Raw genomic sequence first — 72089 nt, 5'->3', positions numbered from 1 at the left:
TAGATTCCGATGCCTCACTTCAGGTTTACTTTATCCCTTGGACCTTCTTATTGACGATGAAACACAGTAATTGCATCCGAATTTAAAACAAAAGGCACACTCCGACTTAAGTACAAGAGGACTGACACTCTAACCTTCTATGATTTGAACCTCTCCTGTGAGTCCAGCTTTAGATTCCGATGCTTCTCGTCAGGTTTACTGTATCCCTTGAACCTTTTTATTGTCGATGAAACACAGAAATTGCATCCGAATTTAATACAAAAGGCACAATGCCGAATTAAGTACAAGAGGACTGACACTCTAACTCTCAATGGTTTGAACCTCTCCTGTGAGTTCAGTTTCAGATTCCGATGCTTCACTTCAGGTTTACTGTATCCTATGGACCTTCTTATTGACGATGAAACACAGAAATTGCATCCGAATTTATCACAAAAGGCTCATTGCCGACTTAAGTACAAGGGGACTGACACTCTAACTTTCTATGATTTGAACCTCTCCTGTGAGTACAGTTTTAGATTCCGACTCTTCACTTCAGGTTTACTGTATACCTTGGACGTTCTTATTGACGATGAAACACAGAAACTGCATCGGAATTAAATTCAAAAGGCACAATGCCGACATAAGTACAAGAGGACTGACACTCTGACTTTCTATGATTTGAACCTCTCCTGTGAGTCCAGTTTTAGATTCCAATGCTTCACATCAGGTTTAGTGTAACCCTTGGACCTTCTTATTGACGATGAAAGACAGAAATTGCATCCGAAATTAATACAAAGTTCACAATGCCGACTTAAGTACAAGAGGACTGACACTGTAAGTTTCTACGATCTGAACCACTCCTGTGAGTCCAGTTTTAGATTCCGATGCTTCACTTCAGGTTTACTGTATCCCTTCCACCCTCTTATTGACGATGAAACACAGAAATTGCATCCGAATTTAATACAAAAATCACAATGCCGACTTAAGTACAAGAGGACTGACACTCTAATTTTGTATGAATTGAATCTCTCCTGTGAGTCCAGTTTTAGATTCCGATGGTTCACTTCAGGTTTACTGTATCCCTTGGACCTTATTATTGACGATGAAAGACAGACATTCATCGAATTAACCTCAAAAGGCACAATGCCGACTTAAGTACATGAGGACTGACACTCTAACTTCCTATGATTTGAACCTCTCCTGTGAGTCCAGTTTTAGATTCCGATGCTTTACTTCAGGTTAACTGTATCCCTTGGACCTTCTTATTGACGATGAAACACAGTAATTGCATGCGAATTTAATACAAAAGGCACAATGCCGACTTAAGTACAAGAGGACTGACACTTCAACTTTCAATGATTTGAACCTCTCCTGTGAGTCCAGTTTTAGATTCCGATGCTTCACTTCAGGTTTACTGTATCCCTTGCACCTTGTTATTGACGATGAAACACAGAAATTGCATCCGAATTTAATACAAAAGGCACAATGCCGAATTAAGTACAAGAGGACTGACACCCTAACTTTCAATGATTTGAACCTCTCCTGTGAGTCCAGTTTTAGATTCCGATCCTTCACTTCAGGTTTACTTTATCCCTTGGACCCTCTTATGGACGATGAAACACAGAAATTGCATCCGAATTTAATACAAAAGGCACAATGCCGAATTAAGTACAAGAGGACTGACACTCTAACTTTCAATGATTTGAACCTCTCCTGTGAGTCCAGTTTTAGATTCCGATGCTTCACTTCAGGTTTACTGTATCCCTTGCACCTTGTTATTGACGATGAAACACAGAAATTGCATCCGAATTCAATATAAAAGTCACAATGCCGACTTTAGTACAAGAGGACTGACACTCTAACTTTCTATGAATTGATCCTCTCCTGTGAGTCCAGTTTTAGATTCCGATGCTTCACTTCAGGTATACTGAATCCCTTGGACCTTCTTATTGACCATGAAACACAGAAATTGCATCGAATTAAATTCAAAAGGCACAATGCCGACTTAAGTACTAGAGGACTGACACTATAACTTTCAATGATTTGAACCTCTCCTGTGGGTCCAGTTTCAGATTCCGATGCTTCACTTCAGGTTTACTTTATCCCTTGGACCTTCTTATTGACGATGAAACACAGAAAATGCATCCGAATTTAATACAAAAATTACAATGCCGACTTAAGTACAAGAGGACTTACACTCTAATTTTCTATGAATTGAACCTCTCCTGTGAGTCCAGTTTTAGATTCCGATGGTTCACTTCAGGTTTACTGTATCCCTTGGACCTTATTATTGACGATGAAACACAGAAATTGCATCGAATTAAATTCAAAAGGCACAATGCCGACTTAAGTACATGAGGACTGACACTCTAACTTTCAATGACTTGAACCTCTCCTGTCAGTCCAGTTTTAGATTCCGATGCTTCACTTCAGGTTTACTTTTTCCCTTGGACCTTCTTATTGACGATGAAACACAGAAATTGCATCCGAAATTAATACAAAAGGCACAATGCCGACTTAAGTACAAGAGGACTGACACTCTAACCTTCTATGATTTAAACCTCTCCTGTGGGTCCAGTTTGAGATTCCGATGCTTCACTTCAACATTACTGTGTCTCCTGGACCTCCTTATTGACGATGAAACACAGAAATTGCATCCGAATTGAACACAAAAGCACAATGCCGACATAAGTGCAAGAGGACTGACACTCTAACTTTCTATGATTTGAACCTCTCCTGTGAGTCCAGTTTTAGAATCCGATGCTTCACTTCAGGTTTACTGTATACCTTGGACGTTCTTAATGACGATGAAACACAGAAATTGCATCGGAATTAAATTCAAAAGGCACAATGCCGACATAAGTACAAGAGGACTGACACTCTAACTTTCTATGATTTGAACCTCTCCTGTGAGTCCAGTTTTAGATTCCGATGCTACACTTTAGGTTTCCTGTATCCCTTGGACCTTCTTAATGACGATGAAACACAGAAATTGCATCCGAATTTATCACAAAAGGCACAATATGGACTTAAGTACATGAGGACTGACACTCTACCTTTCATTGATTTGAGCCTCTCCTGTCAGTCCAGTTTTAGATTCCGATGCTTCACTTCAGGTTTACGTTTTCCCTTGGACCTTCTTATTGACGATCAAACACAGAAATTGCATCCGAAATTAATACAAAAGGCACAATGCCGACTTAAGTACAAGAGGACTGACACTCTAACTTTCTATAATTTGAACCTCTCCTGTGAGTCCAGTTTGAGATTCCGATGCTTCACTTCAGGATTACTGTATCTCCTGGACCTCCTTATTGACGATGAAACACAGAAATTGCATCCGAATTTAATACAAAAGGCACAATGCCGAATTAAGTACAAGAGGACTGACACTCTAACTTTCAATGATTTGAATGTCTCCTGTGAGTCCAGTTTTAGATTCCGATGCTTCACATCAGGATTTTTGTATCCCTTGGACCTTCTTATTGACGATGAAACACAGAAATTGCATGCGAATTTAATACAAAAGGCACAATGAAGACTTAAGTACAAGAGGACTGACACTCTAACTTTCTATGATTTGAACCTCTCCTGTGAGTCCGGATTTAGATTCCGATGCTTCACTTCAGGTTTACTGTATACCTTGGACCTTCTTATTGACGATGAAACACAGAAATTGCATCCGAATTTATCACAAAAGGCTCATTGCCGGCTGAAGTACAAGGGGACTGAAACTCCAACTTTCTATGATTTGAACCTCTCCTGTGAGTACAGTTATAGATTCAGACTCTTCACTTCAGGTTTACTGTATACCTTGGACGTTCTTATTGACGATGAAACACAGAAATTGCATCGGTATTAAATTCAAAAGGCACAATGCCGGCATAAGTACAAGAGGACTGACACTCTAACTTTCTATGATTTGAACCTCTCCTGTGAGTCCAGTTTTAGATTCCGATGCTTCACATCAGGTTTAGTGTAACCCTTGGACCTTCTTATTGACGATGAAAGACAGAAATTGCATCCGAAATTAATACAAAGGGCACAATGCCGACTTAAGTACAAGAGGACTGACACTCTAAGTTTCTATGACCTGAACCTCTCCTGTGAGTCCAGTTTTAGATTCCGATGCTTCACTTCAGGTTTACTGTATCCCTTGCACCCTCTTATTGACGATGAAACACAGAAATTGCATCCGAATTTGATACGAAAGGCACAATGCCGACTTAAGCACAAGAGGACTGACACTCTAACTTTCTATGATTTGAACCTCTCCTGTGAGTCCAGTTATAGATTCCGATGCTTCACTTCAGGTTTACTGTATCCCTTGGACCTTCTTATTGATGATGAAATACAGAAATTGCATCCGAATTTAATACAAAATGCACAATGCCGACTTAAGTACAAGAGGACTGACAAACTAACTTTCAATGATTTGAACCTCTCCTGTGAGTCCAGTTTTAGATTCCGATGCTTCACTTCAGGTTTACTGTATCCCTTGGACCTTCTTATTGACGATGAAACACAGAAATTGCATCCGAATTAAACACAAAAGGCACAATGCCGACATAAGTACAAGAAGACTGACACTCTAACATTCTATGATTTGAACCTCTCCTGTGAGTCCAGTTTTAGATTCCGATGCTTCACTTCAGGTTTACTGTATACCTTGGACGTTCTTAATGACGATGAAACACAGAAATTGCATCGGAATTAAATTCAAAAGGCACAATGCCGACATAAGTACAAGAGGACTGACACTCTAACATTCTATGATTTGAACCTCTCCTGTGAGTCCAGTTTTAGATTGCGATGCTACACTTTAGGTTTACTGTATCCCTTGGACCTTCTTATTGGCGATGAAACACAGAAATTGCATCCGAAATTAATACAAATGCACAATGCCGACTTAAGTACAATAGGACTGACGCTCTAACTATCTATGATTGGAACCTCTCCTGTGAGTCCAGTTTTAGATTCCGATGCTTCACTTCAGGTTTAATGTATCCCTTGCACCTTGTTATTGACGATGAAACACAGAAATTGCATCCGAATTCAATACAAGAGTCACAATGCCGACTTAAGTACAAGAGGACTGACACTCTAACTTTCTATGAATTGATCCTCTCCTGTGAGTCCAGTGTTAGATTCCTCATGCTTCACTTCGGGTTTACTGTATCCCTTGGACCTTCTTATTGACCATGAAACACAGAAATTGCATCGAACTAAATTCAAAAGGCACAATGCCGGCTTAAGTACAAGAGGACTGACACTATAACTTTCAATGATTTGAACCTCTCCTGTGAGTCCAGTTTTAGATTCCGATGCTTCACTTCAGGTTTACTTTATCCCTTGGACCTTCTTATTGACGATGAAACACAGTAATAGCATCCGAATTTAATACAAAAGGCACAATGCCGACTTAAGTACAAGAGGACTGACACTGTAACTTTCTATGATTTGAACCTCTCCTGTGAGTCCACTTTTAGATTCCGATGCTTCTCGTCAGGTTTACTGTATCCCTTGGACCTTTTTATTGACGATGAAACACAGAAATTGCATCCGAATTTAATACAAATGTCACAATGCCGAATTAAGTACAAGAGGACTGACACTCTAACTTTCAATGATTTGAACCTCTCCTCTGAGTTCAGTTTCAGATTCCGATGCTTCACTTCAGGTTTACTGTATCCCTTGGACCTTCTTATTGACGATTAAACACAGATATTCCATCCGAATTTATCACAAAAGGCACATTGCCGACTTAAGTACAAGAGGACCGACACTCTAACTTTCTATGATTTGAACCTCTCCTGTGAGTCCAGTTTTAGATTCCGATGGTTCACTTCAGGTTTACTGTATCCCTAGGACCTTATTATTGACGATGAAACACAGAAATTGCATCGAATTAAATTCAAAAGGCACAATGGCGACTTAAGTACATAAGGACTGACACTCTAACTTTCAATGATTTGGACCTCTCCTGTCAGTCCAGATTTAGATTCCGATGCTTCACTTCAGGTTTACGTTTTCCCTTGGACCTTCTTATTGACGATGAAACACAGAAATTGCATCCAAAATTAATACAAAAGGCACAATGCCGACTTAAGTAAAAGAGGACTGACACTCTAACTTTCTATAATTTGAACCTCTCCTGTGGGTCCAGTTTGAGATTCCGATGCATCACTTCAGGATTACTGTATCTCCTGGACCTCCTTATTGACGAAGAAACACAGAAATTGCATCCGAAATTAATACAAAAGGCACAATGCCGACTTAAGTACAAGAGGACTGACACTCTAACTTTCAATGATTTGAACGTCTCCTGTGAGTCCAGTATTAGATTCCGATGCTTCACATCAGGTTTTTTGTATCCGTTGGACCTTCTTATTGACGATGAAACACAGAAATTGCATGCGAATTTAATACAAAAGGCACAATGAAGACTTAATTACAAGAGGACTGACACTCTAACTGACTATGATTTGAACCTCTACTGTGAGTTCGGTTTTAGATTCCGATGCTTCACTTCAGGTTTACTGTATACCTCGGACCTTCTTGTTGACGGCGAAACACAGAAATTGCATCGGAATTAAATTCAATAGGCACAATGCAGGCTTAAGTACAAGAGGACTGATACTCTAACTTTCTATAATCTGAACCCCTCCTGTGAGTCCAGTTTTAGATTCCGATGCTTCACTTCAGGTTTACGTCTTCCCTTGGACCTTCTTATTGACGATGAAACACAGAAATTGCATGTGAATTTAATACAAAAGGCACAATGAAGACTTAAGTACAAGAGGACTGACACTCTAACTTTCTATGATTTGAACCTCTCCTGTGAGTCCGGTTTTAGATTCCGATGCTTCACTTCGGGTTTACTGTATACCTTGGACCTTCTTATTGACGATGAAACACAGAAATTGCATCCGAATTTATCACAAAAGGCTCATTGCCGGCTGAAGTACAAGGGGACTGAAACTCCAACTTTCTATGATTTGAACCTCTCCTGTGAGTACAGTTTTAGATTCAGACTCTTCACTTCAGGTTTACTGTATACCTTGGACGTTCTTATTGACGATGAAACACAGAAATTGCATCGGAATTAAATTCAAAAGGCACATTGCCGGCATAAGTACAAGAGGACTGACACTAACTTTCTATGATTTGAACCTCTCCTGTGAGTCCAGTTTTAGATTCCAATGCTTCACATCAGGTTTAGTGTATACCTTGGACCTTCTTATTGTCGATGAAGCGCAGAAATTGATTCGGAATTAAACTCAAAAGGCACAATGCCGACTTAAGTACAAGAGGACTGACATTCTAAGATTCTATGATCTGAACCTCTCCTGTGAGTCCAGTTTTAGATTCCGATGCTTCACATCAGGTTTACTGTATCCCTTGCACCCTCTTATTGACGATGAAACACAGAAATTGCATCCGAATTTAGTACAAAAATCACAATGCCGACTTAAGTACAAGAGGACTGACACTCTAATTTTCTATGAATTGAACCTCTCCTGTAAGTCCAGTTTTAGATTCCGATGGTTCACTTCAGGTTTACTGTATCCCTTGGACCTTAGTATTGACGATGAAACACAGAAATTGCATCGAATTAAATTCAAAAGGCACAATGCCCACTTAAGTACATGAGGACTGACACCCTAACTTTCAATGACTTGAACCTCTCCTGTCAGTCCAGTTTTAGATTCCGATGCTTCACTTCAGGTTTACGTTTTCCCTTGGACCTTCTTATTGACGATGAAACACAGAAATGCATCAGAAATTAATACAAAAGGCACAATGCCGACTTAAGTACAAGAGTACTGACACTCTAATTTTTCATTGATTTGAACCTCTCTTGTGGGTCCAGTTTGAGATTCCGATGCTTCACTTCAGGTTTACTGTATCTCCTGGACCTCCTTATTGACGATGAAACACAGAAATTGCATCCGAATTTAATACAAAAGGCACAATGCCGAATTAAGTAGAAGAGGACTGACACCCTAACTTTCAATGATTTGAACCTCTCCTGTGAGTCCAGTTTTAGATTCCAATGCTTCACTTCAGGTTTACTGTATACCTTGGACGTTCCTATTGACGATGAAACACAGAAGTTGCAACGAATTAAATTCAAAAGGCACAATGCAGACTTAAGTACAAGAGGACTGACACTCTAACTTCCTATGATTTGAACCTCTCCTGTGAGTCCAGTTTTAGATTCCGATGCTTCACTTCAGGTTTACTGTATCCCTTGGACCTTCTTATTGACGATGAAACACAGAAATTGCACCGAATTAAATTCAAAAGGCGCAATGCCGACTTAAGTACAAGAGGACTGACACTATAACTTTCAATGCTTTGAACCTCTCCTGTGAGCCCAGTTTTAGATTCCGATGCTTCACTTCAGGTTTACTTTATCCCTTGGACCTTCTTATTGACGATGAAACACAGTAATTGCATCCGAATTTGATACAAAAGGCACAATGCCGACTTAAGCACAAGAGGACTGACACTCTAACTTTCTATGATTTGAACCTCTCCTGTGAGTCCAGTTATAGATTCCGATGCTTCACTTCAGGTTTACTGTATCCCTTGGACCTACTTATTGACGATGAAACACAGAAATTGCATCCGAATTTAATACAAAAGGCACAATGCCGACTTAAGTACAAGAGGACTGACACTCTAACTTTCAATGATTTGAACCTCTCCTGTGAGTCCAGTATTAGATTCCGATGCTTCACTTCAGGTTTACTGTATCCCTTGGACCTTCTTATTGACGATGAAACACAGAAATTGCATCCGAATTAAACACAAAAGGCACAATGCCGACATAAGTACAAGAAGACTGACACACTAACATTCTATGATTTGAACCTCTCCTGTGAGTCAAGTTTTAGATTCCGATGCTTCACTTCAGGTTTACTGTATACCTTGGACGTTCTTAATGACGATGAAACACAGAAATTGCATCGGAATTTAATTCAAAAGGCACAATGCCGACATAAGTACAAGAGGACTGACACTCTAACATTCTATGATTTGAACCTCTTCTGTGAGTCCAGTTTTAGATTGCGATGCTACACTTTAGGTTTACTGTATCCCTTGGACCTTCTTATTGACGATGAAACACAGAAATTGCATCCAAAATTAATACAAATGCACAATGCTGACTTAAGTACAAGAGGACTGACGCTCTAACTATCTATGATTGGAACCTCTCCTGTGAGTCCAGTTTTAGATTCCGATGCTTCACTTCAGGTTTACTGTATCCCTTGGACCTTCTTATTGACGATGAAACACAGAAATTGCAACCGAATTTAATACAAAAGGCACAATGCCGACTTATGTACAAGAGGACTGACACTCTAACTTTCTATGATTTGTACCTCTCCTGTGAGTCCAGTTTTAGATTCCGATGCTTCACTTCAGGTTTACTGTATCCCTTGCACCTTGTTATTGACGATGAAACACAGTAATTGCATCCGAATTTTATACAAAAGGCACAATGCCGACTTATGTACAAGAGGACTGACACTCTAACATTCTATGATTTGAACCTCTCCTGTGAGTCCAGTTTTAGATTCCGATGCTTCACTTCAGGTTTACTGTATACCGTGGACCTTCTTATTGACGGCGAAACACAGAAATTGCATCGGAATTAAATTCCAAAGGCACAATGCCGACTTAAGTACAAGAGGACTGACTCTCTAAATTTCTATGATTTGAACCTCTCCTGTGAGTCCGGTTATGGATTCCGATGCTTCACTTCAGGTTTACTGTATCCCTTGCACCTTGTTATTGACGATGAAACACAGAAATTGCATCCGAATTTAATACAAGAGTCACAATGCCGACTTAAGTACAAGAGGACTGACACTCTAACTTTCTATGAATTGATCCTCTCCTGTGAGTCCAGTTTTAGATTCCTCATGCTTCACTTCGGGTTTATTGTATCAATTGGACCTTCTTATTGACCATGAAACACAGAAATTGCATCGAACTAAATTCAAAAGGCACAATGCCGGCTTAAGTACAAGAGGACTGACACTATAACTTTCAATGATTTGAACCTGTCCTGTGAGGCCAGTTTTAGATTCCGATGCTTCACTTCAGGTTTACTTTATCCCTAGGACCTTCTTATTGACGATGAAACACAGTAATTGCATCCGAATTTAATACAAAAGTCACAATGACGAATTAAGTACAAGAGGACTGACACTCTAACTTTCAATGATTTGAACCTCTCCTCTGAGTTCAGTTTCAGATTCCGATGCTTCACTTCAGGTTTACTGTATCCCTTGGAACTTATTATTGACGATGAAACACAGAAATTGCATCCGAATTTATCACAAAAAAATGGCTCTGAGCACTATGGGACTCAACTGCTGTGGTCATAAGTCCCCTAGAACTTAGAACTACTTAAACCTAACTAACCTAAGGACAGCACACAACACCCAGCCATCACGAGGCAGAGAAAATCCCTGACCCCGCCGGGAATCGAACCCGGGAACCCGGGCGTGGGAAGCGAGAACGCTACCGCACGACCACGAGATGCGGGCGAATTTATCACAAAAGGCACATTGCCGACTTAAGTACAAGAGGACCGACACTCTAACTTTCTATGATTTGAACCTCTCCTGTGAGTCCAGTTTTAGATTCCGATGGTTCACTTCAGGTTTACTGTATCCCTAGGACCTTATTGTTGACGATGAAACACAGAAATTGCATCGAATTAAATTCAAAAGGCACAATGGCGACTTAAGTACATGAGGACTGACACTCTAACTTTCAATGATTTGGACCTCTCCTGTCAGTCCAGATTTAGATTCCGATGCTTCACTTCAGGTTTACTGTATACCTCGGACCTTCTTATTGACGGCGAAACACAGAAATTGCATCGGAATTAAATTCAATAGGCACAATGCCGGCTTAAGTACAAGAGGACTGATACTCTAACTTTCTATGATCTGAACCCCTCCTGTGAGTCCAGTTTTAGATTCCGATGCTTCACTTCAGGTTTACGTCTTCCCTTGGACCTTCTTATTGACGATGAAACACAGAAATTGCATGTGAATTTAATACAAAAGGCACAATGAAGACTTAAGTACAAGAGGACTGACACTCTAACTTTCTATGATTTGAACCTCTCCTGTGAGTCCGGTTTTAGATTCCGATGCTTCACTTCGGGTTTACTGTATACCTTGGACCTTCTTATTGACGATGAAACACAGAAATTGCATCCGAATTTATCACAAAAGGCTCATTGCCGGCTGAAGTACAAGGGGACTGAAACTCCAACTTTCTATGATTTGAACCTCTCCTGTGAGTACAGTTTTAGATTCAGACTCTTCACTTCAGGTTTACTGTATACCTTGGACGTTCTTATTGACGATGAAACACAGAAATTGCATCGGAATTAAATTCAAAAGGCACATTGCCGGCATAAGTACAAGAGGACTGACACTCTAACTTTCTATGATTTGAACCTCTCCTGTGAGTCCAGTTTTAGATTCCGATGCTTCACATCAGGTTTAGTGTAACCGTTGGACCTTCTTATTGACGATGAAAGACAGAAACTGCATCCGAAATTAATACAAAGGGCACAATGCCGACTTAAGTACAAGAGGACTGACATTCTAAGATTCTATGATCTGAACCTCTCCTGTGAGTCCAGTTTTAGATTCCGATGCCTCACTTCAGGTTCACTGTATCCCTTGCACCCTCTTATTGACGATGAAACACAGAAATTGCATCCGAATTTAGTACAAAAATCACAATGCCGACTTAAGTACAAGAGGACTGACACTCTAATTTTCTATGAATTGAACCTCTCCTGTGAGTCCAGTTTTAGATTCCGATGGTTCACTTCAGGTTTACTGTATCCCTTGGACCTTATTATTGACGATGAAACACAGAAATTGCATCGAATTAAATTCAAAAGGCACAATGCCCACTTAAGTACATGAGGACTGACACCCTAACTTTCAATGACTTGAACCTCTCCTGTCAGTCCAGTTTTAAATTCCGATGCTTCACTTCAGGTTTACGTTTTCCCTTGGACCTTCTTATTGACGATGAAACACAGAAATGCATCAGAAATTAATACAAAAGGCACAATGCCGACTTAAGTACAAGAGTACTGACACTCTAATTTTTCATTGATTTGAACCTCTCTTGTGGGTCCAGTTTGAGATTCCGATGCTTCACTTCAGGTTTACTGTGTCTCCTGGACCTCCTTATTGACAATGAAACACAGAAATTGCATCCGAATTTAATACAAAAGGCACAATGCCGAATTTAGTAGAAGAGGACTGACACCCTAACTTTCAATGATTTGAACCTCTCCTGTGAGTCCAGTTTTAGATTCCAATGCTTCACTTCAGGTTTACTGTATACCTTGGACGTTCCTATTGACGATGAAACACAGAAGTTGCAACGAATTAAATTCAAAAGGCACAATGCAGACTTAAGTACAAGAGGACTGACACTCTAACTTCCTATGATTTGAACCTCTCCTGTGAGTCCAGTTTTAGATTCCGATGCTTCACTTCAGGTTTACTGTATCCCTTGGACCTTCTTATTGACGATGAAACACAGAAATTGCACCGAATTAAATTCAAAAGGCGCAATGCCGACTTAAGTACAAGAGGACTGACACTATAACTTTCAATGCTTTGAACCTCTCCTGTGAGCCCAGTTTTGGATTCCGATGCTTCACTTCAGGTTCACTTTATCCCTTGGACCTTCTCATTGACGATGAAACACAGTAATTGCATCCGAATTTGATACGAAAGGCACAATGCCGACTTAAGCACAAGAGGACTGACACTCTAACTTTCAATGATTTGAACCTCTCCTGTGAGTCCAGTTTTAGATTCCGATGCTTCACTTCAGGTTTACTGTATCCCTTGGACCTTCTTATTGACGATGAAACACAGAAATTGCATCCGAATTAAACACAAAAGGCACAATGCCGACATAAGTACAAGAAGACTGACACACTAACATTCTATGATTTGAACCTCTCCTGTGAGTCCAGTTTTAGATTCCGATGCTTCACTTCAGGTTTACTGTATACCTTGGACGTTCTTAATGACGATGAAACACAGAAATTGCATCGGAATTAAATTCAAAAGGCACAATGCCGACATAAGTACAAGAGGACTGACACTCTAACATTCTATGATTTGAACCTCTTCTGTGAGTCCAGTTTTAGATTGCGATGCTACACTTTAGGTTTACTGTATCCCTTGGACCTTCTTATTGACGATGAAACACAGAAATTGCATCCAAAATTAATACAAATGCACAATGCTGACTTAAGTACAAGAGGACTGACGCTCTAACTATCTATGATTGGAACCTCTCCTGTGAGTCCAGTTTTAGATTCCGATGCTTCACTTCAGGTTTACTGTATCCCTTGGACCTTCTTATTGACGATGAAACACAGAAATTGCATCCGAATTTAATACCAAAGGCACAATGCCGACTTATGTACAAGAGGACTGACACTCTAACTTTCTATGATTTGTACCTCTCCTGTGAGTCCAGTTTTAGATTCCGATGCTTCACTTCAGGTTTACTGTATCCCTTGCACCTTGTTATTGACGATGAAACACAGAAATTGCATCCGAATTTAATACAAAAGGCACAATGCCGACTTATGTACAAGAGGACTGACACTCTAACATTCTATGATTTCAACCTCTCCTGTGAGTCCAGTTTTAGATTCCGATGCTTCACTTCAGGTTTACTGTATACCGTGGACCTTCTTATTGACGGCGAAACACAGAAATTGCATCGGAATTAAATTCAAAAGGCACAATGCCGACTTAAGTACAAGAGGACTGACTCTCTAAATTTCTATGATTTGAACCTCTCCTGTGAGTCCGGTTATGGATTCCGATGCTTCACTTCAGGTTTACTGTATCCCTTGCACCATGTTATTGACGATGAAACACAGAAATTGCATCCGAATTTAATACAAGAGTCACAATGCCAACTTAAGTACAAGAGGACTGACACTCTAACTTTCTATGAATTGATCCTCTCCTGTGAGTCCAGTTTTAGATTCCTCATGCTTCACTTCGGGTTTACTGTATCAATTGGACCTTCTTATTGACCATGAAACACAGAAATTGCATCGAACTAAATTCAAAACGCACAATGCCGGCTTAAGTACAAGAGGACTGACACTATAACTTTCAATGATTTGAACCTCTCCTGTGAGTCCAGTTTTAGATTCCGATGCTTCACTTCAGGTTTACTTTATCCCTAGGACCTTCTTATTGACGATGAAACACAGTAATTGCATCCGAATTTAATACAAAAGTCACAATGCCGAATTACGTACAAGAGGACTGACACTCTAACTTTCAATGATTTGAACCTCTCCTCTGAGTTCAGTTTCAGATTCCGATGCTTCACTTCAGGTTTACTGTATCCCTTGGAACTTCTTATTGACGATGAAACACAGAAATTGCATCCGAATTTATCACAAAAGGCACATTGCCGACTTAAGTACAAGAGGACCGACACTCTAACTTTCTATGATTTGAACCTCTCCTGTGAGTCCAGTTTTAGTTTCCGATGGCTCACTTCAGGTTTACTGTATCCCTAGGACCTTATTGTTGACGATGAAACACAGAAATTGCATCGAATTAAATTCAAAAGGCACAATGGCGACTTAAGTACATGAGGACTGACACTCTAACTTTCAATGATTTGGACCTCTCCTGTCAGTCCAGATTTAGATTCCGATGCTTCACTTCAGGTTTACGTTTTCCCTTGGACCTTCTTATTGACGATGAAACACAGAAATTGCATCCGAAATTAATACAAAAGGCACAATGCCGACTTAAGTAAAAGAGGACTGACACTCTAACTTTCTATAATTTGAACCTCTCCTGTGGGTCCAGTTTGAGATTCCGATGCATCACTTCAGGATTACTGTATCTCCTGGACCTCCTTATTGACGAAGAAACACAGAAATTGCATCCGAAATTAATACAAAAGGCACAATGCCGTCTTAAGTACAAGAGGACTGACACTCTAACTTTCAATGATTTGAACGTCTCCTGTGAGTCCAGTATTAGATTCCGATGCTTCACATCAGGTTTTTTGTATCCGTTGGACCTTCTTATTGACGATGAAACACAGAAATTGCATGCGAATTTAATACAAAAGGCACAATGAAGACTTAATTACAAGAGGACTGACACTCTAACTGACTATGATTTGAACCTCTACTGTGAGTTCGGTTTTAGATTCCGATGCTTCACTTCAGGTTTACTGTATACCTCGGACCTTCTTATTGACGGCGAAACACAGAAATTGCATCGGAATTAAATTCAATAGGCACAATGCCGGCTTAAGTACAAGAGGACTGATACTCTAACTTTCTATGATCTGAACCCCTCCTGTGAGTCCAGTTTTAGATTCCGATGCTTCACTTCAGGTTTACGTCTTCCCTTGGACCTTCTTATTGACGATGAAACAGAGAAATTGCATGTGAATTTAATACAAAAGGCACAATGAAGACTTAAGTACAAGAGGACTGACACTCTAACTTTCTATGATTTGAACCTCTCCTGTGAGTCCGGTTTTAGATTCCGATGCTTCACTTCGGGTTTACTGTATACCTTGGACCTTCTTATTGACGATGAAACACAGAAATTGCATCCGAATTTATCACAAAAGGCTCATTGCCGGCTGAAGTACAAGGGGACTGAAACTCCAACTTTCTATGATTTGAACCTCTCCTGTGAGTACAGTTTTAGATTCAGACTCTTCACTTCAGGTTTACTGTATACCTTGGACGTTCTTATTGACGATGAAACACAGAAATTGCATCGGAATTAAATTCAAAAGGCACATTGCCGGCATAAGTACAAGAGGACTGACACTCTAACTTTCTATGATTTGAACATCTCCTGTGAGTCCAGTTTTAGATTCCGATGCTTCACTTCAGGTTCACTGTATCCCTTGCACCCTCTTATTGACGATGAAACACAGAAATTGCATCCGAATTTAGTACAAAAATCACAACGCCGACTTAAGTACAAGAGGACTGACACTCTAATTTTCTATGAATTGAACCTCTCCTGTGAGTCCAGTTTTAGATTCCGATGCTTCACTTCAGGTTTACTGTATCCCTTGGACCTTATTATTGACGATGAAACACAGAAATTGCATCGAATTAAATTCAAAAGGCACAATGCCCACTTAAGTACATGAGGACTGACAACGTAACTTTCAATGACTTGAAACTCTCCTGTCAGTCCAGTTTTAGATTCCGATGCTTCACTTCAGGTTTACGTTTTCCCTTGGACCTTCTTACTGACGATGAAACACAGAAATGCATCAGAAATTAATACAAAAGGCACAATGCCGACTTAAGTACAAGGGTACTGACACTCTAATTTTTCATTGATTTGAACCTCTCTTGTGGGTCCAGTTTGAGATTCCGATGCTTCACTTCAGGTTTACTGTATCTCCTGGACCTCCTTATTGACAATGAAACACAGAAATTGCATCCGAATTTAATACAAAAGGCACAATGCCGAATTTAGTAGAAGAGGACTGACACCCTAACTTTCAATGATTTGAACCTCTCCTGTGAGTCCAATTTTAGATTCTAATGCTTCACTTCAGGTTTACTGTATACCTTGGACGTTCCTATTGACGATGAATCACAGAAGTTGCAACGAATTAAATTCAAAAGGCACAATGCAGACTTAAGTACAAGAGGACTGACACTCTAACTTCCTATGATTTGAACCTCTCCTGTGAGTCCAGTTTTAGATTCCGATGCTTCACTTCAGGTTTACTGTATCCCTTGGACCTTCTTATTGACGATGAAACACAGAAATTGCACCGAATTAAATTCAAAAGGCGCAATGCCGACTTAAGTACAAGAGGACTGACACTATAACTTTCAATGCTTTGAACCTCTCCTGTGAGCCCAGTTTTAGATTCCGATGCTTCACTTCAGGTTTACTTTATCCCTTGGACCTTCTTATTGACGATGAAACACAGTAATTGCATCCGAATTTGATACGAAAGGCACAATGCCGACTTAAGCACAAGAGGACTGACACTCTAACTTTCTATGATTTGAACCTCTCCTGTGAGTCCAGTTATAGATTCCGATGCTTCACTTCAGGTTTACTGTATCCCTTGGACCTTCTTATTGACGATGAAACACAGAAATTGCATCCGAATTTAATACAAGAGGCACAATGCCGACTTAAGGACAAGAGGACTGACACTCTAACTTTCAATGATTTGAACCTCTCCTGTGAGTCCAGTTTTAGATTCCGATGCTTCACTTCAGGTTTACTGTATCCCTTGGACCTTCTTATTGACGATGAAACACAGAAATTGCATCCGAATTAAACACAAAAGGCACAATGCCGATATAAGTACAAGAAGACTGACACACTAACATTCTATGATTTGAACCTCTCCTGTGAGTCCAGTTTTAGATTACGATGCTTCACTTCAGGTTTACTGTATACCTTGGACGTTCTTAATGACGATGAAACACAGAAATTGCATCGGAATTAACTTCAAAAGGCACAATGCCGACATAAGTACAAGAGGACTGACACTCTAACATTCTATGATTTGAACCTCTTCTGTGAGTCCAGTTTTAGATTGCGATGCTACACTTTAGGTTTACTGTATCCCTTGGACCTTCTTATTGACGATGAAACACAGAAATTGCATCCGAAATTAATACAAATGCACAATGATGACTTAAGTACAAGAGGACTGACGCTCTAACTATCTATGATTGGAACCTCTCCTGTGAGTCCAGTTTTAGATTCCGATGCTTCACTTCAGGTTTACTATATCCCTTGGACCTTCTTATTGACGATGAAACACAGAAATTGCATCCGAATTTAATACAAAAGGCACAATGTCGACTTAAGTACAAGTGGACTGACTCTCTAAATTTCTATGATTTGAACCTCTCCTGTGAGTCCGGTTATGGATTCCGATGCTTCACTTCAGGTTTACTGTATCCCTTGCACCTTGTTATTGACGATGAAACACAGAAATTGCATCCGAATTTAATACAAGAGTCACAATGCCGACTTAAGTACAAGAGGACTGACACTCTAACTTTCTATGAATTGATCCTCTCCTGTGAGTCCAGTTTTAGATTCCTCATGCTTCACTTCGGGTTTACTGTATCCCTTGGACCTTCTTATTGACCATGAAACACAGAAATTGCATCGAACTAAATTCAAAACGCACAATGCCGGCTTAAGTACAAGAGGACTGACACTATAACTTTCAATGATTTGAACCTCTCCTGTGAGTCCAGTTTTAGATTCCGATGCTTCACTTCAGGTTTACTTTATCCCTAGGACCTTCTTATTGGCGATGAAACACAGTAATTGCATCCGAATTTAATACAAAAGGCACAATGCCGACTTAAGTACAAGAGGACTGACACTGTAACTTTCTATGATTTGAACCTCTCCTGTGAGTCCACTTTTAGATTCCGATGCTTCTCGTCAGGTTTACTGTATCCCTTGGACCTTTTTATTGACGATGAAACACAGAAATTGCATCCGAATTTAATACAAAAGTCACAATGCCGAATTGAGTACAAGAGGACTGACACTCTAACTTTCAATGATTTGAACCTCTCCTCTGAGTTCAGTTTCAGATTCCGATGCTTCACTTCAGGTTTACTGTATCCCTTGGAACTTCTTATTGACGATGAAACACAGAAATTGCATCCGAATTTATCACAAAAGGCACATTGCCGACTTAAGTACAAGAGGACCGACACTCTAACTTTCTATGACTTGAACCTCTCCTGTGAGTCCAGTTTTAGATTCCGATGGTTCACTTCAGGTTTACTGTATCCCTAGGACCTTATTGTTGACGATGAAACACAGAAATTGCATGGAATTAAATTCAAAAGGCACAATGGCGACTTAAGTACATGAGGACTGACACTCTAACTTTCAATGATTTGGACCTCTCCTGTCAGTCCAGATTTAGATTCCGATGCTTCACTTCAGGTTTACGTTTTCCCTTGGACCTTCTTATTGACGATGAAACACAGAAATTGCATCCGAAATTAATACAAAAGGCACAATGCCGACTTAAGTAAAAGAGGACTGACACTCTAACTTTCTATAATTTGAACCTCTCCTGTGGGTCCAGTTTGAGATTCCGATGCATCACTTCAGGATTACTGTATCTCCTGGACCTCCTTATTGACGAAGAAACACAGAAATTGCATCCGAAATTAATACAAAAGGCACAATGCCGACTTAAGTACAAGAGGACTGACACTCTAACTTTCAATGATTTGAACGTCTCCTGTGAGCCCAGTATTAGATTCCGATGCTTCACATCAGGTTTTTTGTATCCGTTGGACCTTCTTATTCACGATGAAACACAGAAATTGCATGCGAATTTAATACAAAGGCACAATTAAGACTTAATTACAAGAGGACTGACACTCTAACTGACTATGATTTGAACCTCTACTGTGAGTTCGGTTTTAGATTCCGATGCTTCACTTCAGGTTTACTGTATACCTCGGACCTTCTTATTGACGGCGAAACACAGAAATTGCATCGGAATTAAATTCAATAGGCACAATGCCGGCTTAAGTACAAGAGGACTGATACTCTAACTTTCTATGATCTGAACCCCTCCTGTGAGTCCAGTTTTAGATTCCGATGCTTCACTTCAGGTTTACGTCTTCCCTTGGACCTTCTTATTGACGATGAAACACAGAAATTGCATCCGAATTTAATACAAAAGGCACAATGCCGAATTAAGTACAAGAGGACTGACACTCTAACTTTCAATGATTTGAAGGTCTCCTGTGAGTCCAGTTTTAGATTCCGATGCTTCACATCAGGTTTTTTGTATCCCTTGGACCTTCTTATTGACGATGAAACACAGAAATTGCATGTGAATTTAATACAAAAGATACAATGAAGACTTAAGTACAAGAGGACTGACACTCTAACTTTCTATGATTTGAACCTCTCCTGTGAGTCCGGTTTTAGATTCCGATGCTTCACTTCAGGTTTACTGTATCCCTTGGACCTTATTATTGACGATGAAACACAGAAATTGCATCGAATTAAATTCAAAAGGCACAATGCCGACTTAAGTACATGAGGACTGACACTCTAACTTTCAATGATTTCGACCTCTCCAGTCAGTCCAGATTTAGATTCCGATGCTTCTTTTCAGGTTTACGTTTTCCCTAGGACCTTCTTAATGACGATGAAACACAGAAATTGCATCCGAAATTAATACAAAAGGCACAATGCCGACTTAAGTACAGGAGGACTGACACTCTAACTTTCTATAATTTAAACCACTCCTGTGGGTCCAGTTTGAGATTCCGATGCTTCACTTCAGGATTACTGTATCTCCTGGACCTCCTTATTGACGATGAAACACAGAAATTGCATCCGAATATACTACCTAAGGCACAATGCCGAATTAAGTACAAGAGGACTGACACTCTAACTTTCTATGATCTGAACCCCTCCTGTGCGTCCAGTTTTAGATTCCGATGCTTCACTTCAGGTTTACTGTATCCCTTGCACCCTCTTATTGACGATGAAACACAGAAATTGCATCCGAATTTAATACAAAAATCACAATGCCGACTTAAGTACAAGAGGACTGACACTCTAATTTTCTATGAATTGAACCTCTCCTGTGAGTCCAGTTTTAGATTCCGATGGTTCACTTCAGGTTTACTGTATCCCTTGGACCTTATTATTGACGATGAAACACAGAAATTGCATCGAATTAAATTCAAAAGGCACAATGCCGACTTGAGTACATGAGGACTGACCCTCTAACTTTCAATGATTTGAACCTCTCCTGTCAGTCCAGTTTTAGATTCCGATGCTTCACTTCAGGTTTACGTTTTCCATTGGACCTTCTTATTGACGATGAAACACAGAAATTGCATCCGAAATTAATACAAAAGGCACAATGCCGACTTAAGTACAAGAGGACTGACACTAACTTTCTATAATTTGAACCTGTCCTGTGAGTCCAGTTTGAGACTCCGATGCTTCACTTCAGGATTACTGTATCTCCTGGACCTCCTTATTGACGATGAAAAACAGAAATTGCATCCGAATTTAATACAAAAGGCACAATGCCGAATTAAGTACAAGAGGACTGACACTCTAACTTTCTATGATTTAAACGTCTCCTGTGAGTCCAGTATTAGATTCCGATGCTTCACATCAGGTTTTTTGTATCCCTTGGACCTTCTTATTGACGATGAAACACAGAAATTGCATGCAAATTTTATACAAAAGGCACAATGAAGACTTAAGTACAAGAGGACTGACACTCTAACTTTCTATGATTTGAACCTCTCCTGTGAGTCCAGTTTTAGATTCCGATGCTTCACTTCAGGTTTACTGTATACCTTGGACCTTCTTATTGATGGCGAAACAGAGAAATTGCATCGGAATTAAATTCAATAGGCACAATGCCGGCTTATGGACAAGAGGACTGACACTCTAACTTTCTATGATCTGAACCTCTCCTGTGAGTCCAGTTTTAGATTCCGATGCTTCACTTCAGGTTTACTGTATCCCTTGCACCCTCTTATTGACGATGAAACACAGAAATTGCATCCGAATTTAATACAAGAATCACAATGCTGACTTAAATACAAGAGGACTGACACTCTACTTTTCTATGAATTGAACCTCTCCTGTGAGTCCAGTTTTAGATTCCGATGGTTCACTTCAGGTTTACTGTATCCCCTGGACCACATTATTGACGATGAAACACAGAAATTGCATCGAATTAAATTCAAAAGGCACAATGCCGACTTAAGTACATGAGGACTGACATTCTAACTTTCAATGATTTGAACCTCTCCTGTCAGTCCAGTTTTAGATTCCGATGCTTCACTTCAGGTTTACGTCTTCCCTTGGACCTTCTTATTGACGATGAAACACAGAAATTGCATCCGAAATTAATACAAAAGGCACAATGCCGACTTAAGTACAAGAGGACTGACACTCTAACTTTCTATAATATGAACCTCTCCTGTGAGTCCAGTTTCAGATTCCGATGCTTCACTTCAGGATTACTGTATCTCCTGGACTTCCTTATTGACAATGAAACACAGAAATTGCATCCGAATTTAATACAAAAGGCACAATGCCGAATTAAGTACAAGAGGACTGACACTCTAACTTTCAATGATTTGAAGGTCTCCTGTGAGTCCAGTTTTAGATTCCGATGGTTCACATCAGGTTTTTTGTATCCCCTGGACCTTCTTATTGACGATGAAACACAGAAATTGCATGCGAATTTAATACAAAAGGCACAATGAAGACTTAAGTACAAGAGGACTGACACTCTAACTTTCTATGATTTGAACCTCTCCTGTGAGTCCGGTTTTAGATTCCGATGCTTCACTTCAGGTTTACTGTATCCCTTGGACCTTCTTATTGACGATAAAACACAGAAATTGCATGCGAATTTAATACAAAAGGCACAATGAAGACTTAAGTACAAGAGGACTGACACTCTAACTTTCTATGATTTGAACCTCGCCTGTGAGTCCAGTTTTAGATTCCGATGCTTCACTTCAGGTTTACTGTATCCCTTGCACCTTCTTATTGACGATGAAACACAGAAACTGCATCCGAATTTAAATCAAAAATCACAATGCCGACTTAAGTACAAGAGGACTGACACTCTAATTTTCTATGAATTGAACCTCTCCTGTGAGTCCAGTTTTAGATTCCGATGCTTCACTTCAGGTTTTAGTTTTCCCTTGGACCTTCTTATTGACGATGAAACACAGAAATTGCATCCGAAATTAATACAAAAGGCACAATGCCGACTTAAGTACAAGAGGATTGACACTCTAACTTTCTATAATTTAAACCTCTCCTGTGGGTCCAGTTTGAGATTCCGATGCTTCACTTCAGGATTACTGTATCTCCTGGACCTCCTTATTGACGATGAAACACAGAAATTGCATCCGAATTTACTACCAAAGGCACAATGCCGAATTAAGTACAAGAGGACTGACACTCTAACTTTCAATGATTTGAACGTCTCCTGTGAGTCCAGATTTAGATTCCGATGCTTCACATCAGGTTTTTTGTATGCCTTGGACCTTCTTATTGACGATGAAACACAGAAATTGCATGCGAATTTAATACAAAAGGCACAATGAAGACTTAAGTACAAGAGGACTGACACTCTAACTTTCTATGATTTCAGCCTCTCCTGTGAGTCCGGTTTTAGATTCCGCTGCTTCACTTCAGGTTTACTGTATACCTTGGACCTTCTTATTGACGGCGAAACACAGAAATTGCATCGGAATTAAATTCAATAGGCACAATGCCGGCTTAAGTACAAGAGGACTGACACTCTAAATTTCTATGATCTGAACCTCTCCTGTGAGTCCAGTTTTAGATTCCGATGCTTCACTTCAGGTTTACTGTATCCCTTGCACCCTCTTATTGACGATGAAACACAGAAATTGCATTCGAATTTAATACAAAAATCACAATGCCGACTTAAGTACAAAAGGACTGACACTCTAATTTTCTAGAATTGAACCTCTCCTGTGAGTCCAGTTTTAGATTCCGATGGTTCACTTCAGGTTTACTCTATCCCTTGGACCTTATTATTGACGATGAAACACAGAAATTGCATCGAATTAAATTCAAAAGGCACAATGCCGACTTAAGTACATGAGGACTGACACTCTAACTTTCAATGATTTGAACCTCTCCTGTCAGTCCAGTTTTAGATTCCGATGCTTCACTTCAGGTTTACGTTTTCCCTTGGACCTTCTTATTGACGATGAAACACAAATATTGCATCCGAAATTAATACAAAAGGCACAATGCCGACTTAAGTACAAGAGGACTGACACACTAATTTTCTATAATTTGAACCTCTCCTGTGAGTCCAGTTTGAGATTCCGATGCTTCACTTCAGGATTACTGTATCTCCTGGACCTCCTTATTGACGATGAAACACAGAAATTGCATCCGAATTTAATACAAAAGGCACAATGCCGAATTAAGTACAAGAGGACTGACACTCTAACTTTCAATGATTTGAACGTCTCCTGTGAGTCCAGTATTAGATTCCGATGCTTCACATCAGGTTTTTTGTATCCCTTGGACCTTCTTATTGACGGCGAAACACAGAAATTGCATCGGAATTAAATTCAATAGGCACAATGCCGGCTTATGTACAAGAGGACTGACACTCTAACTTTCTATGATCTGAACCTCTCCTGTGAGTCCAGTTTTAAATTCCGATGCTTCACTTCAGGTTTACTGTATCCCTTGCACCCTCTTATTGACGATGAAACACAGAAATTGCATCCGAATTTAATACAAAAATCACAATGCCGACTTAAATACAAGAGGACTGAGACTCTAATTTTCTATGAATTGAACCTCTCCTGTGAGTCCAGTTTTAGATTCCGATGGTTCACTTCAGGTTTACTGTATCCCTTGGTCCTTATTATTGACGATGAAACACAGAAATTGCATCTAATTAAATTCAAAAGGCACAATTCCGACTTAAGTACATGAGGACTGACACTCTAACTTTCAATGATTTCGACCTCTCCTGTCAGTCCAGATTTAGATTCCGATGCTTCAATTCAGGTTTTAGTTTTCCCTTGGACCTTCTTATTGACGATGAAACACAGAAATTGCATCCGAAATTAATACAAAAGGCACAATGCCGACTTAAGACATGAGGACTGACACTCTAACTTTCTATAATTTAAACCTCTCCTGTAGGTCCAGTTTGAGATTCCGATGCTTCACTTCAGGATTACTGTATCTCCTGGACCTCCTTATTGACGATGAAACACAGAAATTGCATCCGAATTTACTACAAAACGCACAATGCCGAATTAAGTACAAGAGGACTGACACTCTAACTTTCAATGATTTGAACGTCTCCTGTGAGTACAGATTTAGATTCCGATGCTTCACATCAAGTTTTTTGTATGCCTTGGACCTTCTTATTGACGATGAAACACAGAAATTGCATGCGAATTTAATACAAAATTCACAATGAAGACTTAAGTACAAGAGGACTGACACTCTAACTTTCTATGATTTCAACCTCTCCTGTGAGTCCGGTTTTAGATTCCGATGCTTCACTTCAGGTTTACTGTATACCTTCGACCTTCTTATTGACGGCGAAACACAGAAATTGCATCGGAATTTAATTCAATAGGCACAATGCCGGCATAAGTACAAGAGGACTGACACTCTAACTTTCTATGATCTGAACCTCTCCTGTGCGTCCAGTTTTAGATTCCGATGCTTCACTTCAGGATTACTGTATCCCTTGCACCCTCTTATTGACGATGAAACACAGAAATTGCATCCGAATTTAATACAAAAATCACAATGCCGACTAAAGTACAAGAGGACTGACACTCTAATTTTCTATGAATTGAACCTCTCCTGTGAGTCCAGTTTTAGATTCCGATGGATCACTTCAGGTTTACTCTATCCCTTGGACCTTATTATTGACGATGAAACACAGAAATTGCATCGAATTAAATTCAAAAGGCACAATGCCGACTTAAGTACATGAGGACTGACACTCTAACTTTCAATGATTTGAACCTCTCCTGTCAGTCCAGTTTTAGATTCCGATGCTTCACTTCAGGTTTACGCTTTCCCTTGGACCTTCTTATTGACAATGAAACACAAATATTGCATCCGACATTAATACAAAAGGCACAATGCCGACTTAAGTACAAGAGGACTGACACTCTAATTTTCTATAATTTGAACCTCTCCTGTGAGTCCAGTTTGAGATTCCGATGCTTCACTTCAGGATTACTGTATCTCCTGGACCTCCTTATTGACGATGAAACACAGAAATTGCATCCGAATTTAATACAAAAGGCACAATGCCGAATAAGGTACAAGAGAACTGACACTCTAACTTTCAATGATTTGAACGTCTCCTGTGAGTCCAGTATTAGATTCCGATGCTTCACGTCAGGTTTTTTGTATCCCTTGGACCTTCTTATTGACGATAAAACACAGAAATTGCATGCGAATTTAATACAAAAGGCACAATGAAGACTTAAGTACAAGAGGACTGACACTCTAACTTTCTATGATTTGAACCTCTCCTGTGAGTCCAGTTTTAGATTCCGATGCTTCACTTCAGGTTTACTGTATACCTTGGACCTTCTTATTGACGGCGAAACACAGAAATTGCATCGGAATTAAATTCAATAGGCACAATGCCGGCTTATGTACAAGAGGACTGACACTCTAACTTTCTATGATCTGAACCTCTCCTGTGAGTCCAGTTTTAGATTCCGATGCTTCACTTCAAGTTTACTGTATCCCTTGCACCCACTTATTGACGATGAAACACAGAATTTGCATCCGAATTTAATACAAAAATGACAATGCCGACTTAAATACAAGAGGACTGACACTCTAATTTTCTATGAATTGAACCTCTCCTGTGAGTCCAGTTTTAGATTCCGATGGTTCACTTCACGTTTACTGTAATCCTTGGACCTCATTATTGACGATGAAACACAGAAATTGCATCGAATTAAATTCAAAAGGCACATTGCCGACTTAAGTACATGAGGACTGATACTCTAACTTTCAATGATTTGGACCTCTCCTGTCAGTCCAGTTTTAGATTCCGATGCTTCACTTCAGGTGTACGTCTTCCCTTGGGCCTTCTTATTGACGATGAAACACAGAAATTGCATCCGAAATTAATACAAAAGGCACAATGCCGACTTAAATACAAGAGGACTGACACTCTAACTTTCTATAATTTGAACCTCTCCTGTGAGTCCAGTTTGACATTCCGATGCTTCTCTTCAGGATTACTGTATCTCCTGGACTTCCTTATTGACGATGAAACACAGAAATTGCATCCGAATTTAATACAAAAGGCACAGTGCCGAATTAAGTACAAAAGGACTGACACTCTAACTTTCAATGATTTGAAGGTCTCCTGTGAGTCCAGTTTTAGATTCCGATGCTTCACATCAGGTTTTTTGTATCCCTTGGACCTTCTCATTGACGATGAAACACAGAAATTGCATGTGAATTTAATACAAATGGCACAATGAATACTTATGTACAAGAGGACTGACGCTCTAACTTTCTATGATTTGAACCTCTCCTGTGAGTCCGGTTTTAGATTCCGATGCTTCACTTCAGGTTTACTGTATCCCTTGGACCTTCTTATTGACGATGAAACACAGAAATTCCACCGAATTAAATTCAAAAGGCGCAATGCCGACTTAAGTACAAGAGGACTGACACTATAACTTTCAATGCTTTGAACCTCTCCTGTGAGTCCAGTTTTAGATTCCGATGCTTCACTTCAGGTTTACTATATCCCTTGCACCCACTTATTGACGATGAAACACAGAAACTGCATCCGAATTTAATACAAAAATCACAATGACGACTTAAGTACAAGAGGGCTGACACTCTAATTTTCTATGAATAGAAAAATCTCCTGTGAGTCCAGTTTTAGATTCCGATGGTTCACTTCAGGTTTACTGTATCCCTTGGTCCTTATTATTGACGATGAAACACAGAAATTGCATCGAATTAAATTCAAAAGGCACAATGCCGACTTAAGTACATGAGGACTGACACTCTAACTTTCAATGATTTCGACCTCTCCTGTCAGTCCAGATTTAGATTCCGATGCTTCACTTCAGGTTTTAGTTTTCCCTTGGACCTTCTTATTGACGATGAAACACAGAAATTGCATCCGAAATTAATACAAAAAGCACAATGCCGACTTAAGTACAAGAGGACTGACACTCTAACTTTCTATAATTTAAACCTCTCCTGTGGGTCCAGTTTGAGATTCCGATGCTTCACTTCAGGATTACTGTATCTCCTGGACCTCCTTATTGACGATGAAACACAGAAATTGCATCCGAATTTACTACCAGAGGCACAATGCCGAATTAAGTACAAGAGGACTGACACTCTAACTTTCAATGATTTGAACGTCTCCTGTGAGTCCAGATTTAGATTCCGATGCTTCACATCAGGTTTTTTGTATGCCTTGGACCTTCTTTTTGACGATGAAACACAGAGATTGCATGCGAATTTAATACAAAAGGCACAATGAAGACTTAAGTACAAGAGGACTTACACTCTAACTTTCTATGATTTGAACCTCTCCTGTGAGTCCAGTTTTAGATTCCGATGCTTCACTTCAGGTTTACTGTATACCTTTGACCTTCTTATTGACGGCGAAACACAGAAATTGCATCGGAATTAAATTCAATAGGCACAATGCCGGCTTATGTACAAAAGGACTGACACTCTAACTTTCTATGATCTGAACCTCTCTTGTGAGTCCAGTTTTAGATTCCGATGGTTCACTTCAGGTTTACTGTATCCCTTGGACCTCATTATTGACGATGAAACACAGAAATTGCATCGAATTAAATTCAAAAGGCACAATGCCGTCTTAAGTACATGAGGACTGACACTCTAACTTTCAATGATTTGGACCTCTCCTGTCAGTCCAGTTTTAGATTCCGATGCTTCACTTCAGGTTTACGTCTTCCCTTGGACCTTCTTATTGACGATGAAACACAGAAATTGCATCCGAAATTAATACAAAAGGCACAATGCCGACTTAAGTACAAGAGGACTGACACTCTTACTTTCTATCATTTGAACCTCTCCTGTGAGTCCAGTGTGACATTCCGATGCTTCACTTCAGGATTACTGTATCTCCTGGACTTCCTTATTGACGATGAAACACAGAAATTGCATCCGAATTTAATACCAAAGGCACAGTGCCGAATTAAGTACAAGAGGACTGACACTCTAACTTTCAATGATTTGAAGGTCTCCTGTGAGTCCAGTTTTAGATTCCGATGCTTCACATCAGGTTTTTTGTATCCCTTGGACCTTCTTATTGACGATGAAACACAGAAATTGCATGCGAATTTAATACAAAAGGCACAATGAATACTTATGTACAAGAGGACTGACGCTCTAACTTTCTATGATTTCAACCTCTCCTGTGAGTCCGGTTTAAGATCCCGATGCTTCACTTCAGGTTTACTGTATCCCTTGGACCTTCTTATTGACGATGAAACACAGAAATTCCACCGAATTAAATTCAAAAGGCGCAATGCCGACTTAAGTTCAAGAGGACTGACACTATAACTTTCAATGTTTTGAACCTCTCCTGTGAGTCCAGTTTTAGATTCCGATGCTTCACTTCAGGTTTACTATATCCCTTGCACCCACTTATTGACGATGAAACACAGAAATTGCATCCGAATTTAATACAAAAATCACAATGACGACTTAAGTACAAGAGGGCTGACACTCTAATTTTCTATGAATAGAAAAATCTCCTGTGAGTCCAGTTTTAGATTCCGATGGTTCACTTCAGGTTTACTGTATCCCTTGGACCTCATTATCGACGATGAAACACAGAAATTGCATCGAATTAACTTCAATAGGCACAATGCCGACTTAAGTACATGAGGACTGACACTCTAACTTTCAATGATTTGAACCTCTCCTGTCAGTCCAGTTTTAAATTCCGATGCTTCACTTCAGGTTTACGTCTTCCCTTGGTCCCTCCTATTGACGATGAAGCACAGAAATTGCATCCGAAATTAATACAAAAGGCACAATGCCGACTTAAGTACAAGAGGACTGACACTCTAACTTTCTATAATTTGAACCTCTCCTGTGAGTCCAGTTTGAGATTCCGATGCTTCACTTCAGGATTACTGTATCTCCTGGACTTCCTTATTGACGATGAAACACAGAAATTGCATCCGAATTTAATACAAAAGGCACAATGCCCAATTAAGTACAAGAGGACTGACACTCTAACTTTCAATGATTTGAACCTCTCCTGTGAGTCCAGTTTTAGATTCCGATGCTTCACATGAGGCTTTTTGTATCCCTTGGACCTTCTTATTGACGAAGAAACAGACAAATTGCATGCGAATTTAATACAAAAGGCACAATGAAGACTTAAGTACAAGAGGACTGACACTCTAACTTTCAATGATTTGAACCTCACCTGTGAGTCCGGTTTTAGATTCCGATGCTTCAGTTCAGGTTGACTGTATACCTTGGACCTTCTTAATGACGGCGAAACACAGAAATTGCATCGGAATTAAATTCAATAGGCACAATGCCGACTTAAGTACAAGAGGACTGACACTCTAAATTTCTATGATTTGAACCTCTCCTGTGAGTCCGGTTTTGGATTCCGATGCTTCACTTCAGGTTTACTGTATCCCTTCCACCTTGTTATTGACGATGAAACACAGAAATTGCATCCGAATTTAATACAGAAGTCACAATGCCGACTTAAGTACAAGAGGACTGACACTCTAACTTTCTATGAATTGATCCTCTCCTGTGAGTCCAGTTTTAGATTCCGATGCTTCACTTCAGGTCTACTGTATCCCTTGGACCTTCTTATTGACGATGAAACACAGAAATTGCATCCGAAATTAATACAAAAGGCACAATGCCGATTTAAGTACAAGAGGACTGACACTCTAACTTTCTATGATTTGAACCTCTCCTGTGAGTCCAGTTTTAGATTCCGATGCTTCTCGTCAGGTTTACTGTATCCCTTGGCCATTTTATTGACGATGAAACACAGAAATTGCATCCGAATTTAATACAAAAGGGACAATGCCGAATTAAGTACAAGAGGACTGACACTCTAACTTTCAATGATTTGAACCTCTCCTGTGAGTTCAGTTTCAGATTCCGATGCTTCACTTCAGGTTCACTGTATCCCTTGGACCTTCTGATTGACGATGAAACACAGAAATTGAATCCAAATTTATCACAAAAGGCACATTGCCGACTTAAGTACGAGAGGACTGACACTCTAACTTTCTATGATTTGAACCTCTCCTGTGCGTCCAGTTTTAGATTCCGATGCTTCACTTCAGGTTTACTGTATACCTTGGAACTTCTTATTGACGGCGAAACACAGAAATTGCATCGGAATTAAATTCAATAGGCACAATGCCGACTTACGTACAGGAGGACTGACACTCTAAATTTCTATGATCTGAACCTCTCCTGTGAGTCCAGTTTTGGATTCCGATGCTTCACTTCAGTTTTAATGTATCCCTTGCTCCCTCTCATTGACGATGAAACACAGAAATTGGATCCGAATTTAATACAAAAGGCGCAATGCCGACTTAAGTACAAGAGGACTGACACTATAACTTTCAATGATTTGAACCTCTCCTGTAAGTCCAGTGTTAGATTCCGATGCTTCACTTCAGGTTTACTTTATCCCTTGGACCTTCTTATTGACGATGAAACACAGTAATTGCATCCGAATGTAATACGAATGGCACAATGCCGACTTAAGTACAAGAGGACTGACACTCTAACTTTCTATGATTTGAACCTCTCCTGTGAGTCCAGTTTTAGATTCCGATGCTTCACTTCAGGTTTACTGTATCCCTTGGACCTTCTTATTGACGATGAAACACAGAAATTGCATCCGAATTTAATACAAAAGGCACAATGCCGACTTAAGTACAAGAGGACTGACACTCTAACTTTCAATGATTTGAACCTGTCCTGTGAGTCCAGTTTTAGATTCCGATGCTTCTCGTCAGGTTTACTGTATCCCTTGGCCATTTTATTGACGAAGAAACACAGAAATTGCATCCGAATTTAATACAAAAGGCACAATGCCGAATTAAGTACAAGAGTACTGACACTCTAACTTTCAATGATTTGAACCTCTCCTGTGCGTTCAGTTTCAGATTCCGATGCTTCACTTCAGGTTCACTGTATCCCTTGGACCTTCTTATTGACGATGAAACACAGAAATTGAATCCGAATTCATCACAAAAGACACATTGCCGACTTAAGTACAAGAGGACTGACACTCTAACTTTCTATGATTTGAACCTCTCCTGTGAGTCCAGTTTTAGATTCCGACTCTTCACTTCAGGTTGACTGTACACCTTGGACGTTCTTATTAACGATGAAACACAGAAATTGCATCGGAATTAAATTCAAAAGGCACAATGCCGACATAAGTACAAGAGGACTGACACTCTAACTTTCTATGACTTGAACCTCTCCTATGAGTCCAGTTTTAGATTCCGATGCTTCACATCAGGTTTAGTGTAACCCTTCGACCTTCTTATTGACGATGAAAGACAGAAATTGCATCCGAAATTAATGCAAAGGGCACAATGCCGACTTAAGTACAAGACGACTGACATTCTAAATTTCTATGATTTGAACCTCTCCTGTGAGTCCAGTTTGAGATTCCGTAGCTTCACTTCAGGATTACTGTATCTCCTGGACCTCCTTATTGACGATGAAACACAGAAATTGCATCCGAATTTAATACAAAAGGCACAATGCCGAATTAAGTACAAGAGGACTGACACTCTAACTTTCTATGACTTGAACCTCTCCTATGAGTCCAGTTTTAGATACCGATGCTTCACATCAGGTTTTTTGTATCCCTTGGACCTTCTTATTGACGATGAAACACAGAAATTGCACCGAATTAAATTCAAAAGGCGCAATGCCGACTTAAGTACAAGAGAACTGACACTATAACTTTCAATGATTAACACCTCTCCTGTGAGTCCAGTTTTAGATTCCGATGCTTCACTTCAGGTTTACTTTATCCCTTGGACCTTCTTATTGACGATGAAACACAGTAATTGCATCCGAATGTAATACGAAAGGCACAATGCCGACTTAAGTACAAGAGGACTGACACTCTAACTTTCTATGGATTGAACCTCTCCTGTGAGTCCAGTTTTAGATTCCGATGGATCACTTCAGGTTTACTCTATCCCTTGGACCTTATTATTGACGATGAAACACAGAAATTGCATCGAATTAAATTCAAAAGGCACAATGCCGACTTAAGTACATGAGGACTGACACTCTAACTTTCAATGATTTGAACCTCTCCTGTCAGTCCAGTTTTAGATTCCGATGCTTCACTTCAGGTTTACGTTTTCCCTTGGACCTTCTTATTGACAATGAAACACAAATATTGCATCCGACATTAATACAAAAGGCACAATGCCGACTTAAGTACAAGAGGACTGACACTCTAATTTTCTATAATTTGAACCTCTCCTGTGAGTCCAGTTTGAGATTCCGATGCTTCACTTCAGGATTACTGTATCTCCTGGACCTCCTTATTGACGATGAAACACAGAAATTGCATCCGAATTTAATACAAAAGGCACAATGCCGAATAAGGTACAAGAGAACTGACACTCTAACTTTCAATGATTTGAACGTCTCCTGTGAGTCCAGTATTAGATTCCGATGCTTCACGTCAGGTTTTTTGTATCCCTTGGACCTTCTTATTGACGATAAAACACAGAAATTGCATGCGAATTTAATACAAAAGGCACAATGAAGACTTAAGTACAAGAGGACTGACACTCTAACTTTCTATGATTTGAACCTCTCCTGTGAGTCCAGTTTTAGATTCCGATGCTTCACTTCAGGTTTACTGTATACCTTGGACCTTCTTATTGACGGCGAAACACAGAAATTGCATCGGAATTAAATTCAATAGGCACAATGCCGGTTTATGTACAAGAGGACTGACACTCTAACTTTCTATGATCTGAACCTCTCCTGTGAGTCCAGTTTTAGATTCCGATGCTTCACTTCAGGATTACTGTATCTCCTGGACTTCCTTATTGACGATGAAACACAGAATTTGCATCCGAATTTAATACAAAAATCACAATGCCGACTTAAATACAAGAGGACTGACACTCTAATTTTCTATGAATTGAACCTCTCCTGTGAGTCCAGTTTTAGATTCCGATGGTTCACTTCACGTTTACTGTAATCCTTGGACCTCATTATTGACGATGAAACACAGAAATTGCATCGAATTAAATTCAAAAGGCACATTGCCGACTTAAGTACATGAGGACTGACACTCTAACTTTCAATGATTTGGACCTCTCCTGTCAGTCCAGTTTTAGATTCCGATGCTTCACTTCAGGTTTACGTCTTCCCTTGGGCCTACTTATTGACGATGAAACACAGAAATTGCATCCGAAATTAATACAAAAGGCACAATGCCGACTTAAGTACAAGAGGACTGACACTCTAACTTTCTATAATTTGAACCTCTCCTGTGAGTCCAGTTTGACATTCCGATGCTTCTCTTCAGGATTACTGTATCTCCTGGACTTCCTTATTGACGATGAAACACAGAAATTGCATCCGAATTTAATACAAAAGGCACAGTGCCGAATTAAGTACAAAAGGACTGACACTCTAACTTTCAATGATTTGAAGGTCTCCTGTGAGTCCAGTTTTAGATTCCGATGCTTCACATCAGGTTTTTTGTATCCCTTGGACCTTCTCATTGACGATGAAACACAGAAATTGCATGTGAATTTAATACAAATGGCACAATGAATACTTATGTACAAGAGGACTGACGCTCTAACTTTCTATGATTTGAACCTCTCCTGTGAGTCCGGTTTTAGATTCCGATGCTTCACTTCAGGTTTACTGTATCCCTTGGACCTTCTTATTGACGATGAAACACAGAAATTCCACCGAATTAAATTCAAAAGGCGCAATGCCGACTTAAGTACAAGAGGACTGACACTATAACTTTCAATGCTTTGAACCTCTCCTGTGAGTCCAGTTTTAGATTCCGATGCTTCACTTCAGGTTTACTATATCCCTTGCACCCACTTATTGACGATGAAACACAGAAACTGCATCCGAATTTAATACAAAAATCACAATGACGACTTAAGTACAAGAGGGCTGACACTCTAATTTTCTATGAATAGAAAAATCTCCTGTGAGTCCAGTTTTAGATTCCGATGGTTCACTTCAGGTTTACTGTATCCCTTGGTCCTTATTATTGACGATGAAACACAGAAATTGCATCGAATTAAATTCAAAAGGCACAATGCCGACTTAAGTACATGAGGACTGACACTCTAACTTTCAATGATTTCGACCTCTCCTGTCAGTCCAGATTTAGATTCCGATGCTTCACTTCAGGTTTTAGTTTTCCCTTGGACCTTCTTATTGACGATGAAACACAGAAATTGCATCCGAAATTAATACAAAAAGCACAATGCCGACTTAAGTACAAGAGGACTGACACTCTAACTTTCTATAATTTAAACCTCTCCTGTGGGTCCAGTTTGAGATTCCGATGCTTCACTTCAGGATTACTGTATCTCCTGGACCTCCTTATTGACGATGAAACACAGAAATTGCATCCGAATTTACTACCAGAGGCACAATGCCGAATTAAGTACAAGAGGACTGACACTCTAACTTTCAATGATTTGAACGTCTCCTGTGAGTCCAGATTTAGATTCCGATGCTTCACATCAGGTTTTTTGTATGCCTTGGACCTTCTTATTGACGATGAAACACAGAGATTGCATGCGAATTTAATACAAAAGGCACAATGAAGACTTAAGTACAAGAGGACTGACACTCTAACTTTCTATGATTTGAACCTCTCCTGTGAGTCCAGTTTTAGATTCCGATGCTTCACTTCAGGTTTACTGTATACCTTTGACCTTCTTATTGACGGCGAAACACAGAAATTGCATCGGAATTAAATTCAATAGGCACAATGCCGGCTTATGTACAAAAGGACTGACACTCTAACTTTCTATGATCTGAACCTCTCTTGTGAGTCCAGTTTTAGATTCCGATGGTTCACTTCAGGTTTACTGTATCCCTTGGACCTCATTATTGACGATGAAACACAGAAATTGCATCGAATTAAATTCAAAAGGCACAATGCCGACTTAAGTACATGAGGACTGACACTCTAACTTTCAATGATTTGGACCTCTCCTGTCAGTCCAGTTTTAGATTCCGATGCTTCACTTCAGGTTTACGTCTTCCCTTGGACCTTCTTATTGACGATGAAACACAGAAATTGCATCCGAAATTAATACAAAAGGCACAATGCCGACTTAAGTACAAGAGGACTGACACTCTAACTTTCTATAATTTGAACCTCTCCTGTGAGTCCAGTGTGACATTCCGATGCTTCACTTCAGGATTACTGTATCTCCTGGACTTCCTTATTGACGATGAATCACAGAAATTGCATCCGAATTTAATACCAAAGGCACAGTGCCGAATTAAGTACAAGAGGACTGACACTCTAACTTTCAATGATTTGAAGGTCTCCTGTGAGTCCAGTTTTAGATTCCGATGCTTCACATCAGGTTTTTTGTATCCCTTGGACCTTCTTATTGACGATGAAACACAGAAATTGCATGCGAATTTAATACAAAAGGCACAATGAATACTTATGTACAAGAGGACTGACGCTCTAACTTTCTATGATTTCAACCTCTCCTGTGAGTCCGGTTTAAGATTCCGATGCTTCACTTCAGGTTTACTGTATCCCTTGGACCTTCTTATTGACGATGAAACACAGAAATTCCACCGAATTAAATTCAAAAGGCGCAATGCCGACTTAAGTACAAGAGGACTGACACTATAACTTTCAATGCTTTGAACCTCTCCTGTGAGTCCAGTTTTAGATTCCGATGCTTCACTTCAGGTTTACTATATCCCTTGCACCCACTTATTGACGATGAAACACAGAAATTGCATCCGAATTTAATACAAAAATCACAATGACGACTTAAGTACAAGAGGGCTGACACTCTAATTTTCTATGAATAGAAAAATCTCCTGTGAGTCCAGTTTTAGATTCCGATGGTTCACTTCAGGTTTACTGTATCCCTTGGACCTCATTATCGACGATGAAACACAGAAATTGCATCGAATTAACTTCAATAGGCACAATGCCGACTTAAGTACATGAGGACTGACACTCTAACTTTCAATGATTTGAACCTCTCCTGTCAGTCCAGTTTTAAATTCCGATGCTTCACTTCAGGTTTACGTCTTCCCTTGGTCCCTCCTATTGACGATGAAGCACAGAAATTGCATCCGAAATTAATACAAAAGGCACAATGCCGACTTAAGTACAAGAGGACTGACACTCTAACTTTCTATAATTTGAACCTCTCCTGTGAGTCCAGTTTGAGATTCCGATGCTTCACTTCAGGATTACTGTATCTCCTGGACTTCCTTATTGACGATGAAACACAGAAATTGCATCCGAATTTAATACAAAAGGCACAATGCCCAATTAAGTACAAGAGGACTGACACTCTAACTTTCAATGATTTGAACCTCTCCTGTGAGTCCAGTTTTAGATTCCGATGCCTCACATGAGGCTTTTTGTATCCCTTGGACCTTCTTATTGACGAAGAAACAGACAAATTGCATGCGAATTTAATACAAAAGGCACAATGAAGACTTAAGTACAAGAGGACTGACACTCTAACTTTCAATGATTTGAACCTCACCTGTGAGTCCGGTTTTAGATTCCGATGCTTCAGTTCAGGTTGACTGTATACCTTGGACCTTCTTAATGACGGCGAAACACAGAAATTGCATCGGAATTAAATTCAATAGGCACAATGCCGACTTAAGTACAAGAGGACTGACACTCTAAATTTCTATGATTTGAACCTCTCCTGTGAGTCCGGTTTTGGATTCCGATGCTTCACTTCAGGTTTACTGTATCCCTTCCACCTTGTTATTGACGATGAAACACAGAAATTGCATCCGAATTTAATACAGAAGTCACAATGCCGACTTAAGTACAAGAGGACTGACACTCTAACTTTCTATGAATTGATCCTCTCCTGTGAGTCCAGTTTTAGATTCCGATGCTTCACTTCAGGTCTACTGTATCCCTTGGACCTTCTTATTGACGATGAAACACAGAAATTGCATCCGAAATTAATACAAAAGGCACAATGCCGACTTAAGTACAAGAGGACTGACACTCTAACTTTCTATGATTTGAACCTCTCCTGTGAGTCCAGTTTTAGATTCCGATGCTTCTCGTCAGGTTTACTGTATCCCTTGGCCATTTTATTGACGATGAAACACAGAAATTGCATCCGAATTTAATACAAAAGGGACAATGCCGAATTAAGTACAACAGGACTGACACTCAAACTTTCAATGATTTGAACCTCTCCTGTGAGTTCAGTTTCAGATTCCGATGCTTCACTTCAGGTTCACTGTATCCCTTGGACCTTCTGATTGACGATGAAACACAGAAATTGAATCCGAATTTATCACAAAAGGCACATTGCCGACTTAAGTACGAGAGGACTGACACTCTAACTTTCTATGATTTGAACCTCTCCTGTGCGTCCAGTTTTAGATTCCGATGCTTCACTTCAGGTTTACTGTATACCTTGGAACTTCTTATTGACGGCGAAACACAGAAATTGCATCGGAATTAAATTCAATAGGCACAATGCCGACTTACGTACAGGAGGACTGACACTCTAAATTTCTATGATCTGAACCTCTCCTGTGAGTCCAGTTTTGGATTCCGATGCTTCACTTCAGTTTTAATGTATCCCTTGCTCCCTCTCATTGACGATGAAACACAGAAATTGGATCCGAATTTAATACAAAAGGCGCAATGCCGACTTAAGTACAAGAGGACTGACACTATAACTTTCAATGATTTGAACCTCTCCTGTAAGTCCAGTTTTAGATTCCGATGCTTCACTTCAGGTTTACTTTATCCCTTGGACCTTCTTATTGACGATGAAACACAGTAATTGCATCCGAATGTAATACGAATGGCACAATGCCGACTTAAGTACAAGAGGACTGACACTCTAACTTTCTATGATTTGAACCTCTCCTGTGAGTCCAGTTTTAGATTCCGATGCTTCACTTCAGGTTTACTGTATCCCTTGGTCCTTCTTATTGACGATGAAACACAGAAATTGCATCCGAATTTAATACAAAAGGCACAATGCCGACTTAAGTACAAGAGGACTGACACTCTAACTTTCAATGATTTGAACCTGTCCTGTGAGTCCAGTTTTAGATTCCGATGCTTCTCGTCAGGTTTACTGTATCCCTTGGCCATTTTATTGACGAAGAAACACAGAAATTGCATCCGAATTTAATACAAAAGGCACAATGCCGAATTAAGTACAAGAGTACTGACACTCTAACTTTCAATGATTTGAACCTCTCCTGTGCGTTCAGTTTCAGATTCCGATGCTTCACTTCAGGTTCACTGTATCCCTTGGACCTTCTTATTGACGATGAAACACAGAAATTGAATCCGAATTCATCACAAAAGACACATTGCCGACTTAAGTACAAGAGGACTGACACTCTAACTTTCTATGATTTGAACCTCTCCTGTGAGTCCAGTTTTAGATTCCGACTCTTCACTTCAGGTTGACTGTACACCTTGGACGTTCTTATTAACGATGAAACACAGAAATTGCATCGGAATTAAATTCAAAAGGCACAATGCCGACATAAGTACAAGAGGACTGACACTCTAACTTTCTATGACTTGAACCTCTCCTATGAGTCCAGTTTTAGATTCCGATGCTTCACATCAGGTTTAGTGTAACCCTTCGACCTTCTTATTGACGATGAAAGACAGAAATTGCATCCGAAATTAATACAAAGGGCACAATGCCGACTTAAGTACAAGACGACTGACATTCTAACTTTCTATGATTTGAACCTCTCCTGTGCGTCCAGTTTTAGATTCCGATGCTTCACTTCAGGTTTACTGTATACCTTGGACCTTCTTATTGACGGCGAAACACAGAAATTGCATCGGAATTAAATTCAATAGGCACAATGCCGACTTTAGTACAGGAGGACTGACACTCTAAATTTCTATGATCTGAACCTCTCCTGTGAGTCCAGTTTTAGATTCCGATGCTTCACTTCAGGTTTACTGTATTCCTTGGACCTTCTTATTGACGATGAAACACAGAAATTGCATCCGAATTTAATACAAAAATCACAATGCCGACTTAAGTACAAGAGGACGGACACTCTAATTTTCTATGAATTGAACTTCTCCTGTGAGTCCAGTTTTAGATTCCGATGGTTCACTTCACGTTTACTGTATCCCTTGGACTTTATTATTGACAATGAAACACAGAAATTGCATCGAATTAAATTCAAAAGGCACAATGCCGATTTAAGTACATGAGGACTGACACTCTAACTTTCAATGATTTGAACCTCTCCTGCCAGTCCAGTTTCAGATTCCGATGCTTCACTTCAGGATTACGTTTTCCCTTGGACCTTCTCATTGACGATGAAACACAGAAATTGCATCCGAAATTAATACAAAAACACAATGCCGACTTAAGCACAAGCGGACTGACACTCTAACTTTCTATGATTTGAACCTCTCCTGTGAGTCCAGTTTGAGATTCCGTAGCTTCACTTCAGGATTACTGTATCTCCTGGACCTCCTTATTGACGATGAAACACAGAAATTGCATCCGAATTTAATACAAAAGGCACAATGCCGAATTAAGTACAAGAGGACTGACACTCTAACTTTCTATGACTTGAACCTCTCCTATGAGTCCAGTTTTAGATACCGATGCTTCACATCAGGTTTTTTGTATCCCTTGGACCTTCTTATTGACGATGAAACACAGAAATTGCACCGAATTAAATTCAAAAGGCGCAATGCCGACTTAAGTACAAGAGAACTGACACTATAACTTTCAATGATTTCCACCTCTCCTGTGAGTCCAGTTTTAGATTCCGATGCTTCACTTCAGGTTTACTTTATCCCTTGGACCTTCTTATTGACGATGAAACACAGTAATTGCATCCGAATGTAATACGAAAGGCACAATGCCGACTTAAGTACAAGAGGACTGACACTCTAACTTTCTATGATTTGAACCTCTCCTGTGAGTCCAGTTTTAGATTCCGATGCTTCACTTCAGGTTTACTGTATCCCTTGGACCTTCTTATTGACGATGAAACACAGAAATTGCATCTGAATTTAGTACAAAAGGCACAATGCCGACTTAAGTACAAGAGGACTGACACTCTAACTTTCAATGATTTGAACCTCTCCTGTGAGTCCAGTTTTAGATTCCGATGCTTCTCGTCAGGTTTACTGTATCCCTTGACCATTTTATTGACGATGAAACACAGAAATTGCATCCGATTTTATACAAAAGGCACAATGCCGAATTAAGTACAAGAGGTCTGACACTCTAACTTTCAATGATTTGAACCTCTCCTGTGAGTTCAGTTTCAGATTCCGATGCTTCACTTCAGGTTCACTGTATCCCTTGGACCTCCTTATTGGCGATGAAACACAGAAATTGAATCCGAATTTATCACAAAAGACACATTGCCGACTTAAGTACAAGAGGACTGACACTCTAACTTTCTATGATTTGAACCTCTCCAGTGAGTCCAGTTTTAGATTCCGACTCTTCACTTTAGGTTTACTGTACACCTTGGACGTTCTTATTGACGATGAAACACAGAAATTGCATCGGAATTAAATTCAAAAGGCACAATGCCGACATAAGTACAAGAGGACTGACACTCTAACTTTCTATGACTTGAACCTCTCCTATGAGTCCAGTTATAGATTCCGATGCTTCATATCAGGTTTAGTGTAACCCTTTGACCTTCTTATTGACGATGAAAGACAGAAATTGCATCCGAAATTAATACAAAGGGCACAATGCCGACTTAAGTACAAGACGACTGACACTCTAACTTTCTATGATTTGAACCTCTCCTGTGCGTCCAGTTTTAGATTCCGATGCTTCACTTCAGGTTTACTGTATACCTTGGAACTTCTTATTACCGGCGAAACACAGAAATTGCATCGGAATTAAATTCAATAGGCACAATGCCGACTTAAGTACAGGAGGACTGACACTCTAAATTTCTATGATCTGAACCTCTCCTGTGAGTCCAGTTTTAGATTCCGATGCTTCACTTCAGGTTTACTGTATTCCTTGCTCCCTCTTATTGACGATGAAACACAGAAATTGCATCCGAATTTAATACAATAGGCGCAATGCCGACTTAAGTACAAGAGGACTGACACTATAACTTTCAATGATTTGAACCTCTCCTGTGAGTCCAGTTTTAGATTCCGATGCTTTAATTCAGGTTTACTTTATCCCTTGGACCTTCTTATTGGCGATGAAACACAGTAATTGCATCCGAATGTAATACGAAAGGCACAATGCCAACTTAAGTACAAGAGGACTGACACTCTAACTTTCTATGATTTGAACCTCTCCTGTGAGTCCAGTTTTAATTTCCGATGCTTCACTTCAGGTTTACTGTATCCCTTGGACCTTCTTATTGACGATGAAACACAGAAATTGCATCCGAATTTAATACAAAAGGCACAATGCCGACTTAAGTACAAGAGGACTGACACTCTGACTTTCAATGATTTGGACCTGTCCTGTGAGTTCAGTTTCAGATTCCGATGCTTCACTTCAGGTTCACTGTATCCCTTGGACCTTCTTATTGACGATGAAACATAGAAATTGAATCCGAATTTATCACAAAAGACACATTGCCGACTTAAGTACAAGAGGACTGACACTCTAACTTTCTATGATTTGAACCTCTCCTGTAGTCCAGTTTTAGATTCCGATGCTTCACTTCAGGTTTACTGAATCCCTTGGACCTTGTTATTGACGATGAAACACAGTAATTGCATCCGAATTTAATACAAAAAGCACAATGCCGACTTAAGCACAAGAGGACTGACACTCTAACTTTCTATGATTTGAACCTCTCCTGTGAGTCTAGTTTGAGATTCCGATGCTTCACTTCAGGATTACTGTATCTCCTGGACCTCCTTATTGACGATGAAACACAGAAATTGTATCCGAATTTAATACGAAAGTCACAATGCCGAATTAAGTACAAGAGGACTGACACTCTAACTTTGAATGATTTGAACCTCTCCTGTGAGTCCAGTTTTAGATTCCGATGCTTCACATCAGGTTTTTTGTATCCCTTGGACCTTTTTATTGACGATGAAACACAGAAATTGCATTCGAATTTAATACAAAAGGCACAATGAAGACTTAAGTACAAGAGGACTGACACTCTAACTTTCTATGATTTGAACCTCTCCTGTGAGTCCGGTTTTAGATTCCGATGCTTCACTTCAGGTTTACGGTATACCTTGGACGTTCCTATTGACGATGAAACACAGAAGTTGCAACGAATTAAATTCATAAGGCACAATGCAGAGTTAAGTACAAGAGGACTGACACTCTAAATTCCTATGATTTGAACCTCTCCTGTGAGTCCAGTTTTAGATTCCGATGCTTCACTTCAGGTTTACTATATCCCTTGGACCTTCTTATTGACGATGAAACACTGAAATTGCACCGAATTAAATTCAAAAGGCGCAATGCCGACTTAAGTACAAGAGGACTGACACTATAACTTTCTTTAATCTGAACCTCTGCTGTGAGCCCAGTTTTAGATTCTGATGCATCACTTCAGGTTTACTGTATACCTTGGACCTTCTTATTGTCGAAGAAGCACAGAAATTGCATCGGAACTTAATTTAAAAGCACAATGCGGACTTAAGTACAAGAGGACTGACACTCAAACTTTCTATGATTTGAACATCTCCTGTGGTCCAGTTTTACATTCCAATGCTTAACTTCAGGTTTACTGTATCCCTTGGACCTTCTTATTGACGATGAAACACAGATATTGCATCCGAATTTAAACCAAAAGGCACAATGCCGACTTAAGTACAAGAGGACTGACACTCTAACTTTCAATGATTTCAACCTATCCTGTCAGTCCAGTTTTAGATTCTGATGCTTCACTTCAGGTTTACTATATCCCTTGGACCTTCTTATTGACGATGAAACACAGAAATTGCATCGGAATTAAACTCAATAGTCACAATGCCGACTACAGTACAAGAGGACTGACACTCTTACTTTCTATGATTTGAACACCTCCTGTGAGTGCAGTTTTAGATTCCGATACTTCACTTCAGGTTTACTGTATCCCTTGGACCTTCTTATTGACGATGAAACACAGAAATTGCATCCGAAATTAATACAAAAGGCACAATGCCGACTTAAGTAAAAGATTACTGACACTCTAACTTTCTATTATTTGAACCTCTCCTGTGTGTCCAGTTTTAGATTCCGATGTTTCACTTCAGGTTTACTGTATACCTTGGACCTTCTTATTGACGATGTAGCACAGAATTTGCATCGGAAATAAATTCAAAAGGCACAATGCCGACATAAGTACAAGAGGACTGACACTCTTACTTTCATTGATTTTAACCTCTCCTGTGAGTCCAGTTTTAGATTCCGATTCTTCACTTCAGGTTTACTGTATCCCTTGGACGTTCTTATTGACGATGAAACACAGAAATTGCATCCGAATTTAATACAAAAGGCACAATGCCGACTTAAGTACAAGACGACTGACACTCTAACATTCTATGATTTGAAACTCTCCCGTGAGTCCAGATTTAGTTTCCGATGCTTCACTGCAGGTTTACTGTATACCTTGGACCTTCTTATTGACGATGAAACTTTTTTATTGCATCGACATAAATTCAAAAGGCACAATGCCGTCTTAAGTACGAGAGGACTGACACTCTAACTTTCAATGATTTGAACCTCTCCTGTGAGTCCAGTTTTAGATTCCGATGCTTCACTTCAGGTTTACTGTATCCCTTGGACCGTCGTATTGACGATGAAACACAGACATTGCATCCGAAACTAATACAAAAGGCACAAAAGCGACGAAAGTACAAGAGGACTGACACTCTTACTTTCTATGATTTAAACCTCTCCTGTTAGTCCAGTTTTAGATTCCGATGCTTCACATCGGGTTTAGTGTATTCCTTGGACCTTCTTATTGACGATGAAACACAGAAATTGCATCCGCAATTAATACAAAAGGCATAATGCCGACTTAAGTACAAGAGGACTGACACTCTAACTTTCTATGATTTGAACCTCTCCTGTGAGTCCAGTTTTAGATTCCGATGCTTCACTTCTGGATTACTATTATCCCTTGGACCATCTTATCGACGTTGAAACACAGAAACTGCATCCGAACTTACTTCAAAATCACAATGCCGACTTAAGTACAAGAGGACTGACACTCTAACTTTCTTTAATCTGAGCCTCTGCTGTGAGCCCAGTATTAGATTCTGATGCATCACTTCAGGTTTACTGTATACCTTGGACCTTCTTATTGACGAAGAAGCACAGAAATTGCATCGGAATTTAATTTAAAAGCACAATGCCGACTTAAGTACAAGAGGACTGACACTCTAACTTTCAGTGATTTGAACCTGTCCTGTGAGTTCAGTTTCAGATTCCGATGCTTCACTTCAGGTTCACTGTATCCCTTTGACTTTCTTATTGACGATGAAACACAGAAATTGAATCCGAATTTATCACAAAAGAAACATTGCCGACTTAAGTACAAGAGGACTTACACTCTAACTTTCTATGATTTGAACCTCTCCTGTGAGTCTAGTTTGAGATTCCGATGCTTCACTTCAGGATTACTGTATCTCCTGGACCTCCTTATTGACAATGAAACACAGAAATTGTATCCGAATTTAATACGAAAGGCACAATGCCGAATTAAGTACAAGAGGACTGACACTCTAACTTTCAATGATTTGAACCTCTCCTGTGAGTCCAGTTTTAGATTCCGATGCTTCACATCAGGTTTTTTGTATCCCTTGGACCTTTTTATTGACGATGAAACACAGAAATTGCATTCGAATTTAATACAAAAGGCACAATGAAGACTTAAGTACAAGAGGACTGACATTCTAACTTTCTATGATTTGAACCTCTCCTGTGAGTCCGGTTTTAGATTCCGATGCTTCACTTCAGGTTTACTGTATACCTTGGACGTTCCTATTGACGATGAAACACAGAAGTTGCAACGAATTAAATTCAAAAGGCACAATGCAGAGTTAAGTACAAGAGGACTGACACTCTAAATTCCTATGATTTGAACCTCTGCTGTGAGTCCAGTTTTAGATTCCGATGCTTCACTTCAGGTTTACTATATCCCTTGGACCTTCTTATTGACGATGAAACACAGAAATTGCACCGAATTAAATTCAAAAGGCGCAATGCCGACTTAAGTACAAGAGGACTGACACTATAACTTTCTTTAATCTGAACCTCTGCTGTGAGCCCAGTTTTAGATTCTGATGCATCACTTCAGGTTTACTGTATACCTTGGACCTTCTTATTGACGAAGAAGCACAGAAATTGCATCGGAATTTAATTTAAAAGCACAATGCGGACTTAAGTACAAGAGGACTGACACTCAAACTTTCTATGATTTGAACATCTCCTGTGGTCCAGTTTTACATTCCAATGCTTAACTTCAGGTTTACTGTATCCCTTGGACCTTCTTATTGACGATGAAACACAGATATTGCATCCGAATTTAAACCAAAAGGCACAATGCCGACTTAAGTACAAGAGGACTGACACTCTAACTTTCAATGATTTCAACCTATCCTGTCAGTCCAGTTTTAGATTCTGATGCTTCACTTCAGGTTTACTATATCCCTTGGACCTTCTTATTGACGATGAAACACAGAAATTGCATCGGAATTAAACTCAATAGTAACAATGCCGACTTCAGTACAAGAGGACTGACACTCTAACTTTCTATGATTTGAACACCTCATGTGAGTGCAGTTTTAGATTCCGATGATTCACTTCAGGTTTACTGTATCCCTTGGACCTTCTTATTGACGATGAAACACAGAAATTGCATCCGAAATTAATCCAAAAGGCACAATGCTGACCTAAGTACAAGAGGACTGACAATCTTACTTTCTATGAGTTAAACCTCTCCTGTTAGTCCAGTTTTAGATTCCGATGCTTCACATCAGGTTTAGTGTATTCCTTGGACGTTCTTATTGACGATGAAACACAGAAATTGCATCCGAATTTAATACAAAAGGCACAATGCCGACTTAAGTACAAGAAGACTGGCACTCTAACTTCCTATAATTTGAACCTCTCCTGTGAGTAAAGTTTTAGATTCCGATGCTTCACATCAGGTTTAGTGTATTCCTTGCACCTTCTTATTGACGATGAAACACAGAAATTGCATCCGAATTTAATACAAAAGGCACAATGCCGACTTAAGTACAAGATTACTGACACTCTAACTTTCTATTATTTGAACCTCTCCTGTGTGTCCAGTTTTAGATTCCGATGTTTCACTTCAGGTTTACTGTATACCTTGGACCTTCTTATTGACGATGAAGCACAGAATTTGCATCGGAAATAAATTCAAAAGGCACAATGCCAACATAAGTACAAGAGGACTGACACTCTTACTTTCATTGATTTTAACCTCTCCTGTGAGTCCAGTTTTAGATTCCGATTCTTCACTTCAGGTTTACTGTATCCCTTGGACCTTCTTATTTACGATGAAACACAGAAATTGCATCCGAATTTAATACAAAAGGCACAATGCCGACTTAAGTACAAGACGACTGACACTCTAACATTCTATGATTTGAACCTCTCCCGTGAGTCCAGATTTAGTTTCCGATGCTTCACTTCAGGTTTACTGTGTACTTCGGACCTTCTTATTGACGATGAAACTTTTTTATTGCATCGACATAAATTCAAAAGGCACAATGCCGTCTTAAGTACAAGAGGACTGACACTCTAACTTTCAATGATTTGAACCTCTCCTGTGAGTCCAGTTTTAGATTCCGATGCTTCACTTCAGGTTTACTGTATCCCTTGGACCATCATATTGACGATGAAACACAGTCATTGCATCCGAAACTAATACAAAAGGCACAATGGCGACCTAAGTACAAGAGGACTGACACTCTTACTTTCTATGATTTAAACCTCTCCTGTTAGTCCAGTTTTAGATTCCGATGCTTCACATCAGGTTTAGTGTATTCCTTGGACCTTCTTATTGACGATGAAACACAGAAATTGCATCCGCAATTAATACAAAAGGCATAATGCCGACTTAAGTACAAGAGGACTGACACTCTAACTTTCTATGATTTGAACCTCTCCTGTGAGTCCAGTTTTAGATTCCGATGCTTCACTTCTGGTTTACTATTATCCCTTGGACCATCTTATCGACGTTGAAACACAGAAACTGCATCCGAACTTAATTCAAAATCACAATGCCGACTTAAGTACAAGAGGACTGACACTCTAACTTTCTTTAATCTGAACCTCTGCTGTGAGCCCAGTTTTAGATTCTGATGCATCACTTCAGGTTTACTGTATACCTTGGACCTTCTTATTGACGAAGAAGCACAGAAATTGCATCGGAATTTAATTTAAAAGCACAATGCGGACTTAAGTACAAGAGGACTGACACTCAAACTTTCTATGATTTGAACATCTCCTGTGGTCCAGTTTTACATTCCAATGCTTAACTTCAGGTTTACTGTATCCCTTGGAACTTCTTATTGACGATGAAACACAGAAATTGCATCCGAATTTAAACCAAAAGGCACAATGCCGACTTAGGTACAAGAGGACTGACACTCTAACTTTCAATGATTTCAACCTCTCCTGTGAGTCCAGTTTTAGATTCCGATGCTTCACTTCAGGTTTACTTTATCCCTTGGACCTTCTTATTGACGATGAAACACAGTAATTGCATCCGAATGTAATACGAAAGGCACAATGCCGACTTAAGTACAAGAGGACTGACACTCTAACTTTCTATGATTTGAACCTCTCCTGTGAGTCCAGTTTTAGATTCCGATGCTTCACTTCAGGTTTACTGTATCCCTTGGACCTTCTTATTGACGATGAAACACAGAAATTGCATCCGAATTTAATACAAAAGGCACAATGCCGACTTAAGTACAAGAGGACGACAGTCTAACTTTCAATGATTTGAACCTGTCCTGTGAGTCCAGTTTTAGATTCCGATGCTTCTCGTCAGGTTTACTTTATCCCTTGGTCCTTCTTATTGACGATGAAACACAGTAATTGCATCCGAATGTAATACGAAAGGCACAATGCCGACTTAAGTACAAGAGGACTGACACTCTAACTTTCTATGATTTGAACCTCTCCTGTGAGTCCAGTTTTAGATTCCGATGCTTCACTTCAGGTTTACTGTATCCCTTGGACCTTCTTATTGACGATGAAACACAGAAATTGCATCCGAATTTAATACAAAAGGCACAATGCCGACTTAAGTACAAGAGGACTGACACTCTAACTTTCAATGATTTGAACCTGTCCTGTGAGTCCAGTTTTAGATTCTGATGCTTCTCGTCAGGTTTACTGTATCCCTTGGCCATTTTATTGACGATGAAACACAGAAATTGCATCCGAATTCAATACAAAAGGCACAGTGCCGAATTAAGTACAAGAGGACTGACACTCTAACTTTCAATGATTTGAACCTCTCCAGTGAGTTCAGTTTCAGATTCCGATGCTTCACTTCAGGTTCACTGTATCCCTTGGACCTTCTTATTGACGATGAAACACAGAAATTGAATCCGAATTTATCACAAAAGACACATTGCCGACTTAAGTACAAGAGGACTGACACTCTAACTTTCTATGATTTGAACCTCTCCTGTGAGTCCAGTTTTAGATTCCGACTCTTCACTTCAGGTTTACTGTACACCTTGGACGTTCTTATTGACGATGAAACACAGAAATTGCATCGGAATTCAATTCAAAAGGCACAATGCCGACATAAGTACAAGAGGACTGACACTCTAACTTTCTATGACTTGAACCTCTCCTATGAGTCCAGTTTTAGATTCCGATGCTTCACATCAGGTTTAGTGTAACCCTTCGACCTTCTTATTGACGATGAAACACAGAAATTGCATCGGAATTAAATTCAAAAGGCACAATGCCGAATTAAGTACAAGAGGACTGACACTCTAACTTTCAATGATTTGAACCTCTCCTGTGAGTTCAGTTTCAGATTCCGATGCTCCACTTCAGGTTTACTGTACACCTTGGATCTTCTTATTGACGGCGAAACACAGAAATTGCATCGGAATTAAATTCAATAGGCACAATGCCGACTTAAGTACAAGAGGACGGACACTCTAATTTTCTGTGAATTGAACCTCTCCTGTGAGTCCAGTTTCAGATTCCGATGGTTCACTTCAGGTTTACTGTATCCCTTGGACCTTATTATTGACGGTGAAACACAGAAATTGCATCGAATTAAATTCAAAAGGCACAATGCCGATTTAAGTACATGAGGACTGACACTCTAACTTTCAATGATTTGAACCTCTCCTGCCAGTCCAGTTTTAGATTCCGATGCATCACTTCAGGTTTACGTTTTACCTTGGACCTTCTTATTGACGATGAAACACAGAAGTTGCAACGAATTAAATTCAATAGGCACAATGCAGACTTAAGTACAAGAGGACTGACACTCTAACTTCCTATGATTTGAACCTCTCCTGTGAGTCCAGTTTTAGATTCCGATGCTTCACTTCAGGTTTACTATATCCCTTGGACCCTCTTATTGACGATGAAACACAGAAATTGCACCGAATTAAATTCAAAAGGCGCAATGCCGACTGAAGTACAAGAGGACTGACACTATAACTTTCAATGATTTGAACCTCTCCTGTGAGTCCAGTTTTAGATTCCGATGCTTCACTTCAGGTTTACTTTATCCCTTGGACCTTCTCATTGACGATGAAACACAGTAATTGCATCCAAATTTAATACGAAAGGCACAATGCCGACTTAAGTACAAGAGGACTGACACTCTAACTTTCTAAGATTTGAACCTCTCCTGTGAGTCCAGTTTTAGATTCCGATGCTTCACTTCAGGTTTACTGTATCCCTTGGACCTTCTTATTGACGATGAAACACAGAAATTGCATCCGAATTCAATACAAAAGGCACAATGCCGACTTAAGTACAAGAGGACTGACACTCTAACTTTCAATGATTTGAACCTCTCCTGTGAGCCCAGTTTTAGATTCCGATGCTTCACTTCAGGTATACTGTATCCCTTGGACCTTCTTATTGACGATGAAACACAGAAATTGCATCCGAAATTAATACAAAAGGCACAATGCCGACTTAAGTACAAGAGGATTGACGCTTTAACTTTCTATGATTTGAACCTCTCCTCTGACTCCAGTTTTATATTCCGACGCTTCGCTTCAGGTTTACTGTATAGCTTGGACCTTCTTATTGACGGCGAAACATAGATATTGCATCGGAATTAAATTCAAAAGCCACAATGCCGACATAAGTACAAGAGGACTGACACTCTAAATTTCTATGATTGGAACCTCTCCTGTGAGTCCAGTTTTAGATTCCGATGCTTCACTTCTGGTTTACTGTATCCCTTGGACCATCTTATTGACGTTGAAACACAGAAACTGCATCCGAACTTAATTCAAAATCACAATGCCGACTTAAGTACAAGAGGACTGACACTCTAACTTTCTTTAATCTGAAACTCTGCTGTGAGCCCATTTTTAGATTCTGATGCATCCCTTCAGGTTTACTGTATACCTTGGACCTTCTTATTGACGAAGAAGCACAGAAATAGCATCGGAATTTAATTTAAAAGCACAATGCGGACTTAAGTACAAGAGGACTGACACTCAAACTTTCTATGATTTGAACATCTCCTGTGGTCCAGTTTTACATTCCAATGCTTAACTTCAGGTTTACTGTATCTCTGGGACCTTCTTATTGACGATGAAACACAGAAATTGCATCCGAATTTAAACCAAAAGGCACAATGCCGACTTAAGTGCAAGAGGACTGACACTCTAACTTTCATTGATTTCAACCTATCCTGTCAGTCCAGTTTTAGATTCTGATGATTCACTTCAGGTTTACTATATCCCTTGAACCATCTTATTGACGATGAAACACAGAAATTGCATCGGAATTAAACTCAAAAGTCACAATGCCGACTTCAGTACAAGAGGACTGACACTCTAACTTTCTATGATTTGAACACCTCCTGTGAGTGCAGTTTTAGATTCCGATGCTTCACTTCAGGTTTACTGTATCCCTCGGACCTTCTTATTGACGATGAAACACAGAAATTGCATCCGAAATTAATACAAAAGGCACAATTCCGACTTAAGTACAAGAGGATTGACGCTTTAACTTTCTATGATTTGAACCTCTCCTGTGACTCCAGTTTTAGATTCCGATGCTTATCTTCAGGTTTACTGTATACCTTGGACCTTCTTATTGACGGCGAAACATAGATATTGCATCGGAATTAAATTCAAAGGGCACAATGCCGACATAAGTACAAGAGGACTGACACTCTAAATTTCTATGATTGGAACCTCTCCTGTGAGTCCAGTTTTAGATTCCGATGATTCACTTCAGGTTTACTGTATCCCATGGACCTTCTTATTGACGATGAAACACAGAAATTGCATCCGACTTTAATACAAAAGGCACAATGCCGACATCAGTACAAGAGGACTGACACTCTAACTTTCTATGATTTGAACCTCTCCTGTGAGCCCAGTCTTATATTCCGATGCTTCACTTCAGGTTTACTGTATCCCTTGCCCCTTCTTATTGACGATGAAACACAGAAATTGCATCGGAATTAAATTCAAAAGGCACAATGCCGAATTAAGTACAAGAGGACTGACACTCTAACTTTCAATGATTTGAACCTCTCCTGTGAGTTCAGTTTCAGATTCCGATGCTTCACTTCAGGTTTACTGTATACCTTGGATCTTCTTATTGACGGCGAAACACAGATATTGCATCGGAATTAAATTCAATAGGCACAATGCCGACTTAAGTACAAGAGGACGGACACACTAATTTTCTGTGAATTGAACCTCTCCTGTGAGTCCAGTTTTAGATTCCGATGGTTCACTTCAGGTTTACTGTATCCCTTGGACCTTATTATTGACGATGAAACACAGAAATTGCATCGAATTAAATTCAAAAGGCACAATGCCGATTTAAGTACATGAGGACTGACACTCTAACTTTCAATGATTTGAACCTCTCCTGCCAGGCCACTTTTAGATTCCGATGCATCACTTCAGGTTTACGTTTTACCTTGGACCTTCTTATTGACGATGAAACACAGAAGTTGCAACGAATTAAATTCAATAGGCACAATGCAGACTTAAGTACAAGAGGACTGACACTCTAACTTCCTATGATTTGAACCTCTCCTGTGAGTCCAGTTATAGATTCCGATGCTTCACTTCAGGTTTACTACATCCCTTGGACCCTCTTATTGACGATGAAACACAGAAATTGCACCGAATTAAATTCAAAAGGCGCAATGCCGATTGAAGTACAAGAGGACTGACACTCTAACTTTCTTAGATTTGAACCTCTCCTGTGAGTCCAGTTTTAGATTCCGATGCTTCACTTCTGGTTTACTGTATCCCTTGGACCATCTTATTGACGTTGAAACACAGAAACTGCATCCGAACTTAATTCAAAATCACAATGCCGACTTAAGTACAAGAGGACTGACACTCTAACTTTCTTTAATCTGAAACTCTGCTGTGAGCCCATTTTTAGATTCTGATGCATCCCTTCAGGTTTACTGTATACCTTGGACCTTCTTATTGACGAAGAAGCACAGAAATTGCATCGGAATTTAATTTAAAAGCACAATGCGGACTTAAGTACAAGAGGACTGACACTCAAACTTTCTATGATTTGAACATCTCCTGTGGTCCAGTTTTACATTCCAATGCTTAACTTCAGGTTTACTGTATCTCTGGGGCCTTCTTATTGACGATGAAACACAGAAATTGCATCCGAATTTAAACCAAAAGGCACAATGCCGACTTAAGTGCAAGAGGACTGACACTCTAACTTTCATTGATTTCAACCTATCCTGTCAGTCCAGTTTTAGATTCTGATGATTCACTTCAGGTTTACTATATCCCTTGGACCATCTTATTGACGATGAAACACAGAAATTGCATCGGAATTAAACTCAAAAGTCACAATGCCGACTTCAGTACAAGAGGACTGACACTCTAACTTTCTATGATTTGAACACCTCCTGTGAGTGCAGTTTTAGATTCCGATGCTTCACTTCAGGTTTACTGTATCCCTTGGACCTTCTTATTGACGATGAAACACAGAAATTGCATCCGAAATTAATACAAAAGACACAATTCCGACTTAAGTACAAGAGGATTGACGCTTTAACTTTCTATGATTTGAACCTCCCCTGAGACTCCAGTTTTAGATTCCGATGCTTCGCTTCAGGTTTACTGTATACCTTGGACCTTCTTATTGACGGCGAAACATAGATATTGCATCGGAATTAAATTCAAAAGGCACAATGCCGACATAAGTACAAGAGGACTGACACTCTAAATTTCTATGATTGGAACCTCTCCTGTGAGTCCAGTTTTAGATTCCGATGCTTCACTTCAGAATAACTGTATCCCATGGACCTTCTTATTGACGATGAAACACAGAAATTGCATCCGACTTTAATTCAAAAGGCACAATGCCGACATCAGTACAAGAGGACTGACACTCTAACTTTCTATGATTTGAACCTCTCCTGTGAGCCCAGTCTTATATTCCGATGCTTCACTTCAGGTTTACTGTATCCCTTGCCCCTTCTTATTGACGATAAAACACAGAAATTGCATCCGAATTTAATACAAAAGGCACGTTGCAGACTTTAGTACAAGAGAACTGACACTCTAACTTTCTATGATTTGAACCTCTCCTGTGAGTCCAGTTTTAGATTCCGATGCTTCACGTCAGGTTTACTGTATCCCTTGGACCTTCTTATTGACGATGAAACACAGAAATTGCATCCGCAATTAATACAAAAGGCATAATGCCGACTTAAGTACAAGAGGACTGACACTCTAACTTTCTATGATTTGAACCTCTCCTGTGAGTCCAGTTTTAGATTCCGATGCTTCACTTCTGGTTTACTGTATCCCTTGGACCATCTTATCGACGTTGAAACACAGAAACAGCATCCGAACTTAATTCAAAATCACAATGCCGACTTAAGGACAAGAGGACTGACACTCTAACTTTCTTTAATCTGAACCTCTGCTGTGAGCCCAGTTTTAGATTCTGATGCATCACTTCAGGTTTACTGTATACCTTGGACCTTCTTATTGACGAAGAAGCGCAGAAATTGCATCGCAATTTAATTTAAAAGCACTATGCGGACTTAAGTAGAAGAGAACTGACACTCTAACTTTCAATGATTTGAACACCTCCTGTGAGTGCAGTTTTAGATTCCGATGCTTCACTTCAGGTTTACTGTATCCCTCGGACATTCTTATTGACGATGAAACACAAAAATTGCATCCGACTTTAATACAAAAGGCACAATGCCGACATAAGTACAAGAGGACTACACTCTAATTTCCTATGATCTGAACCTCTCCTGTGAGACCAGTTTTAGATTCCGATGCTTCACTTCTGGTTTACTGTATCCCTTGCACCTTCTTATTGACGATGAAACACAGAAATTGCAGCGAATTGAATTCAAAAGGCACAATGCCGACTTAAGTACAATAGGACTGACACTCTAACTTTCTTTTATTCGAACCTTTCCTGTGAGTCCTGTTTTTGATTCCGATGCTTCGCTTCAGGTTTACTGTATACCCTGGACCTTCTTATTGACGGCGAAACACAGAAATTGCATCGGAATTAAATTCAAGAGGCACAATGCCGACTTAAGTACAAGAGGACTGACACTCTAACTTTCTATGATTTGAGCCTCCCTGTGTGATCCAGTTTTAGATTCCGATGCTTCACTTCAGGTTTACTGTATCCCTTGGAACTTCTTATTGACGATGAAACACAGAAATTGCATCCGAATTTGAAACAACAGGCACAATGCTGACCTAAGTACAAGAGGACTGACACTCTGACTTTCTATGATTTTAACCTCTCCTGTGAGTCCAGTTTTAGATTCCGATGCTTCACTTCAGGTTTACTGTATACCTTGGACCTTCTTATTGACGATGAAGCACAGAAATTGCATCGGAAATAAATTCAAAAAGCACATTGCCGACTTAAGTACAAGAGGACTGATACTCTAACTTTCTATGATCTGAGCCTCTCCTGTGAGTCCAGTTTTAGATACCGATGTTTCACTTCAGGTTTACTGTATCCCTTCGACCTTCTTATTGACGATGAAACACAGAATTTGCATCCGAATTTAATACAAAAGGCACAATGCCGACTTAAGTACAAGTGGACTGACACTCTAACTTTCAATGATTTGAACCTCTCCTGTGAGTCCAGTTTTAGATTCCGATGCTTCTCGTCAGGTTTACTGTATCCCTTGGCCATTTAATTGACGATGAAACACAGAAATTGCATTCGAATTTAATACAAAAGGCACAATGCCGAATTAAGTACAAGAGGACTGACACTCTAACTTTCAATGATTTGAACCTCTCCTGTGAGTTCAGTTTCAGATTCCGATGCTTCACTTCAGGTTCACTGTATCCCTTGGACCTTCTTATTGACGATGAAACACAGAAATTGAATCCCAATTTATCACAAAAGGCACATTGCCGACTTAAGTGCAAGAGGACTGACTCTCTAACTTTCTATGATTTGACCCTCTCCTGTGAGTCCAGTTTTAGATTCCGACTCTTCACTTCAGGTTTACTGTACACCTTGGACTTTCTTATTGACGATGAAACACAGAAATTGCATCGGAATTAAATTCAAAAGGCACAATGCCGACATAAGTACAAGAGGACTTACACTCTAACTTTCTATGACTTGAACCTCTCCTATGAGTCCAGTTTTAGATTCCGATGCTTCACATCAGGTTTAGTGTAACCCTTCGACATTCTTATTGACGATGAAAGACAGAAATTGCATCCGAAATTAATACAAAGGGCACAATGCCGACTTAAGTACAAGACGACTGACACTCTAACTTTCTATGATTTGAACCTCTCCTGTGAGTCCAGTTTTAGATTCCGATGCTTCACTTCAGGTTTATTGTATACCTTGGACCTTCTTATTGACGGCGAAACACAGAAATTGCATCGGAATTAAATTCAATAGGCACAAAACCGACTTAAGTACAGAAGGACTGACACTCTAAATTTCTATGATCTGAACCTCTCCTGTGAGTCCAGTTTTAGATTCCGATGCTTCACTTCTGGTTTACTGTATTCCTTGCTCCCTCTTATTGACGATGAAACACAGAAATTGCATCCGAATTTAATACAAAAATCACAATGCCGACTTAAGTACAAGAGGACCGACACTCTAATTTTCTATGAATTGAACCTCTCCTGTGAGTCCAGTTTTAGATTCCGATGGTTCACTTCAGGTTTACTGTATCCGTTGGACCTTATTATTGACGATGAAACACAGAAATTGCATCGAATTAAATTCAAAAGGCACAATGCCGATGTAAGAAAATGAGGACTGACACACTAACTTTCAATGATTTGAACCTCTCCTGCCAGTCCAGTTTTAGATTCCGATTCTTCACTTCAGGTTTACGTTTTCCCTTGGACCTTCTTATTGACGATGAAACACAGAAATTGCATCCGAAATTAATACAAAAAGCACAATGCCGACTTAAGCACAAGAGGACTGACACTCTAACTTTCTATGATTTGAATCTCTCCTGTGAGTCCAGTTTGAGATTCCGATGCTTCACTTCAGGATTACTGTATCTCCTGGACCTCCTTATTGACGATGAAACACAGAAATTGCATCCGAATTTAATACAAAAGGCACAATGCCGAATTAAGTGCAAGAGGACTGACACTCTAACTTTCAATGATTTGAACCTCTCCTGTGAGTCCAGTTTTAGGTTCCGATGCTTCACATCAGGTTTTTTGTATCCCTTGGACCTTCTTATTGACGATGAAACACAGAAATTGCATTCGAATTTAATACAAAAGGCACAAAAGTACAAGAGGACTGACACTCTAACTTTCTATGATTTGAACCTCTCCTGTGAGTCCGGTTTTAGATTCCGATGCTTCACTTCAGGTTTACTGTATACCTTGGACGTTCCTACTGACGATGAAACACAGAAGTTGCAACGAATTAAATTCAAGAGGACTGACACTCTATCTTTCTATGATTTGGACCTCTCCTGTGAGTCCGGTTTTAGATTCTGATGCTTCACTTCAGGTTTACTGTATACCTTGGACGTTCCTATTGACGATGAAACACAGAAGTTGCAACGAATTAAATTCAAAAGGCACAATGCAGACTTAAGTACAAGAGGACTGACACTCTAACTTCCTATGATTTGAACCTCTCCTGTGAGTCCAGTTTTAGATTCCGATGCTTCACTTCAGGTTTACTATATCCCTTGGACCTTCTTATTGACGATGAAACACAGAAATTGCACCGAATTAAATTCAAAAGGCGCAATGCCGACTTAAGTACAAGAGGACTGACACTATAACTTTTAATGATTTGAACCTCTCCTGTGAGTCTAGTTTTAGATTCCGATGCTTCACTTCAGGTTTACTTTATCCCTTGGACCTTTTTATTGACGATGAAACACAGTAATTGCATCCGCATTTAATACGAAAGGCACAATGCCGACTTAAGTACAAGAGGACTGACACTCTAACTGACTATGATTTGAACCTCTCCTGTGATTCCAGTTTTAGATTCCGATGCTTCGCTTCAGGTTTACTGTATAGCTTGGACCTTCTTATTGACGGCGAAACATAGATATTGCATCGGAATTAAATTCAAAAGGCACAATGGCGACATAGTACAAGAGGACTGACACTCTAAATTTCTATGATTTGAACCTCTCCTGTGAGCCCAGTCTTATATTCCGATGCTTCACTTCAGGTTTACTGTATCCCTTGCCCCTTCTTATTGACGATGAAACACAGATATTGCATCCGAATTTAACACAAAAGGCACGATGCAGACTTTAGTACAAGAGGACTGACACTCTAACTTTCTATGATTTGAAAATCTCCTGTGAGTCCAGTTTTAGATTCCGATGCTTCACGTCAGGTTTAATGTATCCCTTGGACCTTCATATTGACGATGAAACACAGAAATTTCATCCGCAATTAATACAAAAGGCATAATGCCGACTTAAGGTCAAGAGGACTGACACTCTAACTTTCTACAATTTGAACCTCTCCTGTGAGTCCAGTTTTAGATTCCGATGCTTCACTTCTGGTTTACTGTATCCCTTGGACCATCTTATTGACGTTGAAACACAGAAACTGCATCCGAACTTAATTCAAAATCACAACGCCGACTTAAGTACAAGAGGACTGACACTCTAACTTTCTTTAATCATAACCTCTGCTGTGAGCCCATATTTAGCTTCTGATGCATCACTTCAGGTTTACTGTATACCTTGGACCTTCTTATTGACGAAGAAGCACAGAAATTGCATCGGAATTTAATTTAAAAGCACAATGCGGACTTAAGTACAAGAGGACTGACACTCAAACTTTCTATGATTTGAACATCTCCTGTGGTCCAGTTTTACATTCCAATGCTTAACTTCAGGTTTACTGTATACCTTGGACCTTCTTATTGACGACGAAACATAGAAATTGCATGGGATTTAAATTCAAGATGCACAATGCCGACTTAAGTACAAGAGGACTGACACTCAAAATTTCTATGATTGGAACCTCTCCTGTGAGTCCAGTTTTAGATTCCGATGCTTCACTTCAGGTTTACTGTATCCCTTGGACGTTCTTATTGACGATGAAACACAAAAATTGCATCCGACTTTAATACAAAAGGCACAATGCCGACATAAGTACAAGAGGACTACACTCTAATTTTCTATGATCTGAACCTCTCCTGTGAGTCCAGTTTTAGATACCGATGTTTCACTTCAGGTTTACTGTATCCCTTCGACCTTCTTATTGACGATGAAACACAGAATTTGCATCCGAATTTAATACAAAAGGCACAACGCAGACTTAAGTACAAGAGGACTGACACTCTAACTTTCTATGATCTGAACCTCTCCTGTGAGTCCAGTTTTAGATTCCGATGCTTCACTTCTGGTTTACTGTATCCCTTGCACCTTCTTATTGACGATGAAACACAGAAATTGCAGCGAATTAAATTCAAAAGGCACAATGCCGACTTAAGTACAATAGGACTGATACTCTAACTTTCTTTTATTTGAACCTTCCCTGTGAGTCCTGTTTTAGATTCCGATGCTTCGCTTCAGGTTTACTGTATACCTTGGACCTTCTTATTGACGGCGAAACACAGAAATTGCATCGGAATTAAATTCAAGAGGCACAATGCCGACTTAAGTACAAACGGACTGACACTCTAACTTTCTATGATTTGAGCCTCCCTGTGTGATCCAGTTTTAGATTCCGATGCTTCACTTCAGGTGTACTGTATCCCTTGGAACTTCTTATTGACGATGAAACACAGAAATTGCATCCGAATTTAATACAACAGGCACAATGCCGACCTAAGTACAAGAGGACTGACACTCTGACTTTCTATGATTTTAACCTCTCCTGTGAGGCCAGTTTTAGATTCCGATGCTTCACTTCAGGTTTACTGTATACCTTGGACCTTCTTATTGACGATAAAGCACAGAAATTGCATCGGAAATAAATTCAAAAAGCACATTGCCGACTTAAGTACAAGAGGACTGATACTCTAACTTTCTATTATCTGAGCCTCTCCTGTGAGTCCAGTTTTAGATACCGATACTTCACTTCAGGTTTACTGTATACCTTGCCCCTTCTTATTGACGATGAAACACAGAAATTGCATCCGAATTTAATACAAAAGGCACGATGCAGACTTAAGTATAAGAGGACTGACACTCTAACTTTCTATGATTTGAACCCCTCCTGTGAGTCCAGCTTTAGATTCCGATGCTTCACGTCAGGTTTACTGTATCCCTTGGACCTTCTTATTGACGATGAAACACAGAAATTGCATCCGCAATTAATACAAAAGGCATAATGCCGACTTAAGTACAAGAGGACTGACACTCTAACTTTCTTTAATCTGAACCTCTGCTGTGAGCCCAGTTTTAGATTCTGATGCATCACTTCAGGTTTACTGTATACCTTGGACCTTCTTATTGACGAAGAAGCACAGAAATTGCATCGGAATTTAATTTAAAAGCACAATGCGGACTTAAGTACAAGAGGACTGACACTCAAACTTTCTATGATTTGAACATCTCCTGTGGTCCAGTTTTACATTCCAATGCTTAACATCAGGGTTACTGTATCCCTTGGACCTTCTTATTGACGATGAAACACAGAAATTGCATCCGAATTTAAACCAAAAGCCACAATGCCGACTTAAGTACAAGAGGACTGACACTCTAACTTTCAATGATTTCAACCTATCCTGACAGTCCAGCTTTAGATTCTGATGCTTCACTTCAGGTTTACTATATCCCTTGGACCTTCTTATTGACGATGAAACACAGATATTGCATCGGAATTAAACTCAAAAGTCACAATGCCGACTTCAGTACAAGAGGACTGACACTCTAACTTTCTATGATTTGAACACCTCCTGTGAGTGCAGTTTTAGATTCCGATGCTTCACTTCAGGTTTACTGTATCCCTTGGACCTTCTTATTGACGATGAAACACAGAAATTGCATCCGAATTTAATACAAAAGGCACAATGCCGACTTAAGTACAATAGGACTGATACTCTAACTTTCTTTTATTTGAACCTTCCCTGTGAGTCCTGTTTTAGATTCCGATGCTTCGCTTCAGGTTTACTGTATACCTTGGACCTTCTTATTGACGGCGAAACACAGAAATTGCATCGGAATTAAATTCAAGAGGCACAATGCCGACTTAAGTACAAACGGACTGACACTCTAACTTTCTATGATTTGAGCCTCCCTGTGTGATCCAGTTTTAGATTCCGATGCTTCACTTCAGGTGTACTGTATCCCTTGGAACTTCTTATTGACGATGAAACACAGAAATTGCATCCGAATTTAATACAACAGGCACAATGCCGCCCTAAGTACAAGAGGACTGACACTCTGACTTTCTATGATTTTAACCTCTCCTGTGAGTCCAGTTTTAGATTCCGATGCTTCACTTCAGGTTTACTGTATACCTTGGACCTTCTTATTGACGATAAAGCACAGAAATTGCATCGGAAATAAATTCAAAAAGCACATTGCCGACTTAAGTACAAGAGGACTGATACTCTAACTTTCTATTATCTGAGCCTCTCCTGTGAGTCCAGTTTTAGATACCGATACTTCACTTCAGGTTTACTGTATACCTTGCCCCTTCTTATTGACGATGAAACACAGAAATTGCATCCGAATTTTATACAAAAGGCACGATGCAGACTTTAGTATAAGAGGACTGACACTCTAACTTTCTATGATTTGAACCCCTCCTGTGAGTCCAGCTTTAGATTCCGATGCTTCACGTCAGGTTTACTGTATCCCTTGGACCTTCTTATTGACGATGAAACACAGAAATTGCATCCGCAATTAATACAAAAGGCATAATGCCGACTTAAGTACAAGAGGACTGACACTCTAACTTTCTATGATTTGAACCTCTCCTGTGAGTCCAGTTTTAGATTCCGATGCTTCACTTCTGGTTTACTGTATACCTTGGACCTTCTTATTGACGGCGAAACACAGAAATTGCATCGGAATTAAATTCAAGAGGCACAATGCCGACTTAAGTACAAACGGACTGACACTCTAACTTTCTATGATTTGAGCCTCCCTGTGTGATCCAGTTTTAGATTCCGATGCTTCACTTCAGGTGTACTGTATCCCTTGGAACTTCTTATTGACGATGAAACACAGAAATTGCATCCGAATTTAATACAACAGGCACAATGCCGCCCTAAGTACAAGAGGACTGACACTCTGACTTTCTATGATTTTAACCTCTCCTGTGAGTCCAGTTTTAGATTCCGATGCTTCACTTCAGGTTTACTGTATCCCTTGGACCATCTTATCGACGTTGAAACACAGAAACTGCATCCGAACTTAATTCCAAATCACAATGCCGACTTAAGTACAAGAGGACTGACACTCTAACTTTCTTTAATCTGAACCTCTGCTGTGAGCCCAGTTTTAGATTCTGATGCATCACTTCAGGTTTACTGTATACCTTGGACCTTCTTATTGACGAAGAAGCACAGAAATTGCATCGGAATTTAATTTAAAAGCACAATGCGGACTTAAGTACAAGAGGACTGACACTCAAACTTTCTATGATTTGAACATCTCCTGTGGTCCAGTTTTACATTCCAATGCTTAACATCAGGGTTACTCTATCCCTTGGACCTTCTTACTGACGATGAAACACAGAAATTGCATCCGAATTTAAACCAAAAGCCACAATGCCGACTTAAGTACAAGAGGACTGACACTCTAACTTTCAATGATTTCAACCTATCCTGTCAGTCCAGCTTTAGATTCTGATGCTTCACTTCAGGTTTACTATATCCCTTGGACCTTCTTATTGACGATGAAACACAGATATTGCATCGGAATTAAACTCAAAAGTCACAATGCCGACTTCAGTACAAGAGGACTGACACTCTAACTTTCTATGATTTGAACACCTCCTGTGAGTGCAGTTTTAGATTCCGATGCTTCACTTCAGGTTTACTGTATCCCTTGGACCTTCTTATTGACGATGAAACACAGAAATTGCATCCGAATTTAATACAAAAGGCACAATGCCGACTTAAGTACAAGAGGACTGACATTCTAACTTTCTTTTATTTGAACCTTTCCTGTGAGTCCAGTTTTAGATTCCGATGCTTCGCTTCAGGTTTACTGTATACCTTGGACCTTCTTATTGACGGCGAAACATAGAAATTGCATCGGATTTAAATTCAAGATGCACAATGCCGACTTAAGTACAAGAGGACTGACACTCAAAATTTCTATGATTGGAACCTCTCCTGTGAGTCCAGTTTTAGATTCCGATGCTTCACTTCAGGTTTACTGTATCCCTTGGACCTTCTTATTGACGATGAAACACAAAAATTGCATCCGACTTTAATACAAAAGGCACAATGCCGACATAAGTACAAGAGGACTACACTCTAATTTTCTATGATCTGAACCTCTCCTGTGAGTCCAGTTTTAGATACCGATGTTTCATTTCTGGTTTACTGTATAACTTGCACCTTCTTATTGACGATGAAACACAGAAATTGCAGCGAATTAAATTCAAAAGGCACAATGCCGACTTAAGTACAATAGGACTGACACTCTAACTTTCTTTTATTTGAACCTTTCCTGTGAGTCCTGTCTTAGATTCCGATGCTTCGCTTCAGGTTTACTGTATACCTTGGACCTTCTTATTGACGGCGAAACACAGAAATTGCATCGGAATTAAATTCAAGAGGCACAATGCCGACTTAAGTACAAACGGACTGACACTCTAACTTTCTATCATTTGAGCCTCCCTGTGTGATCCAGTTTTAGATTCCGATGCTTCACTTCAGGTGTACTGTAACCCCTTGGAACTTCTTATTGACGATGAAACACAGAAATTGCATCCGAATTTAAAACAACAGGCACAATGCCGACCTAAGTACAAGAGGACTGACACTCTGACTTTCTATGATTTTAACCTCTCCTGTGAGTCCAGTTTTAGATTCCGATTCTTCGCTTCAGGTTTACTGTATACCTTGGACCTTCTTATTGACGGCGAAACATAGAAATTGCATCGGATTTAAATTCAAGATGCACATTGCCGACTTAAGTACAAGAGGACTGATACTCTAACTTTCTATGATCTGAGCCTCTCCTGTGAGTCCAGTTTTAGATACCGATGTTTCACTTCAGGTTTACTGTATCCCTTCGACCTTCTTATTGACGATGAAACACAGAATTTGCATCCGAATTTAATACAAAAGGCACAATGCCGACTTAAGTACAAGTGGACTGACACTCTAACTTTCAATCATTTGAACCTCTCCTGTGAGTCCAGTTTTAGATTCCGATGCTTCTCGTCAGGTTTACTGTATCCCTTGGCCATTTTATTGACGATGAAACACAGAAATTGCATTCGAATTTAATACAAAAGGCACAATGCCGAATTAAGTACAAGAGGACTGACACTCTAACTTTCAATGATTTGAACCTCTCCTGTGAGTTCAGTTTTACATTCCGATGCTTCACTTCAGGTTCACTGTATCCCTTGGACCTTCTTATTGACGATGAAACACAGAAATTGAATCCGAATTTATCACAAAAGGCACATTGCCGACTTAAGTACAAGAGGACTCACACTCTAACTTTCTATGATTTGAACCTCTCCTGTGAGTCCAGTTTTAGATTCTGACTCTTCACTTCAGGTTTACTGTACACCTTGGACGTTCTTATTGACGATGAAACACAGAAATTGCATCGGAATTAAATTCAAAAGGCACAATGCCGACCTAAGTACAAGAGGACTGACACTCTAACTTTCTATGACTTGAACCTCTCCTATGAGTCCAGTTTTAGATTCCGATGCTTCACATCAGGTTTAGTGTGACCCTTCGACATTCTTATTGACGATGAAAGACAGAAATTGCATTCGAATTTAATACAAAAGGCACAATGAAGACTTAAGTACAAGAGGACTGACACTCTAACTTTCTATGATTTGAAACTCTCCTGTGAGTCCGGTTTTAGATTCCGATGCTTCACTTTAGGTTTACTGTATACCTTGGACGTTCCTATTGACGATGAAACACAGAAGTTGCAACGAATTAAATTCAAAAGGCACAATGCAGACTTAAGTACAAGAGGACTGACACTCTAAATTCCTATGATTTGAACCTCTCCTGTGAGTCCAGTTTTAGATTCCGATGCTTCACTTCAGGTTTACTATATCCCTTGGACCTTCTTATTGACGATGAAACACAGAAATTGCACCGAATTAAATTCAAAAGGCGCAATGCCGACTTAAGTACAAGAGGACTAACACGATAACTTTCAATGATTTGAACCACTCCTGTGAGTCCAGTTTTAGATTCCGATGCTTCACTTCACATTTACTTTATCCCTTGGACCTTCTTATTGACGATGAAACACAGTAATTGCATCCGAATTTAATACGAAATGCACAATGCCGACTTAAGTACAAGAGGACTGACACTCTAACTTTCTATGATTTGAACCTCTCCTGTGAGTCCAGTTTTAGATTCCGATGCTTCACTTCAGGTTTACTGTATCCCTTGGACCTTCTTATTGACGATGAAACACAGAAATTGCATCCGAAATTAATACAAAAGGCACAATGCCGACTTAAGTACAAGAGGACTGACACTCTAACTTTCAATGATTTGAACCTCTCCTGTGAGTCCAGTTTTAGATTCCGATGCTTCACTTCAGGTTTACTGTATCCCTTGGACCTTCTTATTGACGATGAAACACAGAGATTGCATCCGAATTTAACACAAAAGACACAATGCCGACATAAGTACAAGAGGACTGACACTTTAACTTTCTATGATTTGAACCTCTCCTGTGAGTCCAGTTTTAGATTCCGATGCTTCACTTCAGGTTTACTGTATACCTTGGACGTTCTTATTGACGATGAAACACAGAAATTGCATCGGAATTAAATTCAAAAGGCACAATGCCGACATAAGTACAAGAGGACTGACACACTAACATTCTATTACTTGAACCTTTCCTGTGAGTCCAGTTTTAGATTCCGATGCTTCACTTCAGGTTTACTGTATCCCTTGGACCTTCTTATTGACGATGAAACACAGAAATTGCATCCGAAATTAATACAAAAGGCACAATGCCGACTTAAGTACAAGCGGATTGACGCTTTAACTTTCTATGATTTGAACCTCTCCTGTGACTCCAGTTTTAGATTCTGATGCTTCGCTTCAGGTTTACTGTATAGCTTGGACCTTCTTATTGATGGCAAAACATAGATATTGCATCGGAATTAAATTCAAAAGGCACAATGCCGACATAAGTACAAGAGGACTGACACTCTAACTTTCTATGATTTGAACCTCTCCTGTGAGCCCAGTCTTATATTGCGATGCTTCACTTCAGGTTTACTGTATCCCTTGCCCCTTCTTATTGACGATGAAACACAGAAATTGCATCCGAATTTATTACAAAAGGCACGATGCAGACTTTAGTACAAGAGGACTGACACTCTAACTTTCTATGATTTGAACCTCTCCTGTGAGTCCAGATTTAGATTCCGATGCTTCACGTCAGGTTTACTGTATCCCTTGGACCTTCTTATTGACGATGAAACACAGAAATTGCATTCGAATTTAATACAAAAGTTACAATGCCGAATTAAGTACAAGAGGACTGACACTCTAACTTTCAATGATTTGAACCTCTCCTGTGAGTTCAGTTTCAGATTCCGATGCTTCACTTCAGGTTCGCTGTATCCCTTGGACCTTCTTATTGACGATGAAACACAGAAATTGAATCCGAATTTATCACAAAAGGCACATTGCCGACTTAAGTACAAGAGGACTGACACTCTAACTTTCTATGATTTGAACCTCTCCTGTGAGTCCAGTTTTAGATTCCGACTCTTCACTTCAGGTTTACTGTACACCTTGGACGTTCTTATTGACGATGAAACACAGTAATTGCATCCGAATTTAATACGAAAGGCACAATGCCGACTTAAGTACAAGAGGACTGACACTCTAACTTTCAATGATTTGAACCTCTCCTGTGAGTCCAGTTTTAGATTCCGATGCTTCACTTCAGGTTTACTGTATCCCTTGGACCTTCTTATTGACGATGAAACACAGAAATTGCATCCGAATTTAATACAAAAGGCACAATGCCGACATAAGTACAAGAGGACTGACACTCTAACTTTCTACTACTTGAACCTTTCCTGTGAGTCCAGTTTTAGATTCCGATGCTTCACTTCAGGTTTACTGTATCCCTTGGACCTTCATATTGACGATGAAACACAGAAATTGCATCCGAAATTAATACAAAAGGCACAACGCCGACTTAAGTACAAGAGGATTGACGCTTTAACTTTCTATGATTTGAACCTCCCCTGAGACTCCAGTTTTAGATTCCGATGCTTCGCTTCAGGTTTACTGTATTGCTTGGACTTTCTTATTGACGGCGAATCATAGATATTGCATCGGAATTAAATTCAAAAGGCACAATGCCGACATAAGTAGAAGAGGACTGACACTCTAAATTTCTATGATTGGAACCTCTCCTGTGAGTCCAGTTTTAGATTCCGATGCTTCACTTCAGGTTTACTGTATCCCATGGACCTTCTTACTGACGATGAAACACAGAAATTACATCCGACTTTAATACAAAACGCACAATGCCGACATCAGTAAAAGAGGACTGACACTCTAACTTTCTATGATTTTAACCTCTCCTGTGAGCCCAGTCTTATATTCCGATGCTTCACTTCAGGTATACTGTATCCCTTGCCCCTTCTTATTGACGATGAAACACAGAAATTGCACCCGAATTTAATACAAAAGGCACGATGCAGACTTTAGTACAAGAGGACTGACACTCTAATTTTCTATGATTTGAACCTCTCCTGTGAGTCCAGTTTTAGATTCCGATGCTTCACGTCAGGTTTACTGTATCCCTTGGACCTTCTTATTAACGATGAAACACAGAAATTGCATTCGAATTTAATACAAAAGGCACAATGCCGAATTAAGTACAAGAGGCTTGACACTCTAACTTTCAATGATTTGAACCTCTCCTGTGAGTTCAGTTTCAGATTCCGATGCTTCACTTCAGGTTCACTGTATCCCTTGGACTTTCTTATTGACGATGAAACCCAGAAATTGAATCCGAATTTATCACAAAAGGAACATTGCCGACTTAAGTACAAGAGGACTGACACTCTAACTTTCTTTGATTTGAACCTCTCCTGTGAGTCCAGTTTTAGATTCCGACTCTTCACTTCAGGTTTACTGTACACCTTGGACGTTCTTATTGACCATGAAACACAGAAATTGCATCGGAATTAAATTCAAAAGGCACAATGCCGACATAAGTACAAGAGGACTGACACTCTAACTTTCTATGACTTGAACCTCTCCTATGAGTCCAGTTTTAGATTCCGATGCTTCACATCAGGTTTAGTGTAACCCTTCGACCTTCTTATTGACTATGAAACACAGAAATTGCATCGGAATTAAATTCAAAAGGCACAATGCCGACATAAGTACAAGAGGACTGACACTCTAACTTTCTATGATTTGAACCTCTCCTGTGTGCCCAGTGTTATATTCCGATGCTTCACTTCAGGTTTACTGTATTCCTTGCCCCTTCTTATTGACGATGAAACACAGAAATTGCATCCGAATTTAATACAAAAGGCACGATGCAGACTTTAGTACAAGAGGACTGACACTCTAACTTTCTATGATTTGAACCTCTCCTGTGAGTCCAGTTTTATATTCCGATGCTTCACATCCTTTTTTTGTATCCCTTGGACTTTCTTATTGACGATGAAATACAGAAATTGCATTCGAATTTAATACAAAAGGCACAATGCCGAATTAAGTACAAGAGGACTGACACTCTAACTTTCAATGATTTGAACCTCTCCTGTGAGTTCAGTTTTAGATTCCGATGCTTCACTTCAGGTTCACTGTATCCCTTGGACCTTCTTATTGACGATGAAACACAGAAATTGAATCCGAATTTATCACAAAAGGCACATTGCCGACTTAAGTACAAGAGGACTCACACTCTAACTTTCTATGATTTGAACCTCTCCTGTGAGTCCAGTTTTAGATTCCGACTCTTCACTTCAGGTTTACTGTACACCTTGGACGTTCTTATTGACGATGAAACACAGAAATTGCATCGGAATTAAATTCAAAAGGCACAATGCCGACCTAAGTACAAGAGGACTGACACTCTAACTTTCTATGACTTGAACCTCTCCTATGAGTCCAGTTTTACATTCCGATGCTTCACATCAGGTTTAGTGTGACCCTTCGACATTCTTATTGACGATGAAAGACAGAAATTGCATTCGAATTTAATACAAAAGGCACAATGAAGACTTAAGTACAAGAGGACTGACACTCTAACTTTCTATGATTTGAAACTCTCCTGTGAGTCCGGTTTTAGATTCCGATGCTTCACTTCAGGTTTACTGTATACCTTGGACGTTCCTATTGACGATGAAACACAGAAGTTGCAACGAATTAAATTCAAAAGGCACAATGCAGACTTAAGTACAAGAGGACTGACACTCTAAATTCCTATGATTTGAACCTCTCCTGTGAGTCCAGTTTTAGATTCCGATGCTTCACTTCAGGTTTACTATATCCCTTGGACCTTCTTAGTGACGATGAAACACAGAAATTGCACCGAATTAAATTCAAAAGGCGCAATGCCGACTTAAGTACAAGAGGACTGACACTATAACTTTCAATGATTTGAACCACTCCTGTGAGTCCAGTTTTAGATTCCGATGCTTCACTTCACATTTACTTTATCCCTTGGACCTTCTTATTGACGATGAAACACAGTAATTGCATCCGAATTTAATACGAAATGCACAATGCCGACTTAAGTACGAGAGGACTGACACTCTAACTTTCTATGATTTGAACCTCTCCTGTGAGTCCAGTTTTAGATTCCGATGCTTCACTTCAGGTTTACTGTATCCCTTGGACCTTCTTATTGACGATAAACACAGAAATTGCATCCGAAATTAATACAAAAGGCACAATGCCGACTTAAGTACAAGAGGACTGACACTCTAACTTTCAATGATTTGAACCTCTCCTGTGAGTTCAGTTTCAGATTCCGATGCTTCACTTCAGGTTCACTGTATCCCTTGGACCTTCTTATTGACGATGAAACACAGAAATTGCATCCGAATTTATCACAGAAGGCACATTGCCGACTTAAGTACAAGAGGACTGACACTCTAACATTCTATGATTTGAACCTCTCCTGTGAGTCCAGTTTTAGATTCCGACTCTTCACTTCAGGTTTACTGTACACCTTGGACGTTCTTATTGACGATGAAACACAGTAATTGCATCCGAATTTAATACGAAAGGCACAATGCCGACTTAAGTACAAGAGGACTGACACTCTAACTTTCAATGATTTGAACCTCTCCTGTGAGTCCAGTTTTAGATTCCGATACTTCACTTCAGGTTTACTGTATCCCTTGGACCTTCTTATTGACGATGAAACACAGAAATTGCATCCGAATTTAATACAAAAGGCACAATGCCGACATAAGTACAAGAGGACTGACACTCTAACTTTCTACTACTTGAACCTTTCCTGTGAGTCCAGTTTTAGATTCCGATGCTTCACTTCAGGTTTACTGTATCCCTTGGACCTTCATATTGACGATGAAACACAGAAATTGCATCCGAAATTAATACAAAAGGCACAACGCCGACTTAAGTACAAGAGGATTGACGCTTTAACTTTCTATGATTTGAACCTCTCCTGTGACTCCAGTTTTAGATTCCGATGCTTCGCTTCAGGTTTACTGTTTAGCTTGGACTTTCTTACTGACGGCGAATCATAGATATTGCATCGGAATTAAATTCAAAAGGCACAATGCCGACATAAGTAGAAGAGGACTGACACTCTAAATTTCTATGATTGGAACCTCTCCTGTGAGTCCAGTTTTAGATTCCGATGCTTCACTTCAGGTTTACTGTATCCCATGGACCTTCTTATTGACGATGAAACACAGAAATTGCATCCGACTTTAATACAAAACGCACAATGCCGACATCAGTAAAAGAGGACTGACACTCTAACTTTCTATGATTTGAACCTCTCCTGTGAGCCCAGTCTTATATTCCGATGCTTCACTTCAGGTATACTGTATCCCTTGCCCCTTCTTATTGACGATGAAACACAGAAATTGCACCCGAATTTAATACAAAAGGCACGATGCAGGCTTTAGTACAAGAGGACTGACACTCTAATTTTCTATGATTTGAACCTCTCCTGTGAGTCCAGTTTTAGATTCCGATGCTTCACGTCAGGTTTACTGTATCCCTTGGACCTTCTTATTAACGATGAAACACAGAAATTGCATTCGAATTTAATACAAAAGGCACAATGCCGAATGAAGTACAAGAGGACTGACACTCTAACTTTCAATGATTTGAACCTCTCTTGTGAGTTCAGTTTCAGATTCCGATGCTTCACTTCAGG

The sequence above is a fragment of the Schistocerca americana genome, chromosome 6, assembly GCF_021461395.2.
Source record: "Schistocerca americana isolate TAMUIC-IGC-003095 chromosome 6, iqSchAmer2.1, whole genome shotgun sequence".
NCBI classification, from domain to species: domain Eukaryota; kingdom Metazoa; phylum Arthropoda; class Insecta; order Orthoptera; family Acrididae; genus Schistocerca; species Schistocerca americana.
This window is presented reverse-complemented; position numbering follows the sequence as displayed.